This window comes from Pezoporus wallicus, unplaced genomic scaffold (genome assembly GCF_028554395.1).
Source record: "Pezoporus wallicus isolate ANWC-B61680 ecotype Strahan unplaced genomic scaffold, APGP_CSIRO_Pwel_v1 scaffold_3294, whole genome shotgun sequence".
Classification (NCBI taxonomy): Eukaryota; Metazoa; Chordata; class Aves; order Psittaciformes; family Psittacidae; genus Pezoporus; species Pezoporus wallicus.
Window position 1 is genome coordinate 10,162,175 of NW_026635478.1, and position 56,128 is coordinate 10,218,302.

The 56,128-nt window shown below is 43.0% G+C and overlaps 3 protein-coding genes across 3 annotated transcripts; 2 read left to right on the forward strand and 1 right to left on the reverse strand.

Moving 5' to 3' along the window:
* The first annotated feature begins 922 nt into the window (after positions 1–922).
* TTLL12 (tubulin tyrosine ligase like 12) lies at positions 923–29,474 on the forward strand. Its single transcript, XM_057427352.1, has 14 exons — positions 923–1,046; positions 7,012–7,187; positions 9,258–9,456; positions 11,211–11,370; positions 11,998–12,131; positions 15,247–15,323; positions 19,598–19,714; positions 19,827–20,021; positions 21,575–21,686; positions 22,523–22,674; positions 22,759–22,840; positions 23,292–23,360; positions 25,319–25,457; positions 28,954–29,474. The coding sequence occupies exons 1-14, from the start codon at positions 927–929 to the stop codon at positions 29,103–29,105; spliced, it is 1,884 nt and encodes a 627-aa protein (XP_057283335.1). The 5' UTR covers positions 923–926; the 3' UTR covers positions 29,106–29,474.
* Positions 29,475–31,941: 2,467 nt separating this feature from the next.
* On the reverse strand, positions 31,942–44,272 carry TSPO (translocator protein). The gene is made up of 4 exons (XM_057427379.1): positions 44,088–44,272; positions 36,218–36,418; positions 32,994–33,132; positions 31,942–32,535 (listed from the first exon to the last, which is right to left on the reverse strand). Exons 2-4 carry the CDS (start codon positions 36,403–36,405, stop codon positions 32,359–32,361), a joined length of 504 nt encoding a protein of 167 aa, XP_057283362.1. The 5' UTR covers positions 36,406–36,418; positions 44,088–44,272; the 3' UTR covers positions 31,942–32,358.
* A 32-nt stretch (positions 44,273–44,304) lies between these two features.
* Positions 44,305–46,511, forward strand: MCAT (malonyl-CoA-acyl carrier protein transacylase). The gene is made up of 4 exons (XM_057427364.1): positions 44,305–44,844; positions 45,010–45,097; positions 45,373–45,590; positions 45,812–46,511. Exons 1-4 carry the CDS (start codon positions 44,401–44,403, stop codon positions 46,232–46,234), a joined length of 1,173 nt encoding a protein of 390 aa, XP_057283347.1. The 5' UTR covers positions 44,305–44,400; the 3' UTR covers positions 46,235–46,511.
* Positions 46,512–56,128: the final 9,617 nt, after the last annotated feature.

Consider the following 56,128-nt stretch of genomic DNA (forward strand, 5'->3'; position numbering starts at 1 on the left):
ATCCTGCCTGAATCTGAGGACAGGTTGGCAGGAAAAAGCAGCTTCCACAGTCCCTGGAACAGACAATCCACGGAGGAAGCAATGCAGGCGCCCCCAGCAGCAGCTCTGTGATAGGCACAGTAGCAGGCACAGCAGAGCCCTCAGCTCCAAGCAGCTGCCAGATGCCTAGCTTTGCTCTTGTCTTACAGCCATACTTGAATTGAGACCAAACCACCAGTAATGTTTAGGGAGCCTCAGGTTAAACTGGTTTAGGCTATTCCTACAAAATTGCAGAAGGAATGGATTTTCTTAAAATTTAGAATGTTTTTCTAAAGAACATAAGAAAAATATTGGGAAGCTGCTACATGTGCTTCTGAAGAACACACCTCCCTCTTAACACTGACAGACACTTGAGAGAGGCCTTAAAGTTTAAAAAGGTACAGAAAGGCTTTAAAAAGTTACTGTTCCATGCCACACGTGATGCCAGCTTTTCCTCTGCACACACAACTTGAGTATTTCCCGTGGCTGTGGCCAGCAGTTAGCCTCTGTCATGCCCCTGTAACTCACTTCAGAGGGGCTATGCCTGCGGCCTTCCCGAAAAGTCCCATCGTCATAAAACACTAGGAAACAAGTATGCTGTGGGCAGCACCGCGCCACGAATGCTGTTGTTTTATTAAAGATTAAGGGCAGGAGAAGCACAGGCAGCACTCGCACCTCTTTAGCAGACTATGGCTCCCCCAGACCCCGTTTTCTTAGGGATGATGACAAGCGGCCGCAGCCCCCTTGAAGCGAGCAGCCACTGATCAACGCTCCCCCTCCCTTCACTCAGCGCTGAGAAGCTGCCGTTGGCACCGCCTCTCCCCTCCCTCTGAGGGGCGGTTCTTGCTCGGCGTGTTCCGGTCTGCGCCGGGGTGGGCAGTGGGAGTACGTAGTGATTGTGTTTGGACATGTCGGGAGATGCTGAGGAGGATCTGTCGGCTTTTGTCGCTTTGCATGGAGCCGCTCTTCGAGCCTCGGGGGTCCCGACGCTGTACTGGGAGAGCCTGTACCGCAAGCTGCGGGGCGAGGTGGGTGACCGTGGGTCCCTGAGGGAATGGCGCTCAGGGAAGCCCTTTCGCCGGGGGTCTTTCCTGCCGAAAGGGCTTCCTCAGTGAGGAGGCGATTGCGGAGCTCTCTCTCTCTCTCAGCTGGGTCTTCCTCTCTTGGCTGGGTGAGGAAGAGAGCCAAGAGGTTGTTGCTCAGCAGGGGAGGGTGGTAAAAGCTGTGTGAGGGTCGTGTTACCGAAGGTGCAGGTTGGGAGTGTAAAGGAAATGGGAAGTATTGTGTGTAACTGGTTTCGTGTTACTGTTGTCAGCATAAAGCTTGAAAGCTTTTGGGGATGCAGGGAACTGGAGATCTGATGCTGGAGGGAGGCGATGACTGTGTCTTAAAGCCTTCAGCCCTTTCTGCCAAAGAGGCATTTGAAAAGGCAACAGTAGTAGTATTAAAGTCAGCACATTGTCACGGGTTAATGCATTGTGGTTTGGTTTGGGTCGGCTTTTACCTGATAGGTTTTTTTTTTTACTTTTTCTCAGTTCATTTCCACACTGGTCTACCCTGTTCTCAGTCATTTATAACTGTGCAGAGCCAGCTCGGTCAGCTCCTGTTGTGTAGGCACGAGTTACCTGTCTCAGGCATGTTTTCTGGGAGCGTTTTCAGCCGGTTGGTTTGTTCATGTATTCCCGAGCTGAGTAAAAGCTTTTCAGCCCTGTCAGAGAGCAGGGTGGTGGGAGAAGATTGTTCTGGTAATGATTCAGCTGAAGCTTGCACCGGGGGTCTCTGGGTCTGGCCCTGAGGTAAAGGAGGCTGGGTGGGCACAGGCCCAGGAGGGAGAATCCCTTTTTGCCCATGTTTTTAGCAACCATCTGCTTACTCCCTGGGGCTTTGTGATGAGGAAGGGAAGTGAAAAATAAGTTGAGGAAAAAAGAGTCATTTTGGACAGAGAGCTTGAAAACACAGAAGTTGAATTTAGAAGGTTTTTTTCACTTTGTACATGGACAGCTGGCCTTAGTGGTGAGCAAAGCTGCCTTGGATTTGTTGGAGTAAAGGAACAAGGAACCAAGGAGGAGACACAACCTGAAACTGGTTGTCTGGAGACTTTGAGAGTGCTCCAGGGAGTCTGGAGGAGTCGACCTGGAGAAGGAAAAAGAATGAGGTGAACTTTCAGCCTGGTAGGAGATCTGGTGGAACCTCAAGGTATCAAGAGAGAAAGGAACTAGTGGTGGGGTGCCAGAGGGCATGATGAGCAGTGGAGAAACAAGAGAGGTGGGATAATACGTTTGAACAGGAAGTACAGGACAGTGGGGAAGGAGAGGGGACTATAATTTAACACCCATGTACAAGTAAACTAATCTGTAAATACCTGAACGCTTCTTTTCCCTGTCTCAACTTTAAAGTCAGGACAGGAGGGAAGCACAGCAAGCCATGAGATAACCTGAGTGTTTATAGTCAGGAAGGATCTGAATATGTTCCTGCTGCTTTCTAGCTGTTATGTGTCTGGTACTGCTAATAACAAGAATCTGTATGTATTACAGAAATAAATCTACATTAACTGAAGCATATGCCCAGTCATAAACTTTCTGTTGTATTATGCCTCCTAACAAGCATACATGCAAGTGATTTGGAGCAGGGAGCATCTTGTGCTCTGCTTAAACAAGAAGGGATGTGTTGGAAGTGGAAGGCATATAAAGCTGATAAGGAAACACAAAGTTGCAAGCTGTTGCATTGCCATATGCCAGTAATATGAAGTTGGAGGTAGCTGGCAACTTCAGGGGTCTGTGAAATTTAGAAGGTGAGACAATAGAGAGGAGATCCATGGTCCCAGTCTTTCTCGGGAGGCTAGGAGGGCAAAAGGCTGGATCCAGAAAGCATATACCCTAAGGTGGCAGCCTGCTCCTTCTGTTTCATTTTGCTTGCAGTAGTGGCTTCTTCTGTCCTAAGTGTTCCAGTGTGTGTGGAGAGAAAGATTTAATGACTTCAGCGTGCTTAGGAAGATAAATTAGGCTGCTGATGGTGCTTGTCTCTACTGTTGCAACTTCTGGGGTTTTCTCCAGAAGGGCAAAAGGGTATAGAGAAGACTGGGATGTCCAGGGCAAATTACTGTGAGGAATGCTGTGGACTGAGATGAGCTCTTGGGGAGGTAGAGACTGAACTGCGGTACCTTAGAACTGAGCTATGTGGAGTGGCTGGAGGAGCAGCAGTAAAGAAAGCAAAGGAGGTGAAGGGAAAGGATGAAAATGTTTGGGAAGACTAGGTAACAGAAATAACTAGGAGGCTGGAAATCGGTGCAACATGGAGCATTGCACGAGTTTGTTTCATGTGTGAGGGTGGGAGGAATTTTTCATTTGCCCTAACCTGCTGCAAAGATTAAAACTTTCTAGCATGGAACTTGGAAAATTTGCATCAGATAAAAATCTCTCTTACATCAGTGCCTCTAGAACCCAGCCCAGGCCGCTGTTTTCCAACGCACACACATGCTTCAGCAGAGTGAGTGCATTATGTAACCATGAGTTAAATTGGATTGCTCGTTCAAAACACAGCATATCTGTGAGATCAACAAACCTGCTTTTATTTATTGATCTTGCATTTAGCATTGGGTTTTTGTTGGGAGGCAAACTTTCCCGTGTTTCTGACAGAAACTTGAAAAACAAAACATAAGCATGTGTAATGTTTACTATAAGCCCTAGAATTCTATTTCCAATGTAGCGGTTGTTTTATATGTTACTGGTGAAGCCATGTATAAGCCTACCAAGTACAGTGCCTGCATCTAATTTAATTCATAATCTCTTTTTACTGTTCAGCCGTATGCTGAGTTATATGGCAGGCTTCTCTGTATAGCAGCAAGAGTTTTGTGGCGCTGGGATGTTGCTGGCAAAGGACTGCTTAGAGTTTCATCCCAGATAGAAATGAAGGCTTGTAATTAATTACTAGAAGGAATGCAGCCTGATCAATACTACTAGACTTTATTTTCCTGAGCAGGGGAGGGCAGCCTGTGGCCTTTGGAGCAGTTTGCAATAAGTCTAAAAGGAATTTGCTGAAGGTGCTTGTGCATGGTGATTGTCATGACATGTGCCTGCTTTGTTATCCCATTCTCTGGTTTGTTAGGTTTGTTGAGTCGGAATAGCACCTGTATATGAAGAGGGAGTAATTTTGCTCAAGCATGTTTTGCTCACCAACTGTTGTGCCACTGAAATGTGTTGCTACCCCTTTGCTGTCTTCTAGAGGTTATTACTTACTCCGGTGGAGTGCTTCATGCAAGTTCTCCCTATTCTGCTTCAAGCAAAAGGTTATACTTTTGAAATTGGTAGCATGATCCTATCCAGTGTTCTTTTGCTTAAGTAGTTTAAAATTCCTTTAATGGAGCTGCTGCTGCATCAGTGGGTTCACAGTGTGACAGACCCTCAGAGGGAGGGGGGGAGAGAGGAGGACAGCAATGTCACCCACAGCCCATTCAACAGGCTGTATCCACACTGCCCACAAGGTGCTTCTGCCAGACCCATCAGTTCACTACTTCACTGTTTGTGTTATCAGTGGTGAATTTAAAAATCCAGCAAAAACCTTACCAAAAGCCTCTTACTAAGGTGGTCTTGAGCTGCTGCTCCAAGAAGTGCATATTGCTTCAGATGAGGTATACACCTAATCTGCTATTTCAAGCTTATAAATTCTCTAGGAGAAATTTTTTGTTAAGCATAACTCTGTTGAAAAGGTATTAAAAGTGGGGATTTTTTTTTTTTTTTTTTGCTAACTGCAGCTGTGACAATCTCAAGCAGCTGATGCTTTGTTGAAGAAAGCATGGCTTAGGCAATTCAAAGTCCCTTCATTTCGAAGTCTTTAGTTGATACTTAATAAAATGTAAAGACAACAGCTTCTTTAGTTGTAGAACTTGATAATAACATCCATCATGGGTGTTTGGTAAATGGGTAGAGCCTGTGGTGAGTGAAGGCTGATCTCCGAGGCAGCAGCTGGCTCACCTTGTGTCCCTGCTCTTACAAGCTCCTCAAGACAAAATGTCAAGTGCAGAAAGCATGTGTAGTGGCGTGCTGTAGCAGGTGTCAAGTGGACTCCAGTGAATCACACTTGCAGTTTTACTTTCTGATGATTGCCAGACACTTAGATGAGGTTTCTTCTGCTGGCTGATGAGGTTGATAGGGACAGGTCTTGATCCAGGAGCAGGAGGTGTCACTCGAGGGAGGAGTGGAATTCGTGTCACCTGTTGCGGTTTTGTGCTGCCTGCTGTGGGCTGGGATTAACGCTTGTACAGTGGGGCAGATCAGGGAGCTGATCCAGATGGGGGCTAATCTGACAAAATAAATTGTGAGCACCAATGACTGCCACACAGGGAAGGACTCTCCCTTTTGCTGGGACCTGCCTGCAGTTACATGAGTGACTACAAATTTTACAGGCAACTGAGCAGAGACTTAAAGAAATATTGATAACTGCTCTTACAACAGCAAGAGGTGGTGATATTGCTTGCTGTTGAGAGTGTTGTTATCCTCTTCTCGCAAAGCTGGAAAACTAGGAATAAATTAGAAATGCTGGTTTGATACCTGCTGAACTGGAAGACACTAAGTCTGATTTTTTTTTTTAAATGGGTGTATTTTTAACCTCCAGGGAGGTTGTTTACCCTAAGAAAAATGTGTATGTGGAATTAGCCAACATATTGTTGGCATCTTCTTTTTCTAACACACCCCCCAGCCTAAAGGAAAATACTATCCTCTGCTCCTCAAGGGAATTTCCAGCAATTCTCCACTTGGATCTGGTCTTTGAAACCATGTTGTGGCTTAAGATCTGAAGATGTTGTTTCCCTGCTGCCTTCCTCCCTTGCAGCTGTCTTTGGGCAGCTATCTGCTTTGTCTGGGTGGCGTTGCTTTGCGAACATGGGGTTGATTTCCTCACCCTTCTGTTGGTGCCTAGCAGAAATAGTTATCCTGACGGGGCACTCACATAAACAAATAAAAGCTTGTCACTGCTGCTGGGATTTTACAGCTAGTCAGTTGGTGATGTCTAAAAGTAATGACTTCTAATAATGTGGTGTCAGAGGCTAGGTGTACCTGGACTTGGCGTGTTAAACCAGTAATTCCAGAGGTCACACTTCTAAGTCTTTCTCCCTCCTTGCTACGTTCTAGTGAGATCTGATAGAGGCAAATGATTTGTCTACTCCTTCCTGGTTCATTATGTAGTGTGTGAGTGACTTGGCGAAATAACTCTCTTTCTGAAAACATTTGAAAAGTCTTCCCAGGCTTTACAAGTTCTTTTTCTTCTGAAAAGCATATGTTCACTTTGAAATCACAAAAGTTGTCAGCATAGTCTTAGTTCTGCAAAAGGTATTCAAGCAAGATTGGCAAGATTTTGGGCAGAAGGGAAACTTGAGTAGACCTAGATGAAGGTGTTATGTCCAGCGTCGGCAAGCATGCAAGCAATTCCCTTTCAGCACATTCGTAGAGGTAATTGTATAGACCCTAACTTGCAGCAGTAAAAGGAATCTCCCAGTTCATCCAGAGGTGAGTGAGCACTGAGCATGGGCTCCCTTTTGTAGGGAAAGAAAGGGGGGGGAACATGCTGGGATTTTTTAACTGGTTTAGAGCTCAATTGGTAAAAGCTCTTTTTCAGGGATCTTAATATACTTTATCATGGTTGTGGAGCCTGGGTAATACTGGGGTTTAAGGGTCTTAAGTTGTTTTTTAGCAAAGTTGAGCAAAGATGTTCTGCTTTATGATGAGTTAAACTAACAGACAATCATCAGTAGACCTCTTGGTACCAAAGAAACCAGCAAAGCTTCCTGCCAATATTAAATAAACTTCCCAAGCAAACAGTTCTATTAAATGAACAGCAGTATTTATTCTTTCACATTTTAGCTGTTAAGTTAAAAATGACATTTTTTTTTAATAGGACTGCAGTCCAAAAGTGTCTACAAGTGCCTTTCAGTGTTGCATTATAGATGTCAAGGTATTGCCTCAACAAGCTGCTTAATATTTTGTGTACTTTCCATCTCAGGTATTTGATGCTGGTGACTACTTCGGGATAATGCAAGTAGAAGAGGTGGATGAGGAGGAGGAAGGTGATGAAGAAATGGAAGAAGAATTGAAAAAGAAACCAAATCCTGGAAATGAGCCTTGTTTCAAAGTTATCGTAACAAATGAGAATGGGCTTCAAGCCTCCAATCCCAATAGGTGAGGAGTGATTTCAGAACTAGTGTTCAGTCTTTGAATAGTCTTAAATCCTAAAATTATATAGACAGTTTGCTTTAAAACTTGTTTGATCCTATTCAGAAATCCTCTTTTTTTTTTTTTTTTTTTTAGTATAAGGCATACCTGCCTGTTTGAGAAAAGGTATATGCTATGAGGCACGTCTTGCAAAGGGTACTAGGAGTGCAAGTATCTTAATGTTGTTTCTTTTTTAAATCATGCAAGAAGATGCTTAGGAATTGATTTTAGTGGACTGAGGGAGAGAATAGGGAAAAGGCAACCTTGAAATTAATTCTGCAGAAATAAAACAAAACTCTGTATCTACAAGACTATGTGTCCTTGGAATTAAAAAACAAAAACAAAGCAACAACCAAAAAAAAAAACCAACCGCATATAATTGTGACCTTTACAATGTAAATCTGAGATTTACAAATCTCAGGTTAAGGAGGTACTAAGCAGCTTCAAAGTAATGGTCCATTGACTATTAAATTTCCTCCAGCTGGGTAAAATATAATTCAAGAGTGTCATCATGCGATTGCATGCTATGATGCATACATAATTGAATATATCAAGTTACTGTTGCCTTTCTTCAGAATCAGTTTACCTGTCATGGATATGAGACTAGTATGCAGCTAGGAAAAAAGTTGCATAAGAAACAACTTAATATTGCAACACAGCTTTTTGTGCTCTTATTGATTTTAAACATAGAACAGGCAATTTGTCATACATTAATAAACAACAGTGAGGTGAAGTCATCTTTGCTGGAGAGCAAAACACAGTTCTGCTCAGTTGTAAAGAATTTCTTTTGCCAGAACTTTTATACTTTTTTAGACTTTGGATGTTTACCCAAGACCTAAAATCTGGATTTAGCCTTGATAAGTAAAAACAACACAGAATACAGGTATCTGCCTTTACATGCCTGCTTTAACCTAAGTCATTGCCTTTTTAAATCTGAGAACATGCTTGAATTGTGAAGTTTGAAACAGTACCTTGGGTTTCTTTGCATCATTCAGATGTGTTTGTGAATGCAGGAGCAGAATACCAACACGCCTGTTCGTTAACATTTCCAAAGAGCTTGACCATAGCATTCTCTGGAGTCTTTAATTTTAAAATCAAATGAGGTTCCTTCTATATGTAGAATCTGAGATACAATAATCGTTCAAGTAAACTCGCTGTACGTGACAGCTGACACATGTTCAACTTCCTGAAATACGTGTGATGGGGTGGTTTTGTTTGGGAAGGTTGTTGTGGGGTTTTCGGTTTGGTTTGGGTTTTTTAGCAAGTAGAATTCAGATCTTTCTCTGACTTGGTTCAGTGAGAGGATGTAAGCAAAATGTGGAGAACCCTTCTGTTGGAGTAACTGTAGTTTTTGTAAAAATCGTGCAGCCTAAAGACAGGTTAAATTTGCCAAGGGAAGGTGTGCAACTTGTATATGGTTTTGGTTTGGGTTAGATCAGTAATTCTTTTAAAATATCTTTTTTCTAAGAAGACTGGGGGAAGGGGATGAGGGACAGGATGACAGTCCCAAAAAAACCAAAGAGAAATAATCAGGAGTACCTTAAAACTAATCCTTTTGTAACAGCACATACAGGGCTGGAGCTCTCCCCTTAGATGTGCAGATGGCACAGCTCTCATGGCTAACAAGGTCCTTGAATAATTTTGCAAAATAGTGTATTGTTTTCCATCTTTAGGCAAGAATATCAGGTTGATGCAGTGGAGTTAATAGTGATCAAAAGAGAAGAAACTTGTGTTCCCGGCCTTTAAAGGGAAATAGGCTTAGAAATAGAGTGCCCTGTTCTGTGTTTGCTCCTTGTTTTCATGAGAATACCAGCTAATGCACAATAAGCTTTCTACAACAAAAACAGAGTTAAGTTACTGCTGAGAAGTTCTTCCTAACCTGTAATGTCACTGTGTGTGCTCTGGGAGTGACTTCAGGAGTAAGAGAAGACTTAGTCATCGAACCATCTACAAAGAAGTGTAGCTCTTATCCATGGAACATTTGTCTGTGTACCTTTAAAAATGAACCATTGTAATGTTACCAAAATTCTCTTTCAGCGTTTTCCTCATTGACCACGCCTGGACTTACCGTGTTGAACACGCCCGCCAGCAGCTGCTGCACGTACCTGGCTTATTGCACAGGATGACCAGCCTCATGGGCATCGACTTCCACGGAGAGATCCCAGATGAGGGCAGTATCGAGCAAGTGTTGCAGGAAATGTGGAAATACAATCAGACCTACCAGCTTTCTCAAGGGGTATGTCTCGAAAACCTCATTAGGATGCTAAACGGTTCTGAGCAATCCTGAGTGAAGACTTTCCAGTGGCTATTAACAGAGAGAAATTTTCAATTTAAAAAAATGAAAAAAAAAAAGTCTTACAGGCATTTCAGGATAAACTTCCACTTGGAAGGAAAGCAAATGCCACATGGGGCTAAAATGCACAATGACTTGCTACCAGCTTTCTGATGAGGACTTTAAAGGGAGGTTTATAGGGAAGGGAAGAGTATGCCCCAAAAGAAGAGGGGGGTAGAAGGATGAGATCTGCTGCATGTTGTGTGTTTTCTACTCAAACTTTCTCATTGTGAAGGAAATAACCTCTCGTTAATCAACTGTCTCACATCAGAGTGTGCATCTTAGCTACACTTGCGGTTTTCCTTGCCTGTATATAATGCTTTTCATACCAGGAATATATCTACACTGTCGAGTAACTTCCCCGTTTGTATTTGGCAACTGGCATTAGCTCACCCTCAGGTGAGAACCAAGTAGCTTCAAGATGGAGCCCAAATGTTTCTGGGCATAGCTTACTCTAAAGGCTGCTACTTTTGGGTAGTGTGGATAAGATCACACCATGTTTGGTCTGTCTGCCCTGTGTAGTCCTTCAGCACTGTACCAGCATGTCTTGAGCCTTCGAGCACCTTCAAGTGCATGCATACTATTTCAGAGGAAACACAACACTCGGGCTTTAGTTAAAATCCCTTTTGTAGGGTCTGCAGAGTAGCTCCTAGGCTAAGTTCATGAATCCTTTGGGCCAGGCCATGATTCAGAATGGGCAAGGCTAACCCTGAGCAGTGTGAGTGCGACCAGCCTGCTCTGTTAGCTCAGGGACTTGAGGTCAGTTTCTGGAGTGGGCATCTGCACTAGTTAAGGTATCAGCTTAGCTCACAGTAGTATTAGGCCTGAAAAATCCCTGAGAAAGAGATCTGATGTGACTGCTTTTTCTTTAAGTACAAGGGAGATCTGAGCAATATCTCTCATTCTTTCTACCCTGTGTCTTTGTTTCATGGATGGTTTGTGAGCCACATGAAATTAATTGTTACCATTTGAAATATGATTTCCTGGAAGACAGTTAATTCAACCTGTAGTTGATCTTGTCTTCTGTTCCTGTTTCTGGCACTGAGCTGCTTGAATATCTGAATTCTAATCTCTGTGCTCCATTTCTGCCTCTGTAAAAAGGCCACAGTAGTGCTACCAAGGAATTTAAAGTTTACCCATTCAGGATTTTATTATGTCAAGTGTGAAAGGAAGGGGTGCTTTGGTGATGTAGCCTCAGCACTCTCACGACCAGCTGTTGTGGCAGGAGGCAGTTCTGCTCTCCTTAACTCTTATGCTGCAAACTTCAAACTCCTTTTAGCACACTTATTCTGATAGAAACTGAAGGAAAACTAATCCTACCAAGCAGCCTTCTGCTGGTTTAACTCCTTGAACTAGCTAGTTTGGTACAGGGGAAGCAGGTCTGGTGGCAATAGCAGTAGGTGTTGCCATGAGAAAGAGGAATGGGACTGTGCAGCTGATACGGGAAAGTGGTGTTCCCAGCAGCAGCTGGATGCTAGGCTGGCTTAGCCTCAGAGTTGCAGGGATAAGAGTGTTACTCTATGCCTAAATCCTGCTCACACTCTTGGCTAGAGCAGGAAACAGAAATGTTGTAGGGGTTGCTGCCTGCACCTTCTGTCTTGAAGTGCTTTTCTAGCAATTGATATGGGCAGGATGTCTCACTCTCTTTAATCATACAGACTGCAGAGGAGAAGGTTCCTGTCTGGTACATTATGGATGAATTTGGATCACGCATTCAGCATTCAGATCAGCCTAGTTTTGCAACAGCACCTCTGTTTTATATGCCTCAACAAATTGCTTACACTGTTCTCTGGCCTTTGAGAGACCTTGAAACTGGTGGTAAGTGTGTGTTGAGTTTGCTATTTGGGGGTTTTTATGCTCACAATAGAAGACAGGCTGTATTCTCACAAATTATTCACTTCACAGTAAAACAAATATTTCAAGACCAAAATGACTGCATACTTTGTAATGCTATCAAATTTTAAAGTTCTCTGCCTGATATTTCCATAATTTCTGTGAGATAGACACCCTTGAGTTGAAAAATTTTGCTGTTTTTTTGTTGACAGAGAACTTAAATCTTGCATCCCTGTCTCAGTGAAACTACTGATTCAGTCATCCAAGAGTTTAATAAAATTTCCTGAAGTGGGTGTTTGTAGCTTTGAGCTGGAAAATCAAGTACTGTAAGTTAGGAAATGCCAGGCCAGCAATTTATTCCTGTAGTCTTTGAGGTAAGTGTTCAGTTGTCTGAATACACTGGCATAAGTCAGATGGTTTCAGACTAATTTTTGCATCCTAAATAATACCCTTATCAATGTTGTAAAATTAGAATTAATTAAAGCACATTTAACTAACAAAAGGTTGTGGTATTGTTAACTGTTCAGCTGTGATTTTTATGATAGGCCATGAGGAAGATTTTCAGTGGAGAATGAAAGGCAGTTCCTAAAGGTTCTCCTTGTTTTGCTGCAGACGAAGTGACTCGTGATTATGCTTATGGGGAAACAGATCGCTTGATCAGGAAGTGTGTTCTGTTACCATGGGTGCCTACTGAAGTGTTGGATGTCAACTGTTTTACACCAGAGCCATCAGATGAGTATTACCAGGTATAATTTTAAGAATTAAATCTCATATTTCATCTCTCAAGATGACACAGTGTCTAAAAGGCATTGCAAGAGTTCTGATTTTTGCCTCTTTTTAGGCTTAAATATTGATTCAGAATATAGCTATTAAATAAAGTGTGGTGAGTCAAGAAGTGTCTTAGATATAATTTTTAACTGTTTAAAAACTGAAGCAACATAAATGAGTTCAAATATGCTACTGCAGTATTGCATAATGTTTTTATAAGCATGCTATGAGGTACCGCATAGGAGGTACTCATCTTCCAGTTATGTAGTTGGTATGTTTTCTAATAGGCTTACTGATTGAATTTGTTATTGTAGCACCTCTGGTCAGTCTTGAGTTACAGAAAGACTTGTTTTAGTATTTTAGGAGTGGTTATATTTTTCAGCCCGGCTACTCATTTAATGTTGCGGTTTAGAACCATGAAGTATTGGAGCAGGGACATCTTTAATTTGATGGCACCGTTATAAAGTTCTATCTATTGTGTTTTGAGCTCTCCTTTCTGCTAAAGGTTTGTGATATTTTTTTAAGGGTGTGAAATTTATGTTGTTTGGAATCTCCTTTTCATGAACCAAGCCTGCTTGAGATTCCTTTTTAAGAAAAATGAAGAAACCTGAAGCCTATGAGGATGCTGTGCTGACCACTAACAGCATTCACAGTGCAGCATCTAAAGATGAATCTGTAACCCATCTGTTTCTTATGATAGAAGATATGCAGAAAATACTGGATCCATCTTGTTATTAACAACATCTAGTCAGAACTGAGGTTAACCTGCTTCTGCCAAACAAAGGTATACATTCAAAATAGGCTGTCTGTAACCTAAGTCAGATTGGTTGGTTGGGATTTTGCATTTTTGGAAGAGAGATAGATGTGTTTTGCATTTACAGATGAGAAACAACAATGTACCCAAAGTTGATGCCTTACAGGTAGTTCTCTTGGCAAAAGTGTCTGGATCTCAGATAAGGCAATTCTTTGCATGTATGTTAATGCTGTTTTGGGATGATCAGATCAAGTTAAAGAACTGTGTGTGCAAATGCGTGCAAAGAGAATCCTCTTTTATCACCCTACCTTAAAAACATCTTCTCAAAGAAAGGTGTTGTATTGTGTCTCTGCTGCTCAGCTGTTCAGAAGAGATGACAGCAAAATATTAATACTGGAACTAACCAACAGAGCTTTCTTTTACTCTAGCATGTTTAGCTGTAGATTCAAGTTTTAACTGGTGACAGACCAATGAAGAATAGTTCAGGGCACAGCATATCCTTAAACACCAAAAGTGAGATGCCATGGGAGAGATACCATGTTGCGACACTTCTAATTCCCCTATTTTCACAGAAGCAGAGCTGCATGCACAAAAACATACAGACTACTTCAGAGATCTGTTTACAGCATTAATATGTGAACCAGCAGTTCTGCAGGGAAATAAAATTAAGTGAAAATGTTTCCAAATGTTTATGCAAGTCATACAGTTTCAAAATGGTTTGCTGCTATTGCTGTGCAGTTTCTGCAGCTGCTTTGCTACTGTGGGTAAATAATCATTTGTTGTTAAATGGGCTGTTGATTTTTACTGTAGCTAAGGATGTTATATTTTTTACTCTAGTTTTGCTCTAAATAAACCTGAAGGCTTCACTGTTCTATTTAAAAGTATTTCAGAGTTGTTACAACAACATTGTCTTAACTTTTACCTGGTTTTGTTACCTAATTCTGGTCTCCAGCATAGACCACAAAGCTTGTAATTTAAATGGTACTGTGGGTAAGGATTGGGCAATGATTGCAGAAACTGGTGTCAGGGAAGGCAGCTTTTAATAAAGTGTGTGGGCTGGAAGAAGTATCTCTTGGGATACTACAGTAGTTGCTGTTCTGCAGTAACTCCCCATATTCAAGTTGTGGAAACGACAGCAGTGAATCCCCTGGTGCTATTCTGAGAATTGTAGTCATCTTTTAAATGTAAGGCTTACATTTCTTCCTGTTCTTAGGTAAGTGCAGGAATTATTTTGTATTTGTACTGTCTAATCTGTCTTACAAAGTGATGTCTCAGACATTTCATTATGACTGTGATTTTGTTTATTCTTCCCGGTTCTGTATGGTTGTATTCCCTGTAAAAGCCATAAAGGTGAAGAGGTATGACTGTGGCTGGACAGACATTTCACCACTGCAACTTGCAAGGGCCACCTGCAGCAGCTGGAATTCTGGGAGCTGTTGCAGAACACCAGCTTCTCTGGTTTCTCAAGATACACTTTTCCCATTCCAGAGTTTCTGCAAGCTGCTTGCTTTGGCAGGGTATCAACAATGATCCAAATGTGCATTTACTTTCAATAGTCAGAGGTGGTGTAAAGGTGGAGTGAGATTTCTTTTCTCCCCAAGCCTTTTGCTTATTTTTACAGGAGCAGAATTAGGCTTCTGCCTCCTATAACCTTTTTAGTTATCTGTAATAATAAAAAAAAAAATTAAATGGCCAATTTTCCATTTCATTGGAAATACACCAACTTTTTCTCTTACTGCATATGACCATCTATGATTTGATGTTTTGTTAATATTTAGGAGAAATAGGAATTTCTCAGCATGCTTTTGACAGTATTGATAAGCCCTGGTCTTGAAGCCATATTTCTTGTGCCTCTTTTACTAATAGCCTCTTACCTCTGTCTTCCTTCTGCCTCTGCTTTTGAACTGATTGTTTTTCCTGAGCAGCATATTACACAGCATTCACAGGATTCACTTGCACTGAAAACAGTGGGCTGATGAGACATGCAGGTGGACCATTGTTTTTACTATGACTACAAATGCACCTGTATATATGTAGTAAATACTTACATGGAGATAAAGAATTGCAGAAAATGACCTGTAAAGGTTTGCAATTTGAGCAAATTTCAACAGGCTTTTGCTAATAAAACACTTGGAAAAACTTTGAGTCATACTGAATATTTTACCTGTATCTTCCCCTTAAAGATTGTAGGTTTTTTAATCACTTCTTTTATAAATCTGATTATGCACATTTTAAAATTCAGTTTGGTCGAAGCAGCTGTTCATATCTGCTGAATATTGCAGAGTTTGACCTGAGGCTGTTCATTTATTCTCTGTTTCTTTACTTGTTGTTTTTTTCAGGCTATTTTAGCAGAAAACAAGGAGAAACTGCCTGTAGCAATAAGCCCACCACTTTATGACAAAGACAAAGTTTTCAAGTACGTATGTGCAAACAAAATGCTTTTTTACCAGGGTTAAATGTAATGATTGCAGTGTGGTAAGGCTGAACGGCCTTTTCGAGCATCAAATACCAGAAGCAACTCGCAGGTGTGTTTGTATGTAGCCACTTGCTTCAGATTCTGACTTACTGGTTCTTGTTGGATTCTTCAGAGTAGGTGGATTGTCACAGATGTAGTAAAGATGAATTTTAGTTTTTAAATAAGTGCCACCTTGTGGGTAGAAGAGAAATTGCATAACGTTGTAATACTTTTCACTAACAAGTGTCACTGAAGTGTATGAGAGAGACTAAAAACCTCTCTTGCATTACAGCATGTATATCCAGCAGGGTACATGTGCTTCTCTGTGCTGCGTGAATACAACGGACTATTCACTTTCTTCAGATGAGATTGCCAAACAGGAATCTTGCCAAAACCTGGGATGTTTTAAGTTGGATATGTGCCTAACTACAAAAATGGAGTATATGCTGTGAAACTATTTCAGAAGAAATCTAGAAGAGCATTGCAAAGATAAGAGATTTTAGTGACCAAAAGCAGTGGCACTGCATGGCTAGACTGCCTTATTACTAGTTTGTTCCAGAAAAACATACTGTGACATAGAATGTGCTGTGAGTCGCCCTCCAGGGTGTTTGTTGTCTGACACTGGGATCCAAATTCTTGCTTGCAGTGATTTACTTAAGAGGTGGCATTAGGCTAAAATGTATTTGGAAGGTATTCTCACACCCCAGCCTCTTTTGTTGAGAGAACTCGTTATTCACTAGATTGAATTGACTTGAGAAGAACTACTGAAAATCAAAGTCACTGAGTTAGGAGGTATTTGTTGACTTGCTCACTGATAGTCTAGGTTTCATTATGTAGTTGAAATCTCTGTTTACAGACTGAGGATGAGCAAAAGCTAGTTTTTCATCCAGTGTACTTGCTTCTGTTTCAGATAAGGGAGTCAAAGGTAAATGCATTCCAATAGAGGTAGAAAGAAACAGTGAGGATGTTGGGGAAATGTACACTTATTTTTCACTTTATCTTGCACTGCATATTTCAGGTGAATGGCTTTTACTTCAGGGAGGGAAGGAAATACATACCAAATCTTTGCTGCTCTGAATGTTATCAACACCCCTGTCCCTGTACTCCTAGGGGTTTTCCTCTCTTCTTTGTCTAGTACCTGTCTGGAGAGGAGAAAGGGAGAGAGCTTGACCTCTGCAGGAGGCCAGAAGGTCCTTCTTGTTGTGTTCTGAATTTCATCTACTAAAGTTCCTCTAGGAGCAGGGTAGCATCTCAGAGTCCAGATGACCTAGTGGGAGCTACAGCCTTCCAGAGGCAGAGAGGCCTCTGGAAAAGGTTTAAAGTTTTTAAGGCTGCCACCATGGTTTGGCAGATAGGAATGTGTGAAGCTGGGTAGATGTGAGTAGCCTGTTAATGTGCATGCTCTACCTTGCGCATTACCACTGTTTTAAGGATTTCTAAGAAATTAAATGCATGAAGTTGCGAAGTTCAGCACCAGGGACGAATTCTTAGTCATCTTGTTTCAAAGCAGAGCTAAAACAGAGAATGGGAAGATGAAATAACTGTTTAACCTGAATCCTGAAAAGCAGGGAAGCAAGTACGTGTAGTTTGATATAGCAAAATTACAGGTTCGAGTAGGTCTTGTAGCTCTCCTGCCTTAGGGAGATTGTTCTGTCCAGCTGTGCTCATTGCTGGCTTGAGAAAAAAGTGGATAAAAGAACTAAATGTTTCAAAGACAAAGTTCATATGAAAAGTCCTTTCAGTTTGTGCTGGGCTTGATCGTCTGTTGATCTTCTCTTTCATGTTTCTCTTTGGCTACATCAGTCATTTTTTTGAAGATGCCCAAAATTGCTGGTTTTGAGATGACAACTCTCTTTTGATTGGTCTTGTCAGCTCTGTGCTTTGGGAGTTGTTTCTCATAACTGCTTCTTAGCTTTAAATACTTTGAGTAAATTAAGTAAAATCCAGAATGTTTTATCTTACTTGCACAATTCCACTGAATAATACCTTCTTTAATACCAGACTTTATAGTATTCCTACCCAAGATTTTATTATGACTGCGGCAGCGAATCATTAGGAAGTATGGTTAGCTGGCTTCATTCATTCATTCAAGTGTGTCATCAGTACTAGAATGAAAGGTCCAAAATACAACAGTATTGCAGTGTAGAGGTTCTGTCATTTGTCAAACTCTGAATGGGACTTGGTGCATTTCTTACCTGCCTGTATTTTTATATACAGATGTATAGATGTTGGAATGTGTGTTACCAGTTTAAGTAAAACCAAGAGAAATGCCATGGAAGATCCTACATGCTCCTTAGATAACAAAGGAATTTTCCAGTAGTTGTCAGGCCTGGTCTTGTAGTCCATGTTCTTCAGGGCAGAGGTCTTGACTTTTTCAAATGTATGCATTAATATTGGGTATACTGAAGTACCTGCGGGAATCTGACCATCAAAATCAGTGGTTATATAGTGTTTCTATGAAATCTTCATTCCCAAAACTAAATCATCTGCCTTCAAAAGCCTTTGCTATCCCAAGACTTTTATGGTAAGAGGATTGGTTATAGAATGGATGAAGTAACTGAAAAACTTTGAATGAGTGGAATGGCCTTATTTTCCCTCTTATCTTGACCTCCATCAATTTATTTCAGTGGTCTTCCTGCACTTAGTGAAGATAGATTGAGCTCCTCTGCTGCTTTTGTGGCGCATTTTTGCGTTCTTTAAGGAAGTCTTAAGATACGTAATCCAGAGTGCTCTGGCACATGAGGTCACTTAATTCAGAAGCAAGACTTCAGGATTAAGAAAGCAGGTGATTTATTGTTAATAGGAGTAGCACCTCTAAAATAGCATGTATAGCTGTAAGCTACTGGAGCTGGGGTAGTCTTTCTGGTAGTTGTTGATACTATATGTTACAGAAGATACCAGTATCTTCTGTGTATCTATAAAGGCAGCTCAGTGTTTAGTGGGAGATTTTTTACAGAGGAGTCCTAGTTTTAATATGTTACTGGGAGAAAAAGAGTACCAGAACCTTTCTTTAAGCCTGCTGTTTGGAGTGTATGAATGCAGGTCACTACCTGTGTGGCATAGGGCTTATGCAGAGCATTGAAGTGCATTAGCACTAGGGAGACACGGATTTTTGGATGTGCAAGAGGAGGTGACCTCTCACTGAATCCCTGATCTGTGTAAAGAATGCTCAGCTCTCCAGCTGAGAAAGTAGAATCACAGAATCATCAAATGATGTCTAGGGAATGATGTGTAATAAGATTTATTGGACTTACCAAACACTGTCAGGCTCTCCAGGTGTCCTTCCATGCTGTGTAAGGCCAAATGCCTTGTCCTCAGGCCTTTGTTAGAGCAGTATTTTTCATACTGTTGCCTCTTTTTTGACTGAAGTAAAGGAATTTGCCACATGGGTTATGTTTTCATCTGGCCTTAAGCATGGATTAATCCTTTGTAACACCCCTGGGTTATAGTTCAGCCTCATCCTTAACCTAGTTGGAAAAATTGTGAGAACCAATTGATCCATTGATGAACCAAAGGTTTCAAAGGTATTTGCAGTAGCTGCAGCTGGAAGGGAAGAAAGCCGTACTGTTTTGACTCCCAAAGATTTCCTACTGAGTTACGTCCACTAATTTCAGTAAAAACCTTTTTTTGAACTTTTAGCGCATTCAAGGTCTCTGGTAGTTCATATGCAGATGTGGTGTGGATTTTTTTTAATGGGGCTGGGAGGGAATCTGTATCAAACCTCAAAGTTGTGTTTACTTCCTGCACATATGTAATGTACATACTTACATATGTTTTGATTGTTTAGAAATGGCTGTGTGTGAAGTTCTAAACAAATGAAAGTAGTCTTCTGAAGCTACTGAGTTAAACTGACAAGATTTCTATTAACTTCCTTCTTCTGGATGACAGAAGGTTGATTTTTAAAGCTCTTCCAGCAACAAAGGCATTTAGGAGGGATTCTCTCTCATTTGGGGACCTTTTGTATAGAATTCATGTTAGTGCTGCTCTGTCAGGGAATCATTGTCTTCTGAATTGCTATTTTTGTGACATTTTAGAGCTAAACTGGGTTTGAGATTTCTATGTTTAAATACTTTTTTTTTTTTTTAGTCTGTCCCACTTCAATTTGAAGTCTTGTATTGGTAGAGCATAATTCCTGTAGAAAGCCAAGCTTAAAACTTTTTTCTGTTCAGGCACAAGTTGATCAGTTTCAGAAACCAAACTGATGTTTTTCTTCATATGCCTTTTTCTTCTTCTAGGGTTTTCACAGACATTCAGCAAGTCCTCCACAACCTGACACATCCCCGGTTTGTGCTCACAGACAATGAGGGAGAAGCAGACATCCTCTACAATTTCTCACACTTCAAAGATTATAGGTTGCAATTGTTCCCCTGATCATACAAATTCTTTTTTTTTTGCTATAAAAACTATGTTCCCAAAGGCATCCCCAACCCTCCCCCTTCACCCAACAACTTCTCTGTTTTGCAGGAAGCTAAGCGAGGAAAGGCCTGAGGTAATGTTGAATCAGTTCCCATGTGAGAACCTCCTGACTGTCAAAGACTGCCTGGCATCTATTTCTAGACGAGCTGGAGGACCAGATGGACCGAGATGGTTGCCTCGCACTTTTAACCTCCAAACAGAATTGCCTCAGTTCATCAGCTACTTCCAGCAACGTGATAGAAGGTGGCTCCACTTCCTTGTTTTGTGTTTTCTTGATCCCACTTTTCCTCAAAACACTAGTAACCTGCATTTGGTGCTTGACAGCCGTTACACCACCATGAGTTTGCTCTGGCTGCATTTATGTTCAGGTGAATTTTACCTGGAATATGTGAGCTTTTTAGGTACTTTCATTAATGTAAAAGTAGTTAAGCAATGCATTTTGAAACAGAGAAACTTGATTTGAATACAGAAGGCTATTGCTTTTTGTCTGGTCAAGATCTTGCCTCTTCTATTTAACAGATAGACAAAGGATCAGAGCATGTTTGCAACATATGTTGGTGATTTATTTTTCCAGGGGATGAGCAGCAGTTTTTCCTTCGTTTAAGCAAGAATGAAAATATTTAAAGTACTTAGGTTCTGTAAGGTTGTGAAAGTAAAATTGAGTTTTAGTTGAATTAGCCTAAATCAGTTGTGGATCTTTAGGGTTTAAATCCACGTTCTTTCTGCTGCTGCAACTACCTTCGAGTGGATGGAAACGGAGATTTTTCTTTTGGTAAAAGAGAAAGAGAGCGATAGGGTACTGCTAGCGGAATAACCTCTTATGCCTAGCATGGAGTATTCTGGTTGAACGGTTGCTGCTTTGGTGATACTTTCTTATGGTGCCACCTGCCAGGAGTCTCATTTGGCCATTCTTTGCTCTATGTATTCTGTTATTGACTGACATTACCAGCAGAGAGCATTCTTTCCACATATCCTTTGTGTGTGGTGGTCTGATTGCTTTTTAATATCAAGACTTGACAGTGGATGCAGTGGCATGTAGAGAATGGGAAGAAGGGGATAGGAATTTTCAAATAAACAAAACAGACCCTCTTAAGTTAACATTACTAACTTCAGCTCACTTCATAAGTTTATCATGCAGCTCAGGAAGTTTCTCCAAATGCTTTAGTAGATGAGGAAAGGAAGGCATCAAGTTCCACCATGCCCTTACTCAGAAAGACACATTGAAAGACCAGCATGTTCTGGTTTTCCTCAAGGACATTTCAAAGAATTTTGCCTCTTGAGGTGACTAGGTACTGGAAAGTGAGAAGATGGTGGTGTGCTTTCATTTTCTCACAATATGAACTGTTGAGATACTGTGTGATTTCTTCCCAAAGAGATGAGTTATAGTGTTACTTGGTATGAATGATTTGAAGGCATTATTGGGGAATCAACTTGGAAAATTGGATGGTATCATGCCAGAATGTTCTCAGACTCCTGGAAGAATGATTTCCACACCGTGACCTGAGCATGTTCATGATGATGCTGTTGTTGGGTTGTTTTCCCCTTTTGAAGGAGTCAAGTTCAGGAGGAAACCAACAGTGAGAGCATGCTAGGACCTAACTGAAAAGATCAATGCAAGCTACCACTGCCTTTTCTCCTCTTTATGCCTAAGGCCTACTGCTCCCAGCTGTCAGTCAAAAAGTCCTTAGTTCTTGCACTGCAACGCACGCTATTTTTTCACAGATCAGTTCAAGTGGATGTTCAGACAGATGAATGAGGTGGATACTTACAGGTGTTGGCTTTTCTTTCTGTCTCAGAGGCGAAGATAATCACTGGATATGCAAACCATGGAACTTGGCCAGAAGCCTGGATACCCACATCACCAACAGCCTTAACAATATCATCAGGCATAGAGAAAGCAGCCCAAAGGTTAGAGAGCATGGGTTTGAATGTGGTTTAAATGGGAGAGCTGAGAAACCTGCTTCGTAAAGGAGGTTTGAAAATGCAGAGAAGGGAATTTATTTTCTTCAAAATTCATATGCTAGCCAGAAGCAGAGTTTCAGTTAGTTCAGAACTGATTGATTCAAATTGGTCAGCTCCATTGGTTGTAGTGATAAACTCAAGGAGCCTGGTGTTTTCTTATTTAGAGAAATAAAACTTGCCCTGACAGTAATGAATCCTCCAGTGTGATGCAGCTTTAACACTAATCCTCAGACTGGCAGGTGAACGCATATTAGCTATAGTTAATGTTGGTCGTAAATTGTGGGACTTTATTGCTTCTGTCCCCTGGTTGATCATTACTGCTGATCCACAGCTCTGCACAGTGGCACAAAGCACTGTCTTTGCCAGCAATAGATGAATCATGGAGGTTTTTACAAGGAGTTCGCAATATGTGGTCATATCTCATAGTGTCACTTCAGCTTTGTTTCAGTTAGTGTGTGGACTGCATGTATTTTCTGGACTGCAGGAATGCACAAAGAATGGCTTCACCTTTCTAGTGCAAAACAAGGTTACCAAAATCATAAATAAAATTAACATTGATTTTTTTTTTTTTTTAAATGAGTATATCTGGCCTCTACTTCCCCACCCCAGTGTCAATGAGTTTAATAAAAGGTGTCTGTTTGGATAACAACATTGTGTATTCATGCACATGCCTAAAGAGAAACTGAAATGCATAAAAGGATACCTTTAATCAAGATCTGGTGACTCTTGGCTTTCATTTCAGTTGAATTATATTTACTGTGAATGGTTTTCCTTTGTTGTAGGTAGTGTGCAAATATATTGAGAACCCAGTCTTGTTTCACCGTGAAGATGTGGGGATGGTTAAATTTGACATCCGTTACGTTGTGTTGCTGCGGTCCATCAAACCACTCAAGCTGTACATCTATGATGTGTTCTGGCTGCGCTTTTCAAATCGGTAATTGCCTTCACCCCGTTAGGGTGGAGGGGCTCAGAATTAAACCTGATAGCTCAGAAACTAAGGAATTGTTTTATTTGCCAGGGCATTTTCACTTGATGACTTGGATGACTATGAGAAGCATTTCACAGTCATGAATTATGCTCCCGGTGTAACATTAAAACAGGTAAGCAAACAGTCCAGAACACTCCTCACTTTTCCGTCAGAAAATCTTCCAGTGCCTCTTTTGTGACTATGACCAAATAGCCTATTTGACATTCACTTAAACAAGCAGTCAAGGTGGTGGAAGTACCCGAAGCAAATGCTTCCCTAGACTCTTCCCTACTTTGCCCCAGTCATCTGTGATTATATGCGGTAATACAAACTAACATCCTGAATGTAACTCACATTGATAGACCAGTAAAAGAATAATTGAAATGGCTGGTTAATAGCTGTCAAGTGATCTTTATGAGAAGAAATACTGTAGCAAAGAAGGTATTCAGGAACTGTCTAATTCTATGGTTCTGTACCTGGGTTTGCGTGAGTGGAAAAATGTATTCAGTGTTCCATTCTCTTGCCATCTGATTGCTCAGTCATTCCCAACCAAAACAGTCTTTGATGTTGCTAAACTGTTTTAGGTACACTGTGAAGAATTTATTCCTCTGTTTGAAAAACAATATCCTGAATATCCTTGGGCAACAGTACAAGTAAGTCAGAAATTCATCTTTCTTGTGTAAATGTTTATGAATCCTTTTTTACCCATCAGATTAGCTTTTCAAAAAGTGTTGGGTTGCATGGTTGGTTGTTTTTTTCCTCATAAAACGCACTTCATGTCTCTCGGTTCCACAAAGGACATCAAATATTAACCTTTACTTCAGAAGCTTTTTTTAACCTAGTGCAATTCCCCCTCAGAAATTTTGTTGTTAGCATTTGAGGGGTTTATTTCATTGTTAACACTATAAAAATTCTTTATATTTGAGTTGGTAATGAAGCCAGTCCTTACTACCCCCAGGAGTCTGGGACAAGAGTCTTCATGCAAGTTCCATCTTTTTTTGCAGAAGGTTGCCTGTAGTCTAAGCCTATGGTTGTGAAGGTTTATTATCTTATGCAAAAAGGCAGGGAGGTCCAGAATATAAAGCGTGCGAATCACTACAGGTGTTGCTCACATGACTGTGGAAAAGTTGTTTTCAAAGTTTCCGCTACTCTTAGGTAGAATAGTAACTCTGATTCTGAAAGGTTGAACCCCTGAAGTATTCAGCCTTTTGCTTCCTTTGTTTCAGATGGCTTCACAAGGAGGTATCAGAACAAGCAGGAAACAGGAGTAAATAGGAAATTACAATACATAGTAATCTCAGTGGAATGGCATCACAGGTTTTGGTTTCTCTGTTCTAAGCAGAGTTGTCAGTCTAAAGATCTGCCTGTACACTTCCAGATCAGTTTGCTGTGCAGTGCACTGGAGCTCACTCACAACATAGTATCTCTGAGCTAGTAAGTTGGAACCCCTGTTTGTTAAATTCAGTCTTGCCTTTAAGACTGCAGAATTTCCAGCTGCTGCCCAGCCGCTCAGTGTTAGCAAGCTGGCCAGAGCCCTGTCTCTGGTCACTACATTCATACTTCTCACAATAAAACAGCTGGTTCCCTAATATAAGGGCATCTTTTATCTGCAAAGAAGCAGCTCCAAATACTATAGTTCCATAAAACATGCAAGAAGGTGGATGAGGAGCTTCTCGTTGATTAGGTTTTTTTTCTTGTAATTCATGCTTGAAAGAAAAAGCTGAATGTAAAGAAAAGGTTCAGAAACGTGCACAAAACTGAATTGTTGCATTCTTCCATATTTATCAGGAGCTAGAAGATGCAGAATGAATGGTAGCTGAGCATTTATGTGCCTCTGCTTTCAAAAGTGAATGTTACCCAACTGTGGATTGATTTCCATAAATTAATTGGCATCAGTTTTAACTAGAACCTCATATTCAATCAACAATACTCTGAGAATGACAAGTTTTGCAGCATTAGGCTTAAAATAGTCTGGAAGAAGATACTACAAGGGGTGAGAAGAGAGATGTCAAAATATGTACTGTAGGTTCCTCAGAGGAGTACTGTGTACAGAATAGGAGGCATTATACAGTCTTCTCGTTTGCAGAAGGAGTGGTTCACTGCAGTATAAACTCAATGCGAAAATCCACACCTGTAGGTTCTTCCTGGTTTACTTAACTTTCATGTTGGATATCTGACTGTTTCTCAAGATATCATTGTAGTGTGTTCTTAAGACCTCCATGTCTCCACCACACTTTTTGGAGTGATATAAATGGCTAGAAGGTTTTTCATTGCAGAATAAAACAGAGCTAGAATACAACTTGATAGGCAGGGAGAAGGGACTTCTGAGAAGGGACTTAATTCTAATATGAAATGCCCTATTTTCAGGGTTTCCATAGTACTGATTAGCTCTCCAGAAAAGTCCCTGGATATTGCAGGTTGCTTGGCACTTTCACTGTGTTGTCTTTAGGTCTAAATGCACATTTTGACACTAAGAGTGTTCACATTTTCAGCTGTTGATTGGTGTAATTTATACAAACTTTAAAAAGCTGTATGAATGAAGCAATTGAAAACATGTTTCTTGCTTTTATGGAACCTCACTTCTCATTCAGAGACCTTTTTCTGTTGTTAGGCAAATATTTGTAAGGCATTTGCTGAATTGTTCCAAGTTGCTTCAGCTAAACCTGCACCTCTTGGCATCTGTGATTATCCGTCATCAAGAGCAATATATGCTGTTGACTTGATGCTGAAATGGGACACCAGCAGAGATGGTGAGAAGCTCGTTGCTTTGAATTCTTTGTATTTATGGGCTGGTTTTGAAATTTATTTCTTCTGTCTAAACTCTTACTGTTTCTCAAGCAGTGTGAGCTGTGTGCTCTGTGCCACACACTGACATTAAAGCACAGCTGGAATTGCAGATCTGTGGGGTTATTAGAATCTGCCTTGCTGGTTAACAGGAATGGTGGGGGAGCTGTTAACTGCTTGGCTGAGGTTTTGTTTCCCTTCTGCCCCTGCTACAGCTGTTCCCTGCTTTTAAAAACAAAGCAAACAAAAAGCCACAAACCAACACACACAAACCCCAATAACTGTACAACAATCTTGTCCCTCTACCAGCAGCAAGTGTTCTTTCCCATTTATGGTGACAGAACATCTGAAATACCTGTCTCTCTGTGAAAACCTTAAAGAAACAGCCTACTGAATGTGACTTCCAGACTTGGCCCAGTGTCTTCAATGTATGGTTACTTATTAAAGCAAGGAAGGGACCACATTCACTGTGGCAGTGCTGTTGACGTCTTCAGAACCATCACTTAGTTGTTGCCAAGTCTCCGCAAGAACGTGTGTGAAGCTCCTTCATGTCAGTGCCACAGCATAGCTGACTACCCAGAGTCTTTCCGTCAGCCAGTTGTGGAGGACTGCTAGCAAAACTTGCCAAACAGGGCATTCACCAGGTTATTTCACCAGGAGGCTCAGAAATGTTCTTACAGTGTGCCCAACCCAGACATGTGTCTCTTGTAGGTAGAAAAGCAGCAGAGGCACCAACACAAAAAAAGGGGGTATTAAAGAGAACTAAGTGTACCCTTTTCTTGTGAAACTCTGATCACTGGGACACAGGAGAAAGTTGTTGCTTGTGCCCAGGTTTGCCAGAGGAGTTACTAGGTGATACATGTTGGGTGGCTACCCTAGCCTACTGCTGGAGTGGCTGAATCTGAATTACAAGATAGACAACTAATCACTTTCATGGAGTGAAATGATTGAGAAACGGGGGATGTAAAATGGAGCTTTGGTATTTGGCTATAGCAAGGTTTTGAATCTAGATCTGCTACACCAACATTGAATGCCTTTTACCTGTCCTAGAGTTGTCTTTAATAGGAGAGGCAAAGCAACTCTAATGTTACTAGCTCAAGGAAAGCTATTGTAGTAAAAGCACCAAACTCATATTACATTTGTGGCTGAACATGAGCTTGCATGGGTCCCTGGCCTTCTGAAGATGGGGGTGTGGGTGCCAAAGTCATGGCTGTGATACCATAGGCAGCCTGTGGACAAATAGGTTGGTTGCTTTTGTGCAGAGCAGAGTATGGTTACCTGTGCATCATAAACTTGTCCCCTGACTTACAGTCGCAACACCAGACAGGAAATCAGATCCTCTGTTTCTCTTTGCACAGAATGCAGTTAATTCTGAAGTGTACTGATGAAGTTTTAAGAGAAAATTTAACTCTATTTCCTTTAGAATCATAGAATAGTTAGGGTTGGAAAGGACTTTAAGATCATCTAGTTCCAACCCCCCCTGTCATGGGCAGGGACAGCTCACATTAAACCGTTTGACCCAAGGCTTCGTCCAACCTGGCCTTGAACACTGCCAGGGATGGAGCATTCACAACCTCCCTGGGCAACCCATTCCAGTACCTCATCACCCTAACAGGAAAGAATTTCCTCCTTATATCCAATCTAAACTTTCCCTGTTCAAGTTTTAACCCATTATGCCTTGTCCTGTCACTATAGTCCTTAATGAAGAGTCCCTCCCCAGCATCCCTATAGGCCCTCTTCAGATACTGGAAGGCTGCTATGAGGTCTCCATGCAGCCTTCTCTTCTCCAGGCTGAACAGCCCCAGCTTTCTCAGCCTGTCTTCATATGGGAGGTGCTCCAGTCCCCTGATCATCCTCGTGGCCCTCCTCTGGACTTGTTCCAACAGTTCCATTTCCTTTTTATGTTGAGGACACCAGAACTGCACACAATACTCCAGGTGAGGTCTCACAAGAGCAGAGTAGAGGGGCAGGATCACCTCCTATGACCTGCTGGTCACGCTCCTTTTGATGCAGCCCAGGATATGGTTGGCTTTCTGGGCTGCAAGCGCACACTGAAGCCGGCTCATGTTCATTTTCCCATCGACCAATACCCCCAAGTCCTTCTCCACAGGGCTGCTCTGAATCTCTTCTCTGCCCAACCTGTAGCTGTGCCTGGGATTGCTCCGACCCAGGTGTAGGACCTTGCACTTGGCATGGTTAAACTTCATGAGGTTGGCATCAGCCCACCTCACAAGCATGTCAAGGTCCCTCTGGATGGCATTCCTTCCCTCCAGGGTATCAACCAAACCACACAGCTTGGTGTCATCGGCAAACTTGCTGAGGGTGCACTCAATCCCACTGTCCATGTCAGCGACAAAGATGTTAAACAAGACCGGTCCCAACACCGATCCCTGAGGGACACCACTCATTACTGGTCTCCAGCTGGACATTGAGCCATTGACCACAACTCTTTGTGTGTGGCCATCCAGCCAGTTCTTTATCCACCCAGTGGTCCATCCATCAAATTGATGTCTCTCCAATTTAGAGACAAGGATGTTGTGTGGGACAGTGTCGAATGCTTTGCACAAGTCCAGGTAGATGACATCAACTGCTCTACTCCTGTCCATCAGTTCTGTAGCCCAATCATAGAATGCCACCAAACTGGTCAGGCAGGATTTCCCCTAAGTGAAGCCATGCTGGCTGTCACCAAGCACCTTGTTGATTTTCATGTGCCTTAGCATGCCTTCCAGGAGAATGTGCTCCAAGATTTTGCCAGGCACAGAGGTGAGACTGACTGGTCTGTAATTCCCCGGGTCATCCATTTTCCCCTTCTTGAAAATGGGGGTTTATTTCCCTTTTTCCAGTCATCGGGAGCTTCACCTGACTGCCATGATTTCTCAAATATGATGGCCAGTGGCTTCGCAACTTCATTCACCAGCTCCTTCAGGACCCACGGATGGATTTCATCAGGACCCATGGACTTGTGCACGTTCAGTTTTTTAAGGTGGTCTTGAACCAAATGAGTTAGGAATGAGTTGAAGTGGCAGTGGCTGGAGTGTAAAGGAATAAGACTGCTAGAACTAGAAAGGCAGGTATCTAAGAGCTTTAAGAAAGGAAGCTTTGTACTGAAACATGAAAGGAGAAGCAGTTTTCTGGAAGATGTTTTAGACTGTCAAGCAAGATAGCTGCATCAGGGAGATCCTATTAAATTGCTTCAAATTCTCATTCTAAGTGAGGCATTGCATTCACTGTGCTAATCCAGAATCTGTTGGATGATTTTTCCTCTGGATAATGGTAGAACAGACCTCCATCCCTCCAGAAAAACCCAAACCAAACCCACTGAACTAAACCCACCCTTCCAGCTTGCCATCTTGGGTCATAAATACGGTTTTTCGCAGTCGCTTTGTATAATCTCTGGCTTAAAGACAGCAGTGATTCTGTAGAACTTGTAATAAGAGGCAATGTGTGTGTTCCCCTTCACAGGGAAAAGAATTATGCAGCCTCAGATCCTGGAGGTGAACTTTAATCCTGACTGTGATAGAGCCTGCAAATACCACCCTACTTTTTTTAATGATGTCTTCAGCACCCTATTTCTGGATGAAACAGACAACTGCCATGTGACATGCATTGTCTAGCCACAGGAGGCTTCACTATTAATTTCTTTCCCAGATAAGCTTCACAGCAAGATTTATATTTCAGTTCTGTGAGCTGCTGAGGCAACTATTTTCCTATACTGGTAACCCAAGAAAAAAATTTGTATCAGAAGAATATGCATATACCATACACTGTGTTGATAATCATTTGTCTGCATTTTCTTTGTCTTGCTTAGTTCTTTAAATCATGACTTTGTGTTGACCAAATGTCTTGTTTGTTGAATATGGGGGACCTCAAAATAGCACAATAACTGGAGCAATTTACCTTGGTTTTCAGTAGCCTGATTGCTTGCTTGCTGGGAGATGTTGCACAAGTTCCCTGTGTTGAGAGTAAAACTATAATTTACTGGATCGTGTTGGAGTTTGTATGTCTTTTATTATTTATCCCTCTTATACAAAGATTTAAAATATTATGATGGGAAAATAGCTTTTCAGTGCAATGAACTCCTAGGGTAAGGAAATTAAAGATTGGATGACTCTTCCCATTTTTCTTGTTAAAAATAAAAGGGCACAGCATACCATTGTGACAGCCTTGTGCTGCTGGCTGTCATCCTTAGCCTGCCCCTTAAAGAAATTAGGGTTTTGGGAAGGGGTGAGGCAGGAAATGAGAAGGATGTAATGTCTAGAGCAGCACAGGAATGCAGAAGAGGCCTGAAGGAATGAAAGGGATCTGGAAAACTCTGCTAGGAGCCCCAGCAGTCTTTGGACTTCAAGGTTTAGGGCTTAAGATATTTGGGTATTTGGGTGTCAGTTTGAAATGAATCATTCCTAATCTCTCTCCTCAAATGAAGTGTGTGTTACATGCATAGTATTTTTTAAGTTAGTTTGCAGCAATCGGGATCTGTTTGAGAGCAAAGTACAGTTACGGAATTGTACAAATGTTCTGAACGTTGATTCAAGCCTTGCAAATACACAACATTATCCCTCATGATCAAGAAGGGAGAGGGGTATTTTAGGCTATTTCAGGCTGGGCTGCAGAAACTACTTTTTTCCACTGACTGGAACACAGGCTGGAGAAATAAACCATCTTTGTCTTAGGAACATTCAGCCTGCGCAGGTGGGCAAAGGGAGAGGGGATTCCTCAGCCAGGAATGGTGCTGACAGCTCTTATCAGTCTCCAGCTCATGAGTCAGAACTTTTTTGGACTCCTTACTTAAATGTGACTAAAGAAAACATGAAGTGCTTAACACAGATGGCATGACTACTTCTGATAGATAGTAGTGGGTGCTGGAGAATGGACATAGGAGGCATGCAGTGCTGCTCATGGAATGTGTTTGCTCTTGTGGGAGAGCAAAAGGCACTTTCTGCCTACAAAGTACCTGAAAACATGAAGTACCTGGGGATCTAAGGGGGGAGGTTTCGCTCATCACAAAGGGAAAGTGATGTCACACTTAGCAAATGAGAAGAATGGCATCTAGAAAGTAGTGAGATTTGTGTAATGGGACCAGAAGCTGTGGGCAAAAATAGTCTGTTGTGCTCTTGGATGGAAGAGATCTTTTTATCTTATAGGAAGCAACTGGTTGAACTAAGCATCCCAGATCTTGCAGTCCGCTGCCATAACCTCAAAGAAGAGAACCCCTGGTTTCTGTTTCTAAGCAGCTGAAGCAAGAAGGTGCTGGCAGGAGACGTGAATAGCCATGGTGCCAGTACTGCCCTGCTGGACAGCAGACACACCGGTGGCCCAGCTGCTAGCTCCCCTGTTAGGGGCTAATAGTGAACTGGCATCTGAGGATCTAGGTGGAGTATGTTAGTGCTTCTGGGCCAGAGCTGCTGGTGATGCCTCGGAGGTGTGTGCAGGGGTCTGCTGAATAGTTGGGTTCTCTCAGTTTCTGACCTGGTGCTCTGAATTTCCTGTTTTGTCTTGCCCGTAGCAGGGGTGAGGAGTGATGAAGGGACTGTCTTTAAGGCTAGTTGCTTTAAGGTGTTTTTCTGCTCAAAACCATTTAAAAACAATAAAAACAGGAGTAAGGTCAGTAAACTTACATGTACTTTAATGCATTCAGCCGCCAATAAATTGTACAGTGCTTCAAAGTGAGAAGGCACAAATTGTGAAAAAGATTTCATCTTAAACATTTCCAGAGTACAATGACCAGAAGAGAAATCTCGCAGCTGTAGTGGGACACATCACAGCATTAAAGCACCGTGTCTAGTGAGACAAGGGGGCACAAAATGGAATATAGAAACCTTTAGAATTAGTTTTAGGTAATTTTAAGTTTGATGGCTTTGTAACAGTAGCAATGGAAAATTACTGAGGTGCATGATGATACACAGAAGAAAAAGTAGAGTACAGCTAGAGAACATACTGAGAATTTTCACAAGATAAATTGTTATGGTTGTGACATAGTTTTAAGAAAAACAGTCTAGAAGAACAGGACACAGGGATAAGGAGTATCTGGGAACCGCAGGTGTCCAGGATGGGCTACAGTTAAGCTAACTGATAAGGAGGAGGATAGGAGGATTATTACGTCTCTGGTGCTAACAAAACAATTAAACTGGTATGAGCACCTACTGCGCGTGCTTCAAAGGCAGCCAGAAGTAATGAAGATTGTTGGAAGAAGTAAACGACCCTCAGAGACCACCACCACAATTCTGTACGCATGCGGGGAACTTTCTGGAAAATTATGTAATCCATACGTAGCCTCATGAATGTGTATGTATGCCCAGTGGCTATAAAAGGAGGGCGTGTGTGGCAGCTGGGAGACACGTTAGGGGGAGCTATCCCCCGTGTCTTCCGGCGCCACAGTAAAGAATACCTGCTTGTCAGCTTGAAAACTTTGTTGGCAAGTTTGTTCCTGGAGTTTTCTCTGAATCGCTAGTGGTAAACATGAAATATTCAGGCCACAATCGTGCCTGTCAGTGTTGATTCAGACCACAGTAGTGTCTGTCACTGTTAGGAGCAGCTTTCTGGAAGCTGTGTTAATATATGGCTGGATTTCTTCCTCTGGACCTCACAAAGTTGGAGTTCATGCTTATTTCTTGTAAGGGAATGCTGTTGTCATATAAACTATAATGCTGTAATATAGAAAACTAGTGCTTTTATAGCAAACTAACAGTGCTGATTGAAAACCCAGTCAGGAATACAGCCCTTTGTGACTTGCCTAGTAAAGGCGTATTTGCTTTAAACGAGTGCTGCTTTGTCAGCTTGTAACAGTAGAAGTAATTCAGCTAAAAATAAAATAAGGCTATTTAGAAAATTCTTTTGGAGGAAAAGAATATCTTTTTGGCTGGTAACTGTTTATTTGGATTGCTTCTTGTCACGATTGTCCTTCCAGACACGATAGTTGAGTGCAGAAGCCAGGGTTAGCCAAGCTAAATAAGGAATCATCAAATAAGCTGCTGTTTTGGTGACTTTATACCAGGAAACAGTTGCAGCTGTCGCCGTACCAGTCGTGAGCAGGAGAATCACCAACCCCTGAAACACAGGAAGGTGGTGGTCAGCGTTGGGTTTACTTGATGAGTTTTCTTGACTTGTGTACCTCTTTCACTCTGGCACTTGTTAATTCCTTCTCAGAAAACCAGCCAGCAACAAAAAAGAGAGATTTCTGCTGAATTATAAGTCAATTTGACTCATAAAACAATGCAACAGTCACAACAAAGGGTGTTGCTGCTGGGAGCAAGAGAGGGAGAATAAAATCCCACTCATCCATACCTTCTTTTTTTGTTACATTCACTACAAACCCAGTGTAACTTTGAGCAAGTCACTAGCTAAGTAAACGTGTCCAGTCTTTTCATGTCACAGATGCAGCCTGAAGAGATGTGGTGTGAATGAAGGCTCATTTTCAGGGAGCAGTGATTATAACAAACTTTCAACTCATCACCTCGCCAATGACTGCAGAAGTCTATGATTAAGAAACTTACTTTTCCACTTACCCATCCCATTTTGTGAGCTCTAAAAAATACTGGAGTCCATGACCAGTTTAATGCCAGCTGCCCTGCATACAGACCCAGAGGAATCACCGACTTCTTGTTGAAGCCCCCCACTTCCTTCCACACCAGGTAGGAGCCATATCTGGAGAAAGCAAATGGAGGCTATAACTCAGCACACCGGTTAGAAAGCAACTGCACGTTCTTGATCAAATGAAGCAACTTTAGTGCTAGGGTCTAGGTTGATTTGAAAAAGTAAACATCCAGGCACTACTTGGCAGAGTAACTGACAGCACAGGGTTGATCACCTGCTGTGGACAGCAACAGAGAGAGATTAATTCCCTATCCTGCCAGAGTACTCATTTCTAGGTGCAGAGCAGCAGATGACATCCTGTGTTTCAGTCTTAAAAGAGAACGCCATGCTGAAATGGAAGCAAGTCAAGAGGCAAGGCTAAAAGGTAAGTCTCTAAATAGTGAAGAAACCATTAATTTTGGTACTAGGAAATGGTGCTTTAAAAATAAATTCAAAAAACCTCAAACCTAACACAACCCATTGTTTAAGTGGATGAAATGAACACAAGAGAAGTAGGAACTGAGTGGCATCCCAAAGCACCGGTGAGGGTGGAGATGTATGGCGTTAGAGCAGGAGGAACCCTATAGCCACTTTTCAGGAGGAAGGGGGATGAAGATGGGGAGAACAAAGATTTTTAGGAGTTCTGTGGAAAGAATCAACCAGGAGGAGTGCCCAGCACCCTTCCTGTCTGCAGTATCCCAGCTACTGAAAGATCTTCCAAAAAAATTCTGAACAGATCTTCTTAATGCTACAGAAGATTGGTTTGCTGGAGGATCCCAGAATGTAAGTTGCTAAAGACAGGAATTCTCAGGATCTCGGAGATGTACTGATGTAAGGTTTGTTTTTTGCACTGAAGGAGCCTGATTAGAAGGAGCATTCATCACCTACAACTCTTTCGCTCTTGTTTTGATTTTTCCCTTTAGACATCAGGTGGATTTCAGTCCAGATGACTGTATAGCCATTCCAGGTGACCACAGTAGAATGCCCTGGATAAAATGCCAACATCTGGAATTGCACCCGTCTCAGTAAGTGTAGACAGGTTCTATCCCGGCTGGATGTGAACTGGGCTGTACACAAGGCTGGACAGCAGGGGGCTCCCGTGTATCTCTGCTGGCAGCGGAGCAAAGATGGAGACCAACTTTAAGCATTACGGTTTTTAGGAGCAGACAGACATCCATAGGAGTAATTGGAAGGAGTTTGTCTTCATTTGTAGGTCATACAAGAAGGATTTATTTTTTCCTGTTTACGCCAGTTAGTGGCACAAGCTTGCTTCCTGGCCATTACTTTCATAGGGGCTGAACTCTATTTTCAAACTGCTCTGAAATCCCAGCAGTTTGATTGCAGAGTGTTAAAAACAGGAAGGGGGGGGCAGGGTAAGGTAAAAGGCATCAAGACCCCAATCTGTTCCTAAGTGATTTACAGAGCCACAGTGTGGGCTTAGAGTTGTTCATAACCTAACTTTAAATTCAGACCAATATCACAATGTAGAAATCTAAAGTTAAATGCCGAGGAAGGCATGTAAGCTTACTAAATCCTGCTTTTAGTTACTTCTTGCTTTTAATGTATTCAAGAGATTCTAAAGGAACCATATGTCTTGATCAGTCAAGGAATGCATGCACATGATGGATTACAGAAGAAAAGGTGTGGTAGTAAGTATGATCTTTTTGCTGATGTACATAATCAGGACCATCCACCTCAGAATATACTGATTCTGATAGTATCAAAGTACTGATAAACTGTCACAACTTGAAGGAATGGCTTCACAGGAAAGCCACTCAGCTCTTGTCCCTTTGATCAAGGCATTCTTTAACTCTCAGGACAATAATGATCTGATTCAAATGGTAATAACTCTTGGAATATGCAAGAGTAGAACAGCGCTTTTTAAAAGTACACACTGCAAAGAGAGAAAGCAAAGAGAATACTGATGGGAATGGAGGGACAGTACATGAGGCTATAAAAATGACAAAGCTTTTCTGGAAAGCAAATGAAACCAAATGAGCAAATGTGTGAGAGCCAATTTAGCATTCAGATACAGTTTTAGACACTGCATCATTTCTGTATTTTGCAACAAGTAGTGTGGTATTTAAGATAACCTGCAGGATGAGTTATGCAATGTTCACTTGGAAAAGATCTGAAACTTCATATAGTTAAGCCAGTGCTATATACACACCACTTGAAATGTACTGTTGTGATGGACGAAATTAATGGGAGATGGAAGGGATTAAGCCATAAAAGGCATATTGCAACCTAAAAACTATTACTATTGCATTAGCAACAAAGTGTATTTGATAGCTAGGAAAAAGCATGATTAATCTTGCCGTGTAGCTAGTTCTTAATGAACAGCTGCAGAAAGACAAAGCATCCCTTTGTGCCTGGGGGCTGCACTGATCTCTGCTGAGGCTCTAGGAGCAGAGTGCACCCTCTCCTCTGTGGCACAGCTCACCAGAGTTAACATAAAAGCATGCACTGTTGGGTGGACAGCTTCTGAAGCAGTCTGTGAGGAGTATCAAAACTGCCCAGTCTCCTGAGACATCCTACTTCTATAAATATTTTTACCACATCTTATTAAAAGTAACAGCTGCTAAAATACAATATTATTAAACTTTTAAGGTCCCTTTGGGGATGGTATTTAGCCATGTCATTCCTTGTTCATTTGACAGAAATTGCTCTGCTGTTAAATAAGGAGTCAGTAGATGTTTCAAGCATTTAGAATTTAACACATATGTTTTGATTTTGGTTCCTTTTAATTGAGCTCTGTTAGAATAGTTCTATCCTAATTCTCTCCCCCCCCCCCCCCTTTTTTTTTAGTATCATTTTACTGAAATTCCTGAAGGACATGCATAGAAGAACTCCCAGTGCTGCCTTACTCCATCACTGACAGCTTGGCAGATATTCCCCTCAGGATGAATGAGGAAAGCAAGTTAATGGCAGCTTTTCAAATTCCTGCTTTTGATGTGGATACTTGTGCATACAAGATGTCCTATCAAACCCACACACAACTCCCAAAGCATGTCCGTACCTGTTAAACAGGCAGCTTGACAGAGTTTCTTATGAATATACAGCCACAGGAACACAATCATAATTCTCTGGTACAGCATTATACAGTAAGCAACTTTGAGATCAGGTACATGCCTGAATACAATGTGAAAAAACATACCCCATCGATGTATAGACAGCTCCCCAAACAGGAGCAAACACCCAGTTAGGTGGGCACCAGGATGGCTTCTGTAGAGATCCGTACCACACTGGCAATTTCTTTTTTGTTAGAGTGCTTCCTAAGAATCCTCCTGCAGGGGGCAGGAGTGTGAAACCCACTGCCGGGGCCCAGGCTGACACCACTTCCATCGAGACGGTGAATCTGGAACAAACACGAACATGTGGATTGGCAGTGCCGTTTTAAAATGCAACTACAAAACATGTCCATTTCTAGCAGATTTAAAAACGTGCACATGTATGTGAGCCGCAGCCTGAGCTTGTCACGGGGAATGACTGCAACTGAAATGAATGGATCTTGTCCCAGGTCCACTGGACGATACCCCCATAAAGGAACCTATTACTTGGTGGGGGGAAGTGAGGCCTTCCCCCTCAGCTTCGTGCAGTATGATTACTGAATTTTACCTGCATAAATATCTTTACCCGGTTTGATATCATATGAACTACACTTGGGGAAAAAAAAAATACACACTAAGAATTCCTGTATTCACCAAAAAGCCCATTCACTCAACAAGATCGTACTGTCAAGAGTAAGGAAATAGTGTGTGTTGTCCTGTGCTCAACCAAAATAATTGTATCTGCTGTGTTTCATTTTTACCCTCAAAAAGGTGCTGAGGATGCTCAATGGCTGGTAAAAGTGATGTGAATTAGTAGCAGACACTTGAGAACCTGACTCTGAAAATAAACACCAGGGAGGACACGGAAAAGATAAGTACATAAATGATGTTTTGTTAAACATGGAAGGAGATGTCTGGTGGAATCATCCAATCAGTTGCAGCAATCTTAGCTGCCAAGCCCATAAAGTATGCTGGATTCAACTTGCCCCCAGAAATAAAACCAAATCAGGCCTTGCTCTGGTAGGCCACGCTGGTTTAGAGTACAGGCAGCAGTAAAAAAGTAAGCAAGGAAACTGGAAAAAGCTTCATTGCAGATTTTCTGGCCAAAAGCCAAATGCTACAGAAAAGCAGTGTTTAGCTTGCTAAAATATAAACAGATTAGAGGCATGATAAAAAAGGGCAGAACCAAAATGCAATGCATTATTTTTTCAAGTGTACAGTAGGCAAATACACGCAATTCCTGTTCGTGTGTCCTGTGGGAGGGGGGGAGATTGCAGCAGTGGGGAGAGGGCAACTGTGGAAGTCCCAAGAGAGAAAACAAAAGTTTTAGAACAACCAGCATTTCACAGGCTCATCAAAGAAAACTGCTGTATTGACCTGGCTGTTCTCTTGGCCTACATTTAAAAGGTTTTATTGCTGTAGTTCTGACTGTTGGGATGAGGAGGCAGGGACTAGGAAGAGGAAATCCCCCTTGTAACAGGTGTCCTTAAACCGAAAGGAAATGGCTCACAGATGACGTTGCACTGTCACAGTTCTGCTGCTGCAGTGGATTTCTGTTTGGAGAACAGGTATGAGCTTGGCCAGCAATTGCACTATGGTTTTTGTCCCTGTACTCAGGGGCCTGCCCATACAGTTATGCAGATTTAATGAAGAGATTTCAGGGGCTGGGACCACAAGCCAGATGGGCTTTAGATGGGCTTGTTCAGCCTGGAAGAGAGAAGGCTCCAGGGAGATCTTACAACAGTCTTTCAATACCTAAAGGCACCAACAAGAAACCTAGAAAGGGACTTTTTACAAGGGCATGTAGTGACAGGACAAGAGGGAATGGCTTTAACCTGTCAGATGGTATATTTAGATTAGACATTAGGAAGAAATTCTTCACTATAAGGGTAGTGAGGCACTGGAACAGGTTGTCCAGAGAAGTTGTGGCTGCCTCATCCCTGGCAGTGTTCAAGGCCAGGTTGCTTTCAGCAACCTGGTCTAGTGGAAGATGTCCTTGCCCATGGCAGGGGGTTGGAAGTGGATGATCTTCAAGGTCCCTTCCAACCCATTCTGTAATTCTATTGCACGGGATTGTGAAAAATCCTTGTGATAGAAGCAAAGCAGAATTTTGAGGCAAAACAGCATGGAGGGACTGGTAAAGCATGCAGGATTAAAAAGCTTGCAAGGAGTAAGCAAGAAAGCATGTGTAGGCTGCTGGGCTGTGGGCGTGCCTTACGGGAGAGTTGTGGGAGGGCAAGGAATAGGAATGCACACAAAAAAGGCAGCAGACAAAGCAGGACAACAGTAAAAGTCAAAAACAGAACAAAAGAACAACCAAGTAAAAAAGCTAAGTAGGGAAGAAGCTCATTGCTGTTGTTACTGCTGCCATATGGATTCTGCTTACTATTTGCTTAAATGTTCTCCTTGCCTAGATCTGTAGTGCTACCCTCCTGAGGCAGCAGGCTGTCAGCTGTGGCACACACTACTTGTCACCTGTATTGACAGCATGAGAGGCTCTGCTTTGACTAGGATGTGAAGGAATTGCTATGTGCAGGAGCAGTAAGATGCAATGGGAAAAGAGCTCCAGCACAGTAATTCTCTTTGGTTGCCTTCAGATAAGGAGGTTAAGTTAGAAATTTAAAGTTACTAAGATCTCATTAATTCCTAACCCTGTTGGTCTTGCTTTGCCTACAGGGAGAACACTAGGTTTGGTTCTCTACACATGCTGCAAAGTGCTGGTCACCTGTGCAGCTCCAGCATAGCTGTCAAATGCCAATATAATTTTTAAAGTGATAAGCAAGGACCCAAAGGGTTTTATGCTTTATTTGGCGGTAACAATATCAGGGTGGCTTCCTGCAGGCATTAAGCAACTGCACTTTGTCAGTGGTTCTGTCAGCTTCTTCCCTAGGGAAGAGTCTGAAAGTGTTCTGCAAGCTGAAAGTGCTAAATGATATCAAATTGGAAAAGTACTGCTCTGCTGCAGTTACTGGTGAATAAATTATGTTGCTATATTATTTATTTTTGCAGGACAAAACCCATAGTCTGTCTGTCTGCATGTCAGAGGAACAACACTGAAATAATTCTTAAACAACAAGAGAAGAAAATCAGGCAGGCAAACAGCAGTGGGGAAGGCACAAAGAACTGGGGAAAGTGCAGCCATGCATGAAGAGGAAAGGGGAAGGAACAGAAGAGATTGAATGTACTGGCTGGAATTGAGTGTTGGTGTCCCAGTCTTTTGACCACTCTTACTACTAATTATATATTGTGTTTTCCAACAGTATGTCTCATTACTTCTCAAGCTCTCTTCTTCCAAAATACTCTCTCTTGCATAATACCACTGAGACAGAGAAAAGAAAGAACATGCAGCAAGATCAGGACATACCTGTAGGGTAGACCACAGCTGTCCATCAGCAGTGGCAGTTGATTATTTTAATCCACAAGAAATTAAATACTGTTGTCAATTTCCCATAAAAAGCAGTAGCTAACTAGGGAGCAGCACTAGTTGATTGTTGAAGAAGCCATGTCCGTCTTGCTCTGCTTACCTGGTGTAGGTCTTTAATAAGAGCGTAAGTAAAAGGCAAAGATGCACTGGAGAACCTGTGCACTCAGCCAGTGCCGCAGTGTGCATTTGGTTAGCTATGCAGCACGGATCTCTGTGAAAGTAATCACAGAGTATATAAAGAATTATCAGCCTTTATCCTTTTAGAGTACAGCTGATAACCCCAAAATTACTTAGTAATAACTTACACAGTACAAGTTTGCTAACACAGCCCCTCTGGCTGCAGGTGAATTACACAACCTAGAAATAATTGCTATTTTCCCAATCATATCTCAGCTCTACTTCAGGGCGACATCTGGTTGTGCAATATTCTGGCACCCTGATTTTCATCCTGAAGAAACCCGCATGTCTGTGGTGGTACTTGCAGTGTGTGCTCAGCAGATACTGCCTCTGAGAACCACCACAGTTAGAAATCTTTCCTTCCACACACACTTGTTTATTTCTGTTTCCAGTTATCTCTGCCCTGCAACACTTTGTTCATCATCCTGCCCATTTTCTATTTAGCCCTACTCTGAGTTCAGGCAGTTTAAGCAGTGTAATGAGGGCTGCAGCAGCTCAGTTTGTTTTACAGACATGTTAAAACAGTTTTTCTAGGTACTCAAAACATCCAACTTGCCCAAAGCTGTTTCCAGCTACATAAAGGAACAGGAGAAATAAAGGTGGGGGACAACAGTGGTGCAACTTGCTGCTCAAGGGGCTTCTATTTTTTCGCAGGTCATTTGTCTATGGTGGTGTAACATGCAGAAAAACAGAAGCTTTCAGTGCCCACCTCTTCATAGGATGGGGTGTACTATAGGTAGGAATAGATACATCACAACAGAGGCTTTTTTCAAACAAAACCGTTTGTTTTCAGCCTGATGAAAAATGATCTAAAACACTTCTTGGCTTTGAGCAGGTCCCAAAGGCAGTGGGTCCCCTGCCCTTCTCCAGATGCTCCCAAAGGAGAGCTCAGTCAGCAAGAAGGAGAAGGAAGGACCTGCTCTAGTGTGATGTGTCCCTGCCCATAGCAGGGGGTTAGAACTAGATGATCTTTAAGGTCTCTTTCAACCCAAACCATTTCATGATTCTATGACAACTAGTTTAATTGCATATGGTTAACATGAACCACCAGTGTGTGCTTGCAGCCCAGAAAGCCAACCATATCCTGGGCTGCATCAAAAGGAGCATGACCAGCAGGTCAAAGGAGGTGATCCTGCCCCTCTACTGTGCTCTTGCGAGACCTTGCTTGGAGTATTGTGTGCAGTTCTGGTGTCCTCAACATAAAAAAGACATGGAACTGGTGGAACAAGTCCAAAGGAGGGCCGAGAGGATGATCAGGGGACTGGAGCACCTCCCGTATGAAGACAGGCTGAGAAAGTTGGGGCTGTTCAGCCTGGAGAAGAGAAGGCTGCAGGGAGACCTCATAGCAGCCATCCAGTATCTGAAGGGGGCCTGTAAGGATGCTGGGGAGGGACTATTCATTAGGGACTGCAGTGATAGAACAAGGAGAAATGGGTTAAAACTTAAGCAGGGGAAGTTTAGATTGGATATAAGGAAGAAGTTCTTTACTGTGAGGGTGGTGAGGCACTGGAATGGGTTGCCCAAAGAAGTGGTAAATGCTCCATCCCTGGCAGAGTCCAAGGCCAGGTTGGACAGAGCCTTGGGTGACACTGTCTAATGTGGGGAGTCTCTGCCCATGGCAGGGGGGTTGGAACTAGATGATCTTAAGGTCCTTTCCAACTGCAACTATTCTATGATTTTCTTACACCCCTGTGCCAATAAACCTCTAATCCCTTCCTTGTGCAACTTAGTACTAGCTGCCCAGTCACAGTCGGCTTAAATTATAGCTACCACATTAAAAACACAAAGGAAATTCTCTCAGCAGCACTAAATTAGCCATGTGGTTCTGGGTTTTCCAGTCCCTACTGGTTTGAGGTAGATTGACAAAGCTGTGAGCATACTGTTGAAGGGAGAGGGTGTACCCAAGACAGATAACTCTCCCTCTCACCCTCTGCAGTATATTTTTTTGAGGGCAGATAAGGTTCTACTCAGGTCTGAGAGGTAGCATGTAACTTTCCCATGGGGAAAAGGCCTCTTCCTGAGATACAGCTGGCTGAAGAATTAAGGGGTACATACTTTATTTATATTAATAGGCAATTTATGTGTGTTGTGGCTTTAACTCCAGGGGAACCACAACACTAAATCCAAAGTTACATCACAGTCTGGGAGATAGAATATGGCTACCACAAAAAAAGCAGTCTTATCTTTATTATCTAATCTTGAATAATAGACACTAAAATATCTAGCAAGTATACAGTTTATGTTTATAATATATAACTAAAAATAAAGAATATGGTATTTATTTGTGGATCTAATGCAAGGTGCACTCATCAGGTCTAGAGACAGCTCTCACTGCCCAGGCTCCACTTCTTTTAAAACACCATGCACAAGTTGGACAAACAGATCTATAACTTGTTGAAGATTCACCTATTGAGAACTGAAATGTATGCTACAGCAAAAGCTTCCCAGCTGATAATTTGCCAATTACTGCTCAGTCTCTTCTAATCTTTCCCTCTGTACGTTTGTATAAAATCCTCTGCAAGCAATGTAAAGAGAAAACATCCTTTTGACTACCTCCCTTCCAGACAGCTACCCAGTGTCCCGCTGTAGGCTATTACTATCATCAGTATTACTAACATTGTAATTATTATTATTCATCCATCCACTTAGAAAGTGCTACAGAATCATAAAACAGTTGGCTGGAAGGGACCTTGAAGATCATTGGGTTCTAACCTCCCTTCCAGGAGCAGGAACACCTTCCACTAGACCAGGTTGCTCAAAGCCCCATCCAACCTGTCCTTGAATGCTTCCAGGGATGGGGCAGTCACAGCTTCTCTGGGCAACCACTACACCTATTTTTGAAAAGGCTGGTTCTCCTATATTCTGGATATTCAGTTTACGTTCTGCCTAGGCCTGACTCTCTTCAGCTTGCTTTAACAGGTTAAAATATCACAAGCGCCACATCCAAGGCACACTTCAGTAGCAAGAGGACGTTCATGGGGCATCACTACTGGTAAGTCTCAAGTGCTCTACAAGCAGTCTGCTCCCTTTGCAGTGAACCAGAGACAAAATGGCTGTACTGAGGTGCCCTCGGTAACAGCCACAGTGTTACTACCTGGGCTGCAGTGGGGGCCAGTGGTTTGCAGGAACTGTTCTCTGCCCTGGTCTTTGCCTCTGAATGCAGCAGATGTGAAGGTCACCCCCGTGACTTTTCCCAAGGCCTGATGGGCACCTGGTGGCACAAACTCTAACCTGGCAGCCTAGCAGGGGTGCCCCTTCTGCCTACGAGGTGGCCTACGAGGGAGCTGGCTGTAAAGGTGCCTGAAGCTCCAGCACACCCACTCAACACAATGAGTGCAGTCGTTACCCTCAGTTCTCCCTGAGGTGCCACCTCCACTGGCCCACGTGGGAACTTGCCATCCAGCATCTCAGCTCGCCTTAGCACAAGCGGTATTGCTGCTTGCACTGTTGGTAGATGCAGGCACAGAGTGGGATGTGGTGATACAGGTGATACGTATAACCCGTATTGCTGCCCACACAGTTCAGCTAACCCAAGAAAGTCACTGGCTTTTCCAGCTCTTGTACCTGGAGGCTTACAGAAAGGGGGGGAATCCTCTTACGAAGCAGCACAGAACAGAGATGAGGAAAGTGAGTAAATCTCATCGGGTTTCTTCTGAATTGATCTGAACTAAAATTCAACAACTTCTTGCTATTCTGACCCATTTTCCTTCTCCCAAGTTACACTACTGATGCAGAGGGTTGACCAATGTACAGGGGGTCTGCGTATCACTACTACAGTCTCTTTTACTGAACTGCCCCATGAGGTCTGACTCCCAGCTAGACAGTTTCATAACCTTAAGTTATGCAAAGTCCTTGCACAACTGCAACTTTAGCATGGCAACTTTCACCTTGTTTTTTTATGATCTTGCCACTGAATGCTCGAATCAGTAACGTGCATTTTGTGCTGATTTATACGCGTTACTTGTAAACTCAGAAGGAAAAAAGCCCTTTCTTTCGCCCTTCTAAAGATGTCAAATTAAAAGCAAATTACAGAGACCCTTGAAAGAAAACACCGTCAGGGTAAGAGCGGCCTGAAGTGGCCGTCGCCGGGGTGCCCAGGGCGCAGGTGGGCCGTGTGAGGAGGCAGAGAAGCAGGACTCCGAAAGGCCCAGGCAGCGGGTTCACCCACCGCCTCTGACCGGGGGCTGCACAGCTGGACAGCTGTACGCGACCGGCCAGCTCCGCCGGCAGAGCCGCGACGCGCGGTGCCCCGGCCCGGCCTGCCCGTGGGGTCCCGCCGGACTCCGACCCCTCAGCCCCAGACGCGGCCGCAGCGAACCCTCCGCCGGCTTTTTTCCTTCCCGTCCAGTCAGTCCCTCAGTCAGAGCCGGCGTTACCTCTGTTCCCGCGCTGCCGCCGCCTGTCGCTCCTCCTACGCCGTGAGGCGGCAGCGCCCGCCCTCCGGCCCGTCCGCGCCCCTCCCACCGGCTGAGCCCGCCTCGAGGAGCGGCCTCCCCCCGGCGCAGGGCGGGAGGAGCGGTGTAGTGCGGTGTGGTGTGGTGCGGCGTAGGCCAGGCCTAGGGCGGCGGCCTCCCTCCCTCTCTCCGTTTGCTCTCTCCCGGCGCCCGGCGGGAGGGCGGTTGCCGGCGGGGGCCGCCCGGTTCCCGTGGCAACGCGGGGCGCGGCGGCGCGGGCGGGCGGGCGGAGGCCATGGGCAGCTGGGCCGCGGCGACATGGCGGCTTGGTGGCTGCAGAGGGCGCGGCGGCCTCCGCGGCGTACCGCGGCGGCGGGGCAGCTCCCGCCCCGGCGGTGGGGACCGGGCGGTGACCCTGAGCGACCTGCTGCAGAGCTCGGTGGGGGGCGAGGAGCCGGACGCGGCGGCGGCGAGGCGGGAGCGGCGTTCCCCCCGGGAGGGCACGGTGCTGCTCTTCCCCGGGCAGGGCAGCCAGTTGGTGGGGATGGGCCGCGGGCTGCTCCGGTACCCCGGCGTGCGGGACATGTACACCCTGGCAGAGAAGGTGCTGGGCTACGACCTGCTCTCCCTCTGCCTGGAGGGGCCGCAGGGCGAGCTGGACCGCACCCGGCACTGCCAGCCCGCCGTGTTCGTCGCCTCCCTGGCCGCCGTGGAGAAGCTCAACCACCAGCGGCCTGAAGTGAGGGAGCGGCGGGGCGAAGAGGGGGGGGTGAGGTCGGGCCCCATGGCGGGGAGGCCGGGGCCCGGTCTCGGCGGCACCCGAGTCGCAGTGGGACGCGGGGCGGGCCCGGCAGCCCCCCGCGGGAGCCGGCTGATGTGTGGCCTCGGGTCTGTCTCCGTGCAGGTGGTGGCGAACTGCGTGGCGGCGGCGGGGTACAGCGTGGGGGAGTTCGCGGCGCTGGTCTTCGCTGGAGCCATGGGCTTTGCCGAAGGTGCCCGGGGAATGTGCTGAACCCCCATAAGGGTCTCCCCTCTGCCCTGTGCTTTTCCCAAAGCATCACACTGTGTCCCTCGCGCTTTTGGTTTTGTTTTTTAATTGGAGGTTATATCTTATTTTCTACTTCAACTGTTCACTCTGTGTAATACAGCATTAAAAGTGTTGACGTTTCACAAGAGTAAACAGCCGCCCTTTCTTGCGCCGCAGATGCAAGACGGTGTTGGCTTCTCGCGGCTCCTGTTTACCGAGCATCTCTCTTTCTCTCCTTAGCGCTGTACGCGGTCAAAGTGCGCGCCGAAGCCATGCAAAAGGCGTCGGAAGCCGTCCCCAGCGGAATGCTCTCGGTTATCGGTCGGCGAGAGGCAAATTACAAATTTGCCTGCTTGGAAGCCCGTAAACACTGCGAGTCGCTGGGTATAAAAAAACCCGTGTGTGAGATTTCAAACTATTTGTTTCCAGACAGCAGAGTCATTGCAGGACACTTACAGGTATTGCTTCCAAATAACTATCCCTTCAGCTGAGTTTAACATTTTTTTTTTACTTAAAACTTTCACTTTGTGCATCTGTGTGGAAGTTATGTACGGCCTTCGTTTGCCCTCAGTTGTTGGGTAGGGAAAGGAATCCCTTTGCCACAATGAGGTGGTTCTTGTGGGGTGAACTGGGTAAACCTTTATCATGCAAGACTCTCACTTCTCTCTCTCTCTTATAGGCTTTGGAGTTTTTGCAGGAGAATGCCCGAAAATATTATTTTACACGTACAAAAATGCTTCCGGTCAGTGGGGCTTTTCATACCAGACTTATGGAACCAGCGGCAGAGCCACTGGCTGAAGCCCTAAACTCGATTGAGATTGAGAAACCACTGGTCTGTGTCTATTCCAATGTTGATGGCAAAAAGTACATGCACTCAAAGCACATTCGGAAGCTGTTAGTGAAGCAGCTGGTTTCACCCGTTTTGTGGGAGCAGACCATGCATGCTGTATATGAAAGACAGCAAGGAACAGAATTCCCTTACACGTATGAAGTGGGGCCTGGGAAGCAACTAGGAGCTGTTCTCAAAAAGTGTAATTTAAAGGCCTGGAAACAATATAACCATGTAGATGCTCTGGAAGATGAGGAAGCAGCAAAGACCTAAGTAGCCTTTTGAGAAAAAGTCCATGCAACTTGTTTTTTTCTACCTAAATTTTAAAAAGCATAAACTAACTGTGCTCCCGGAAGAGGAAGTCTTAAACATTTGTAGCTTCCTGTGATGAAAAGAGCACTGTGCATGTAATCCAGATGAACATTTTCCTTTCTTTGTGTGCCTCAGGTTTGGAAGGGGAGAGCAAATTGTGGCTCTTCCATCTGTGTCAGGACTGCAGAACTGCCAATAAAGATGCCAGACAGTTGCCTGTTTGGCCTCAGTCCTGCAAGCAGCTTTCCCCTCTCTTTTTCCTGTTTAACTGGGGGGGTGGGGGGTGGGGGAGGGAGGGGTTGGTGCTGGAATGACCTCAAGTTGAATGTAGCTTTGGCTGTGTACTGTATCTTGTATCCACATGGAAACAAGGTAGAGCCAGGCTGTTGGCTCCAGGTTGCTGAGGGCTTTGCGCTGGGCTTGAGGGTGCGTTGAGAGGAGCCAACTGGTTGTTACAGCTTTTGGTACGTTGATGTTCCTGTTTCTTACCTCACTTGGTTTGCAGGACTCTTATCCGTGTAAAATTCTTGCCAGGCAGAAGATGTTATGAGGAACACAGTTTTCTTCATGTTAAGCTATAAATAAACTAGAGCTTCTCCTGTTATTTTTAATGTTGTGGGGTGAAGGGATTGTTTAGTCTGGAGAAGAGAAGGCTCAGGGGAACATTATTTTTCTCTACAACTACCTGAAAGGAGGATGGAGAGAGGAGGATGTCATTCTCTTCTCCCAAGTAACAAGTGATAGGACAAGAGGTAACGGCCTCAAGCTGCACCATTTGAGGTTTAGACTGGGTATTAAAAATAATTCCTTCACCAGGAGAGTGATCAGGTATTGAACGGGCTGTGCAGGGAGCTGGTAGAATCTGTTCCTGGAAGCATTCAAAAACCTGTGTAGATGAGGCCCTCAGTGACATGGTTTAGTGGTGTGCTTGGCAGTGCTGGGGTAATGGTTGGACTTGATGATCTTAAAGGTCTTTTCCAATCTGGCTGATTCTATGATCACTGGCCTACAGTCCACACGTAAACAGAGCGGATTTTCCCTCCAGCTGTCCAGTGTTGGTTGTGCGAAGTTACACAAATGTTTCGCTGAAGTGCAGGGCTGCTGTCCCTGAGTGAGCTTCAGAGGCTGCGTAGGCTGAATTAGCCTTTGGGTGACTTTTCTTGACAGAAGCAGGAAACAGCTTCTGGGAACTTTGCAGAAAGATCTTGTTGGAGGCACCTTTGTGCAGAGTGAACCCTGTGGTGACAGAGTGGTGGGGAGGAGAGTTTGAATGCTGGTATTTCAGTTCTCTCCATATTCCTGGCTGTGTTTTGCCAGCTCAGATGTTTTCTGGAAGCAGGTGATGAGCTGCAGAGGAGTGGGTTCTCCAGAGCGCCCCTAGGAAGAGCTTTCCAGTTCCCTTGTGGGCACTGTGTGTCCTTGGATGGGTCGCGGCTGGTGGTGAGTTCCGGAGCTGGCAGGCTCTGAGGGAGTACACACTAGCTCCAGCACCTTCCCTAGTGCCTGCAGTGCTTGAGGGGACACTTAGAATGGCATTAACACCACATTCTTGGGTTTGGATTCTGTAGCCAGCCTTTGGTTTATTAAAAGAGGTCCAGTCATTCTACAGCATGGCACTGCCTGAGCAAAGACATAAACAGGGCGTGTAGAAAACGTGGGCTTGCTTGGTCTGCAAGAGGCGCAAGAAGCTCTAGGAGAGGGTGGTATTTGGTAGGGAATCATGAACAAACATGCAAGAAAAGGTTCCATGGTGCATGTTGAAGTGTGACCAGGAGCTCCAACTGAACTCTAGCTTTTTTCCTGTTTTATTTTTGGTATTTTAATGATATGTTTAACAGAATTCAGGATTGGTTATTATTACATGGTTATTATTACTTAAATAACCATGCATATCTTCAGTAATATATTATGAAATGCAGAATAACTTTGTTACAGTATTAATCATTTCATAATTTCACATTTCTGAAAAGTGAATTAAAAATACTGGCCTCAATTAAATTATGATCGCTTAGTAGAGTGTTTTATTCAGCAGTTATTTTCGTGACCTGAAATTGTTAGCTGAGCCTACCTTTACAGTACAAATTCCACTTTTGGCATGTGTAAACATTAACGATTAGTAAAATCCAGAGGAATTTGTCAGCCTAATCGCTGGAGTACCAGCGGTTGCCAGTTAAGGGCTGGCATCACTGTCAACAAAATTACTTAAGTGAAGGCTCCTGTGTTCCATGTGAGGTGCTGACAGTTCCGTAAGTGTACCAGTTATCACTAGTTAGATGGTTAGAATATCTCAATTAAATCCCATTCATATTGCTAAATGCTGAATTATGTGCTGTGAGAAGCTTCAGACTACATCTTCTAAGACCAAATGCCACATTACTTTGAAACCAGCTTTTATGATAGTTGGAACTGAGCTTGGCATCTTGGTGGCAATTTGTATCAGCTTAAAAAGTGTGATGGAGGCCTATATACTTCTGAACTGAGAGCGTTTGGGGCTTGATTTCTCGTAGTGCCTGGCAGCATGCCATCACATTGGTGGTATAGCTGTAGATGAGCAGGAGGGTGTCTGCTGTGTTGTGAAACTTGCCTGTGGTTTGGTAGAGAACAGCAGCGTGTGGAGTAATGAAATATCCTGGATCTTAGTACTGTTATCTGCATTTCTTTTATGTGCTTACTCATCTATCCCTTCTGCTTCTGGAAACTGAATGTTTTAAGACATGAAAAGCCAGCACGGTTCCTTCATCTAGAAACAAGCAGAAACAGGATGTGGGAGGAAAAAAAAAATCAAGTGCCGTAAACTCTGTCACATGAGGAAGTGTGCAGTAAAAAAACAAAGATAATTAAATTTGGGTCTCGTGAGTCACAGCACGGAGCCTCTTTGCTCAGCTCCACAGGTAAGAGGAGCCTCTCAGTAATGACCAGTTTGCACCGATTCTTGTTGCAGATGCTGTTTGTGTTTCATTTGCTTCATTGGTTTGATTCCATTTCTATATTCCTTGAGACTCTGTTTTCCTCCATACATGCTGGATGCTGAACTTCCCCTCTCTTGCGATTCAAAATGTTAAGGTTATTCATTGCGAGAGTATGAAAAAGCAGAGTCACCCCACACAGCTCTCAGAGGGAACAGGCAGTGCAGCAGTCTCCCATTTATCATTGCTCCCCTGGGCATAAAGACTATTTTTCTAGAAATAACTGATTTTTTTTTTTGTAGTGTTTAAGTGATTCTGCCAATTCAGAATCGATTTTTTTGGCAACGGGTACTTCTGTTACATGTGCACAGATTGTTTATTAGACCTGCTTGGTGGGAATTTCTACCTTTCACTAAATAATAGTAACTTTAACATAAATTCTGTCATGCTGCTGTTATGGAGTTGAACAGAGCAGTCAATCTGCTCACGAATTTTCAGGCTGGGTTTTGATTTTACAGGCAATTCAGCAGGCCAGCTTCTTGCCCGAGAGAGACTAAGTTTCCAGTGTGCTCATCATTCTTTTCTAGGAAAAACCTGCCTGTCTGCTGCTGATGGGCAAGTCAGCCTGAGGGCATTTTGAAAAAAGGGGACACCTAGAATACATGCTGCTGCTATGTGAAATTCCAGGGTATACTGGAGCTATTGTTCTCTATGTACCTTCTTTGCCTATTTTGGTTTTGCTCTGCATTTCAAGTCAATCAGAGGTGTTTCAGAGTCTTTTAACATGAAATGGTTGAATGAAATACTCCAGTTGAGCCTTTTTAAGAGTTTCTTGAGACAGGTGGTTGGCATCATAATGGGATTTGGGCACCATTCATGAAAGAGAGGAAACAAGTTCCTTAATCTGGTTAAGCTTGACTGGGTTTGGCATTTGTCTCCACTGAAGAGTGGTTCCAGTTGCTTCTCTGATGTAAAGCAGGGACTCGAACTTGAAACTCCTACCCCTCAGATGAGTGCTGAAATCACCAGGCCATTACATATTATATTTTCCTGTTTCAAAAGTGTGCTAACTGTAGTAGTTGCTCACCTAGGCAGGAAGCAGGTATCCCGCTACTGAGGGGAATACCCAAACCACAGAGATGCACTTTCATTTTTTCTCAAGAGTCTGTAACTGTGTACAGTGAAAGACAGCTTCAACAGCAAAGAATAGGGAAGATGCACCCAGATAGAGAGAGGAACTTCATATGGTTGGGGCGCACTGTCGAGAGCTGAAACTCACCTGTGTCCTGATGGCTGTCTATGGACTATGCAGGGGTGACACACCATCTCCATCCTGCAAGCTGTGCTCAGGTTTCCCTTAGGCATCTCTTTACCCCTAAGCACATGCCTTTCAAAAAGACGTGTCACCAAGAAAATCTCTGTTCCAAATTCAGTCAAATTCTTGATTTTTTTTTTTTTTCTGGGTAACTCAAAAAGTTTTACTTTGAAAAGAGGCAGAAGAATATAAAAGCTATTAGTAGATTTCTGACAAATTCTGTAAAAGTAATAGTTTGGCTTGAGTGGCTCTCAAGCACTACCAACCCAACCAAATTGCTTTCTAGTTCATCCTAACCTTTCTTCTTCCAATAAACTATCCATATGCTAATTTTACTACCTAAGAATCAAATCAAGCCTGTCCCGTAGTCTTAGGTAGCGAAACGCACAAGACAAGACATTGTTAGTAATGTGTGATAGCACAGGCTTGGAAAATAAAGTAGATAACACTGTGAAACATTTGAAGCAACAATTTAATTTTTAAAAAAAGTATCATGGTTTTAATCTTTACTATTGCTTTTACAGTGTTAAAATTTAAAGGATGGCCAGCATGCCTTCAGTCCTCCTCACATCCAGAATCTCTTTAAGAAACTCATTTATATGAAATAGACACTTTATACTGCAGTAAAACAAACTCAAAAAGACAGACTTTCTAATCGCCTGGAGTCGCATTTCAAAACTAGCAAGTCAGGCAGTTATCCAGCAACAACCTCCTTATTTTAAATGTTTTTCTTTAAAAAAGGTATGAAACAGCAGTGACCCAGCACTAGCCTAGGTTTTAAATATAAAAGAGATTTTTATCAGTGTAAATTTGAAAAACAAACCAACTGCCACCACCTGGGTGTTAATGATATTGGTCAGAGTCCAGCAATGACCTCCTATTGTAATTCTGTGTTAATTCTGCAGTCCATAATTCACGGCCCACCAAAAGGCAATGACCAGCAACACTGCAGGCACCAGCTTCTGGCAGACGCACCTAAAAGGAAGCCTGCAAATCTGCGGAAAGAAAAGGGAAGGGAATTAGAAATAACAAAGCAGCAAAAAAGGTGGTGCAGGAAAGCTAACAAAAATGCCTCCATGCACAGTTAGTGTGAAATTGAGAATATGGTCTGTGGCTGCTGTGAATGCTGCAGTGGCAGGGTTATATCCAGCCTCTAAAGAACCCTCTTTCCTCAGCAGTAAACATGGTGAAACACCACTGGCAGAAGGCCTGCTGATCTCCCCTACAGTAGACCCTTACAGCTGCTTATGGTGGGGGAGCCCCATGAGCTGTGTGGAACTTGGGCAGCTGTCTGCAGACATTTGGCATGTTCTGCCTATAAATGAGAAGTTTCAGCCTGAAAATTAAAACCAGGGCAACAGGGGGACACTAACAAGCTAAGGAATAACCCCAAAACTACAGCAGCACTGTATGCTTTACTCATTGACACTTCCATGGAAGTCAGGCATTGCTGTTACCTAGTTGTCAACCAAAAGGTGGGAGAAAACAGAGAGCGCATACCCAGTTTCCATAATTGACGATCCTCTTTGTCCAGTTATTGTTCAAAAGAGTTCCAAAGCTTCTTGTAACACTTCTAATAATATTCCATGTCTGGAAAACACTGATAGCAACCCTGAAGATTAAAAAAAAGAAAAACAACCCCAGGGGGATAGAAAATTTATTTTAAAAATTGGCAAATAAAACACCAAGATTTAGAAAGCTACAAGAAGAAATCTAAAACTCTAGTATGTTCCTGTCTATATGTACATGTATATTTCTCTCAATACTTAGGAAGAAAACCTGGCAACTTCATAGGGCTTTGAAAGCTAGAGATAATTTGGTTTCAGAATTAATAGAGCAGTAACATCAGACAAGGAAACATGCAACCTTGTGCCTTTGCCATTGTTTCAAACTGAGGACAGCGCAACCCAGGGAGAGCTGTTGACCTCTTATGAATCACCATTCGGGGCAGCAGTGTAGGACTGGCAGCAGGCAGCAGAGAACTGCATTCTCTGCAAGTCTGCAAGAAGTGACCATCATCTTTCTGAAGCGAGAAGAGGTCGAACTACACGTAAGTACTTGGGGGTTCAGGCACAGATTATGTATCTTGGGTTAGGATGTTACTGCACGGCATTTAACTGGCAGTTAATGGCTCTGTGACAAGCACGTCAGCTCACAGCAGATAAAAGGCAATTCAAATTTACTCTAGCCACATTTTCTTGTAGTGCATGCAGTAACATGTTCATCCCTGAAGCATCACACTTACTAGGCTGCAGACCTCTCATTGCTTAGTTGTGCTTAAAGACACTGTCTAACCTAGAAAACTACTGTGGTACCGTGAAACTTTAAATACCCAGAAACCATATTCAAGCCTTTGACTGTAAATGGCTGTAGTCTGTGGCAGCAATTTGCATTATAAAGCTCTTCCTTGTAAAACAAGCTGCAGTACCTGTTTTGGTGTTTTAGCTGCTGTATGAAGCAGCAGTAGTAGCAATAAAATTTTTTACTTTGTGTACAGAAACCTTACTGTTTATGTAACAAAACAGTACCAATTATCTATCCATCTCACATGCTTTTAAAAAGGATTTGACAGTGCCTGGAAGGTAACTTACCCATGTGCCAGGTGAAGCAGCGTGTCTTCAAACTTCCTGTGGTACCTCCTATTAAATTCATCCCCAATCAGGGCTAGCTGACGGCCAACCTGGGTAGCTGAGCTGTAAGGCATTTGGAATGGGTACATTAGGGGAAAATACTGAAACTGCAGTTCTTTAAAAAGCACTCTGTAAATGTCTGACACAGTTACTCCCCTAGCAGCTGGAATAAACTGGGCATGTAAAAGAGAAATGTTCAGGGTTTCTTTCCCTGTTATTTATGGGTTTATTGATAAGGCATCTTACACCTCTATTTAGAAGCATACAGAAGTGCTTTGCTGTTTTCATAAAAAGCTGCGTATCTGGCACTCTTGAGAAAACATGCTGGTTTTTTAGGCATCTCATTTCTTTATACAAGGCAATGAAATTCTGGTTTGGGGTGGTTGTTTTGGTTTTTTGTCCCCCGAAGGTCAAGATACTGAAACAACCTTCACATCAGACCTTTGAAAATACTTCATCTTACATAACCACTGGCTTTGTCATCCAACAGGTTTACATCAGTGATTTCAACAATGCAGTGTTGGTCTCCAGCTAATGGGTGGCACCAGGGTATGAACTGACCAAAACCTAAAGGCTCTTAGGCAGGTCCTGGAGTGTGTAAAACCTTGAACTACAATGTCTGTGGTACACGCAGGTGCCAAAAACTGGCTACACTTTTCTGCTGAAAATTTCAAACTTGACTTAGCTAATTCAGATTTTTTGTTTTGGTAAAAAAATAGTATGACTATGCATTTTTATTATAGCTTGAATTTCTGCTGAGATCTTGTTTATGAGATCTGCTGAATAGTAAGTGGTCTTAAGAGCTTAATTCTAGAGATCTGCTTAAAAAAACTTGGGTTTGGTTTGGTCAGTCCAACTACAAACAAAACACAGAAAGGAATTTTCACAGATGGGTGAAAAGCAGCCCCTAGCTCTTGAACTGGAAAATATGTATGGGATTAAGAAAAACCCAAAGCAGCACCATCAGTTCGTTATGAGAGGCGCCTGGAGAATTATGTAAAAATGGCTTCCTCAGCTGCTTGCTATAACAGGTGGATTTCTAATGAAGAGCCACATCTGTGTCCCTGTGCAGGATAAAAACTTACAGACTTAATGCAGTATAATCTTGTGTGGTCAGTATTAAGCACTACAGGTTATCTACACTTGCATCTATTCCATTTCCAGTAGTATTCACTATGATTATGTGGCTTAGCAAAGTCTTCTTGAAAGTCTGGGGCTTTGTATATGGGGGAAAGGGGGGGGGGGGGAGAGATAAGCGACAGGAAGGACAGAAGTATTAATGCAGCATGATACCTGATATTGAACTCCATTTGCTCTGCGGTGTCTGGAATTGTTTGGTGGTTACTGTAGGTTTCCTCTTCTGGTGCTCCACTGGAGTAGCTGGAAAGGACAAAGTGCCCGGGGACTCTCCTTGTTTCAGACATCTTACCCTGCAACGAGTCATGAAAGAAAATCCTGTGGCTTCTTGTAACAGAAGGGCTTTTCAGTTTAGATGGAAATTGTTTAATGCGCTCTTAGAGTTACCCTTTTTACTTCCCCAGTCAGAACACGAGCGTTGCAAAGGTAACTATTTTGAGAGTAGTCAAAGGAAAGTTTCAGTGACCCAGCAGATGTACAGCAATTCAGGCATGCACTGTTTAGATGGCTGTCACTTCCTATTGGCTCAAAACAGCCTAGAAATTGGAAAATCTAGGTAAATATAGCTAGTGTAGATAAGTATAGTTTCTCAGTAGTTTCACTTAGTATAAGATGCTTTCCGGCACCGTCTGCAATTACTTGCCTGGTAGTAAAAGATCCCTGGAGAGCAAAGTAGAATACAGACAATTTGAATGGGTTTTTGTAAGTCTTTAACTTAGCTCCTGGTTTATGCTGCTTCTTCAGCTAGAGGCTGCTACCATGGAAATTACAAGCAGCTCACCACAGAAAGAGCCTACAATAAAGATTTAAACAGATAAGCAGCTTTCCAAATGGAAGGGTAGAAAGTAGGAACCACTAAAATCAGTCGAGCAGCCTGCTTGTATGAGAAAGTTATTCACAACCAGTATACAGGCTGTAGCACCTAAGTACTTCATAGGATGTGGTCCTCTTCTCAGCGAAAAAAATGGCAAAACTTAACAGGTTTCAGTATAGGTGTCACATCTCTAATATTTCCCCGACAGCACTGAAGAGGTGCAGTTCACCAGCAGCAGAGCCTGAAGTGGAGCTGGTGTTTTTGTAGTCGTTACAGTTGTTTTACTTGGCTTATCAAGAGAACTGACATCAGGGCTGCAGACAGGGGTTATTTCAAACTACACGCATGCCCTTGGGCAGGTAACACTCCTCCTGCCCCTTGAACATTTGCTGTGCTGACAGGCTCTGCCTGTTGTCTCAAGGCTGCCTGATAATGAATTTAACGACAATCTTCTGGAGATGCTCTGTTTTTCTCTGGCATGTTTTTGGCCAGCTCTTTTATGATCTCTTTGCTTCCAGCTCCATCATTGGAGAACTGACCTCCTTTGTCAGTGGCGTGATCCTGGACAGCAACAAAGGGGATTTCCCCTGGCTGTATTCCTCCTGGCTGGATTCCTTTCTCCTTTTAAGCACGCTCTCTGCGGGTCAAATGAATAAAACTCACATGAAATTTTCTCAGAGATGGAGCTAAACCAAGCAAAAGGTAGCTGTCATAATGCTGCTTGGCAGGGATTTGGTTTGCCATGTTTCTGCAGTCCTGTAAGCAATTTTTCCTTAAGCTTTACACTCGGGATGAGGTTGGGGCCTTTGTGTCCTGAGGGAGCCTTGATCTTCTTTCAATATTTAGATGAAATTTACATTTTCCACAAAGCAAAAGTATTAATAATAAATGTGTATGCATTATTTCATAAGCAAACATGCATAAATGTGTTACTAAATAAATGAAAATACACTGTCCTACAGAAGTGAACTGTTCCTATTACTGATGACTAATGTGGCTGGGGAAAAGCATGCTATGGATTAATTTCTGTTGGGTAGGAACTGTCATGTGCCA

Bases quoted from the DNA above. Each gene is read 5' to 3' on its own strand.
- TTLL12 (XM_057427352.1), top strand. From the start codon at position 927: ATGTCGGGAGATGCTGAGGAGGATCTGTCGGCTTTTGTCGCTTTGCAT. The intron at 1,047-7,011 runs GTGGGTGACCGT...TTTCCATCTCAG, and splicing joins ACCGCAAGCTGCGGGGCGAG to GTATTTGATGCTGGTGACTA. The intron at 7,188-9,257 runs GTGAGGAGTGAT...ATTCTCTTTCAG, and splicing joins CAAGCCTCCAATCCCAATAG to CGTTTTCCTCATTGACCACG.
- TSPO (XM_057427379.1), bottom strand. From the start codon at position 36,405: ATGGAAGTGGTGTCAGCCTGGGCCCCGGCAGTGGGTTTCACACTCCTG. The intron at 33,133-36,217 runs GTATGTTTTTTC...TGCTTTCTCCAG, and splicing joins GCTGTCTATACATCGATGGG to ATATGGCTCCTACCTGGTGT. The intron at 32,536-32,993 runs GTAAGTGGAAAA...CCTGTGTTTCAG, and splicing joins GAGCTCACAAAATGGGATGG to GGGTTGGTGATTCTCCTGCT.
- MCAT (XM_057427364.1), top strand. From the start codon at position 44,401: ATGGGCAGCTGGGCCGCGGCGACATGGCGGCTTGGTGGCTGCAGAGGG. The intron at 44,845-45,009 runs GTGAGGGAGCGG...GTCTCCGTGCAG, and splicing joins TCAACCACCAGCGGCCTGAA to GTGGTGGCGAACTGCGTGGC. The intron at 45,591-45,811 runs GTATTGCTTCCA...TCTCTCTTATAG, and splicing joins TCATTGCAGGACACTTACAG to GCTTTGGAGTTTTTGCAGGA.